This window comes from Oncorhynchus clarkii, chromosome 12, assembly GCF_045791955.1.
Source record: "Oncorhynchus clarkii lewisi isolate Uvic-CL-2024 chromosome 12, UVic_Ocla_1.0, whole genome shotgun sequence".
NCBI classification, from domain to species: Eukaryota; Metazoa; Chordata; class Actinopteri; order Salmoniformes; family Salmonidae; genus Oncorhynchus; species Oncorhynchus clarkii.
Window position 1 is genome coordinate 46068874 of NC_092158.1, and position 62636 is coordinate 46131509.

Consider the following 62636-nt stretch of genomic DNA (forward strand, 5'->3'; position numbering starts at 1 on the left):
TTGGCAGCATGCTTAGGGTCATTGTCCTGTTGGAAGGTGAAACTTCGCCCCAATCTGAGGTCCTGAGCGATCTGGAGAAGGTTTTCCTCAAGCATCTCTCTGTACTTTGCTCCGTTCATCTTTGCCTCGATCCTGACTAGTCTTCCATTCCCTGCCGATGAAGAACATTCCCACAGTATGATGCTGCCACCACCACCACCACGCTTCACCATAGGGATGGTGCCAGACGTGAAGCTTGGCATTCAGGCCAAAGAGTTCAATCTTGGTTTCATCAGACCAGAGAATTGTGTCTCACAGTCTTTAGGTGCCTTTTGTCAAACTCCAAGCGGACTGTCATGTGCCTTTTACTGGGGAGTGGCTTCCGTCTGGCCACTATACCATAAAGGCCTGATTGGTGGAGAGCAGCAGAGATGGTTGTCCTTCTGAGAGTGTTCTCCCATCTCCACAGAGGAACTCTAGAGCTCTGTCAGAGTGACCATCGGGTACTTGGTCACCTCCCTGACCAAGGCCCTTCTCCCCCGATTGCTCAGTTTGGCTGGGCGGCCAGGACTAGGAAGAGTTCTTGGTGGTTCCACTGTGTTCTTGGGGACCTTCAATGCTGCAGACATTTTATGGTACTCTTCCCCAGATCTGTGTCTCGACACAATCCTGTCTCGGAACTCTACAGACAATTCCTTCGACCTTATGGCTTGGTTTTTTCTGTGACATGCATGGTCAACTGTGGGACCGTTTATAGACAGTTGTGTGCCTTCCCAAATCATGTCCAATCAATTGAATTTACCACAGGTGGACTCCAATCAAATTGTAGAAACATCTCAATGATGATTAATGGAAACAGGATGCACCTGAGCTCAGTCTTGTAGTTCATATACAATTACCATCTACACTGAACAAAAATATAAAACGCAACATGCAAGAATTTCAAAGAATATAAGGAACTCAGTCAATTGAAATAAATAAATTAGGCCCTTAATCTATGGACATCACATGACTGGGAATACACACAAAAAGTAGGGGTTTGGATGAGAAAACCAGTCAGTAATTGGTGTGACCACCATTTGCCTCCTGCAGTGCGACAAATCTCCTTCGTATAGTTGATCAGGATGTTGATTGTGGCTTGTGGAATGTTGTCCCACTCCCCTTCAATGGCTGTGCAAAGTTGCTGGAAATTGGCAGAAACTGTAACACGTCGTCGTACAAGTCTATGACGAGCATCCCAAACATGCTCAATGGTTGACATGTCTGGTGAGTATGCAGGCCATGGAAGAACTGGGACATTTTCAGCTTCCAGGAAATGTATACAGATCCTTCCGACATGGAGACGCACATTATCATGCTGAAACATGAGGTGATGGTGGCAGATGAATACCACGACAATGGACCTCAGGATCTCGTCACGGTATCTCTGAGCATTCAAATTGCCATCGATAAAATGCAATTGTGTTCGTTGTCCGTAGCTTATGCCTGCCCATACCATAACACCACCATGGGGCACTCTGTTCACAACATTGACATCAGCAAACCGCTGTCTGCAATCTGCCCGGTACAGTTGAAACCAGGATACATCTGTGAAGAGCACACTTCTCCAGCATGCCAGTGGCCATTGAAGGTTACGACACTCAACTGCAGTCAGGTCAATGATGGATGGATTATCTTGGCAAAGCAGAAATGCTAACTAACAGGGATGTAAACAAATCTGTGCACGTTATTTTGGAGTACTAATGTGCATATGGAACATTTCTGGGATGTTTTATTTCAGCTCATGAAACATTGGACCAACACTACATTTGCGTTTATATTTTTGTTCAGTGTAGTTCCAATCCATCTCACTCAGAACAAGCCACATGACAATGAATCAGTGCACAAAATGTGATGATCAACGATTGACGCCATATTTGTTGTCTCAAATCAAATGCATACCAGCAGTTCTGGAGAACTGGATCTCCATCTAAGTCAGACAGTACCATCCTCTAACCTCTGTGATGACGAGACCTGCTTGGCGAGACTACTATGAGAATGAAATGTCTTTATTACATATACAGTCAGGTCCATAATTATTGGCACACTTGATAAAGATGAGCAAAAAATACTGTATAAATTAAATACAAATATTATATATTGTATGCTAAAAGAAAATCGGGAAATTATATTATTTTATACAAATACAAATGTTCATTGAAAGACATTTTGTTTAACAAGTAAGGAAAAAAAGTGGGGGGAGGAGAGGTCAAATTTATTGGCACCACTGTATTCAATACTGTATTACCCTCCCCTTGCCAGGATTACGACACAGCCTTTTAATAACATGTTTTATGAAACTGGAATCCACGATGGGAGGGCTCAGACCATTCCTCCATACAGAAGCCTTCGAGATCCTTGATATCCTTTGTCTGCTCTTATTGACTGCCCTCCCCAATTCAAACCACAGGTTTTCAATGGGGTTAAAGTCCAGAGACAGATGGTCATTGTAAAATGTTGATTTTGTGGTCAATTAACAATTTATTTTGATTAGTGCTTGGGGTTATTGTCTTGCTGGAAGGTCCACTTGCAACCAGGTTTTTGGATAAAATGTCTTGGTAAAGTAAATTTGAACTTAACAAAGGCCCCAGGATGTCTTTCTCCCCATCATTTTATTTAAAGCGCTCCAAAGTTTTTTCCATAATTCTTTATGCCATTGATCTTGGCTTAATAATGCAGTTTCTTGTTCTTTTTGTTGAGTTTAGTCACATATTTTCTCAATTTGCAGTAAGTCAACCAGTCAGATGTGCAGCCAGATTTATTAGCCACTCCTTTTGCCCCATCTATTTCAAACACAACGTTTTTCAATTCCTCATCAATCCATGGAGCCTTTAAAGTTCAAACATTCAGTTTCTTAACAGGTGCATGTTTATCGATAATTGGTAGAAGCAATGTCATAAATTCATCAAGTGCATCATCTGGATGCTCCTTATTACAGTTTTTCTCAATTGCTAAAACACTAAAACCCATTGGCTGAACAAAGTATTCAGTTGCCTGCACTCATTTAGCTAATTATGCAGTCTGTTGTCAATACCTTAAACCATTTCACATGGTAAAACACAATTTGCAGATCTCACTTAGACTTTTCAGTAAAACTCTAAACACATTCTCATTCTCAAAACACATTCTGCACTCTAATGCACATGTCATCCATACTGGTAAACACAAGTGGCAACAATCAAATAAAGAACATGTCATTGATTGAACACAACCACTCAAAATTGATTTAACCTGTTTCAAATGATGCGACACAACCAATATAAGCCAGTTCAGAGAGCAAACAGGTTGTTGAAGAAAGTCTGAGAATGGATACTGTAGTAGAGTGTATTGTAGGCTGTATACTGTACAATGGACAAATTGTATGGCCCTGAACATTGTGCTTTCCATTTATTAACAGTATTGACTGCTCAATAGATTGACTGGTTGCAGGTTCATATGAACAAAGAACAAGAATTACAGTATCACAGAGACAAAGGACAAGTTTGTGAGATGCAGGGTACAGTACTGTAAAAATAGGGGTACAAGGAGGAGGAAGAACAAAAAACAAAATTGCAAAGAGCAAAGCAGAGTAGTAATTTCTGATCAATTTTGAGCATCTATGATAGAACATGTTTTCATTCATCAAAAGACAATGACGGAAAAATCTGAATATTTTTTTAGACTCCCTGAGAATTGTATGTTTTATGTGTTTTCTATTTTTCGGTGTATTGTTTACTGACTGCTTGAGAGTGTATATCATTTTGATCACTTTGTTTCTGATTTGAGAGCAGTGTTTGATTTTGAACACAGGTAAAACTGTTTTGAGGCGAATGTTTCATTTTGCAAGAGGTGTCAGAGGTTATGTAAATAGTTCTTGAAGATGAGGTTTTGTGTTTAATTTTTTCAGGAAATGGAGCAAGGTTTCAGAAATTGTGTTTTAGCAATTGAGAAAAACTGTAATCACATCAGACCAATAAATATTTTTATTTGGGGGATTTCTTAAGCTCATTGAGCTCTAGCGACTCCTTGTGGCGGGCCGGGCGCCTGCAAGCTGACCTCAGTTGTGAGTTAAACGGTGTTTCCTCCGAGACATTTGTGCGGCTGGCTTCCGGGTTTAGCAAGCATTGTGTTAAGAAGCAGCGCAGCTTGGCGGGTCATGTTTCGGAGGACGCATGACTCAACCTTCGCCTCTCTCTCTCTCTCGAGCCCGTTGGGGAGTTGCAGCGATGAGACAAGATTGTAACTACCAATTGGATATCACGAAATTGGGGAGAAAAGGGGCAAAAAAATTATTATAAAATGCTTCAAAACTGCAACATTTTCTCTACACCCAATGGCAAAATCTCACTCAGGGCCTCCAAAAGGCTAATTAGCTAATACTAAAACTCTTCATACAGAAAAACTTTGCTTTTCAAAGTACCATTTGAGCCTTGCAACAGAGAACCATATACTGTAGGCCTTTCTCAGTTTTGGAAATGTTGGTGATACACTATACTGTATATAAAAAAAGTATGTGTATATTCCTTCAAATGAGTGGATTCTGCTATTTCAGCCACACCCGTTGCTGACAGCTGTATAAAATGGAGCACACAGCCATGCAATCTCCATAGACAAACATTGGCAGTAGAATGGCTCATACTGTAGAATGGCTCATACTAGAATGGCTCATACTGAAGAGCTCAGTGACTCAGTGACAACGTGGCACAGTCATAGGATGCCACCCTTCAAACAAGTCAATTCGTCAAATTTCTGCCCTGCTAGAATTAGTGCGGTCAACAGTGAGTGCTGTTATTGTGAAGTGGAAACGTCCAGGAGCAACATCGGCTCAGCCACAAGCTCACAGAACGGGACCACCAAGTGCTGAAGCGCGTAGCACGTAAAAAATAATCTGCAACACTCACTACCGAGATCCAAATGTGCCTCTGGAAGCAGCGTCAGCACAAGAACTGTTCGTTGGTAGCTTCATGAAATTGGCTTCCATGGCCAAGCAGCCACACACAAGCCTAAGATCACCATGTGCAATGCCAAGTGTCAGCTGGAGTGGTTTAGAGCTCACCACCATTGGACTCTGGAGCAGTGGAAATGCGTTCTCTGGAGTGATGAATCACGCTTTACCATCTGGTAGTCCGACAGATGAATCTGGGCTTGGTGGATGCCAGGAGAATGCTACCTGCCCCAATGCATAGTACCAACTGTAAAGTTTGGTGGAGGAGTAATAATGGTCTGGGGCTGTTTTTCATGGTTCAGGCTAGGCCCCTTAGTTCCAGTCAAGGGAAATCTTAATGCTACAGTATACATTCATACATACATACTAGACAATTCTGTGCTTACAACTTCTTGGCAACAGTTTGGGGAAGGCCCTTTCCTGTTTCAGCATGACACAAAGCGAGGTCCATACAGAAATGGTTTGTCGAGATCAGTGTGGAAGAACTTGACTGGACTGGACAGAGCCCTGACCTCAACCCCATCAAACAACTTTGGGATGAATTGGAACGCAGACTGCGAGCAAGGCCTAATCGCCAAACATCAGTGCCCGACCTCACTAATGCTCTTGTTGCTGACTGGAAGCAAGTTCCCGCAGCAATGTTCCAACATCTAGTGGAAAGCCTTCCCAGAAGAGTGGAGGCTTTTATTGCAGCAAAGGGCGGACCAACTCCATATTAATGGCCATGATTTTGGAATGATATGTTTGACGAGCAGGTGTCCACATACTTTTGTTCATGTAGTGTATGACATTTCTAGTTCTATAGTCAATATGAATCATCCAGAATTTTGATATTACACTACAGACAACACGTACAACACATTTCCACGTCAGTTTGGAAATCAATAATCTGAAAATAAAAAATTTACAAAGTCAGTATATGGTTTGTCATTGCAAGGGTTCATTTAATGAGACTACTAGAGTATCAAATAATATAATAATGCAATTCAGACATTTTGACCAGGGCCCTTAAATGTAGTACAGTAAATAAGGAGCCATTTGGGACACATGTCTGGTCTTCTGATAGGACACAGACAAAGTGATTGTCTCTAGGATGAGGACTGCCAACATCCTGATTACACCCATGGATCTGGAGGAACAGTACTACACACACACACTTCCCTCTTTCTCTTTGGTGGTGTGGTAGTGCAGAGAAAGACAAAGAAGAGAGTGTGAGAGAAAGAGATCCTCTTTTTCTTTGTTGGTGTGGTAGTGCAGAAAAATCATGTGCAAAAGAGAGAGATTACACCTCTCTCCATCTCCCTGTGTGGTAGTGCAGAGAAAAAACTGAAAGAGGGGATACCTGCACTGGTTGGCTGGTGGAGGGGTGCACCACAGGCAGGCAGGGCCTTCCCCCTCTCCCTCACCCCCTCCTGAATGTGTTATGAGGAGGGCTATCCCAGCCAGCAGCATTATGCCATACTTTCTTCCTCTCTGCAGTCTCTTCTAGCAAGCTAGAAGTTGGCCGATCCATGCATCTGACATCAGTGGTATATTCAGGACCCTGAAAGGTTCAGGCCCCGGTTTCCTGATAGCGAAGGAACTTAGGCTTACGAGTGTTTTAACAATACATCTGTCCTGCAACGCAGAAGATTTAAACAGTGTTTCCCAAAATCCAACACAGAGAGAACATTTGTGTTGAGGAACGCATCGATACCGATTAGATCGATACCGCTAGGATCGAAAGAAAGGTGATTGCAGCGCTGCCTTTCTCCATTCAAATCTTACCTTAACATTAGAACTATTCCACAATAATGACAACGGATCAGCTCCTACAGAGATATTACCACCTATGGCTGAAAATATTGAGACCCTATAATAATGCATAAAATTAAGATCTGGCACATCATTGTGCACCTGTCAGGCTACACAAAAGTTACAGACAGTAGCCAACTAGAAAAAGAAATGGAATGAACATGAAATTGATTTTAATATTAATATGAAGCCTATACTGTAGGCAAGCTATGTAACTTTAACTGCAGTCATCTCAGTTTTTATTTGGAGCATATTTTTGTCCTTTAATTGTTTGTTACAATTGCAAAGACATTGGCAACTTTGTATTTGTAGTCAACTTCGTTGTGAAGTTATCGGCGCTCACAGAGAGACAGATAAAATATTGATTCTATGTTTAGCGGTAATGCATATAAAGTGAAGCAGTAGGGAAAAAACTAATCTAACGACGAACTTAGCTGTTCTACGGGTGGTCTGAGGAAGTCGGTAAATAACAAGTGTTTTCATGTGCAACTTTATGATTTTGGGAAAGAGCTCTGAGATTCAGCGATGTTCCTATGAAGGTTCTAACGATTAACTTAGCCTTAAAACTAGGAGGGATCCAGCTTTTGTCAAATTAACGTCAGATAGGATAACTTACGCAGCAGGATAATAACGTAACAGGTTAGGAGAATTAAGTTAAAGTCAGAAAAGGGATATGGTTAGCAAAAAAATATATATATAACTATGACGTACAATTGGTAAAAGATGGATCCGTCTAGTTATGACCTTAAGATGCTTTTGGGAAACCGGGCTCTGAATGTTGCATATAGAAATAGAATGAATAGAGACGACACGATTTCCTATTTCTATCTGACAGACAATCATTTGCGCTCTATACAATTCATTTCCATAGGAACGTTCCGTTTCGTCATCCTCCGTCACTCTCTTAACCTATCAGCCTACATGCATCATAATTTGCTATAACTAATAGGCTGGCCTTTATAGGCCAGACGCATTAGTCATAACAAAAGATGAGTGCATTATGGCAGTGTTTCCCAACCTCGGTGCCTGAGTACCCCCAAGAGCACAATTGTAACCCCAGACAAAAACACATGATACAACTTCTCAAGGTATGCTTGTCCAGGGCCACAACAAAAATATGTAGCCTACTGTTGGGTGTACTCGATGACTGGAGTTGGGAAGCTGCATTGGGGGACAAATAGGCAAGGCTTCTTACAGGAGAGAGAGAGCTAGCATCCAGTAGGCTATATTTGTTGTGTCACATGGACCTACATTTAAGAATCATCAAGGGAGTTTGTTGTTATTCAACATCGGTCAGATTACATATAGTTTTACAAATGGCTTGCATATGACATAATTTAAGGCAATCAGGCCTACTGTAGACATTTCTTATTTCGCAATGGACTGTTAGTGTTCTGACCTAGATCTATCTGACCATTTGTCTGCCTATAACAGTAGGCTATTTACTCATGTCTGTGTAACTGTTTAGGTGAAAGATTGAAGGTTTAGACGGCCGTAACGGTAATAATAAGAGCCTATCATTTGGACACAGCTGCGTCTGGTAGCTATGGGAGACAACTTGTCTAGCTACCTATCCATCCACATCGCTCCGGCCAACTAGCAGTCGATAGAGCAACGGAATTAAATGCAGGGTCGTCGGGCAAGGAGAGGACAATATCCGCGTGGGTGTTGGTCTTAAAACCAGACAATTATCAACTTGGTCCTCACATATCAGAAGGAGCAAGTTAGCAATGCATTCTCCTGAAATATCAAAATGATTAAATAAGCACCACTCTACTGCAAGCCCTTCTGGAAGGCATAAATAAGAACATAGGGTTATAGCATTAGTGGCAAACTGTAGCTAGAAATCAAGGTTGCAGTAGTTTATTGTTTGGTAGGATAATAGGTTGTTATTCTGTTGCCAATTGTGGAAAGAGCAGATCCTAGCTAATAACCACATATTGAAAGACTTCCTTCGCGCGTGGTATCCCACAGCAGTGCACGCGACGGGTCAAACAATGCTCCCAACGGACGGCGAGGCATAGGCTAACTCCGTTGGTAATTGATCATGTCTCGTATATGCACCCTGCTTTGAGCACAACACAAGCCCCGGCAGCAGCTCGCATGACTACCCTACTGTATTTTCCTTCCAACTACGGTTCCCGCCTCCCATCACCTCCTCAACCACAGTCACTCGTATTGCACGGATTACAAAAGCGGCATCTGCAGCAAGGTCCCTAATGCAAATGAGGCGGTGTTGTTTTACTGTTACCTGAACAGAGCTCCTCTCCCTTGGGCGACGTGTTCTCTCTGTTCCTCCGGGGATCATGCGGGTCAGGTATGGCAGTCCCAGCCGGGGCTGCTGTGATTCCTCCTCGGTCCTGCCTGAGCAACGCACCCCCCTCCGAACCGCTTGCAATCTCGCTCTCCCCCTATGGAAAGCCAAAAGGTTCAAATCGTTTTACCCGGAACATGTTTCACTTGCTTTTAAAAAAGTGTCAAATGTAGATTTTCTTAACATGTGTTTTTTCCCACTTGTTCAGTGTGCGTTTACGTGTGATTTGAACGCTCGTAATGATCATTTTTCACGTGCTTTTTTCAAGTGTCAAATGTCATTTTTACAAGTGTTCTAAACACCTGTCCAGTGCACATTTACAGGTAGCATTTTTTATTATTATTCATGGGTGACTAATACGCCCAAGCAGTAAGCTAGGCCATTATATACGTTATGAAATATTGAAAATGTATAAATAAACTCAGCAAAAAAAGAAACGTCCCTTTTTCAGGACCCTGTCTTTCAAAGATAATTCATAAAATCCAAATAACTTCACAGATCTTCATTCTAAAGGGTTTAAACCACTGTTTCCCATGCTTGTCAATGAACCATAAACAATTAATGAACATGCACCTGTGGAACTGTCATTAAGACACTAACAGCTTACAGACGGTAGGCAATTAAGGTCACAGTTCTGAAAACTTAGGACACTAAATTGGCCTTTCTACTGATTCTGAAAAACACCAAAAGAAAGATGCCCAGGGTCCCTGCTCATCTGTGTTAGCGTGCCTTAGGCACGAGGACTGCAGATGTGGCCAGGGCAATAAATTGCAATGTCCGCACTGTGAAATGCCTATGACAGCTCTACAGGGAGACAGGATGGGCAGCTGTTCGTCCTCACAGTGGCAGACCACGTGTAACAACACCTGCACAGGATCGATACATCCGAACATCACACCTACGGGACAGGTACAGGATGGCAACGACAACTGCCAGAGTTACACCAGGAACGCACAATTCCTCCATCAGTGCTCAGACTGTCTGCAATAGGCTGAGAGAGGCTGGTCTGAGGGTTTGTAGGCCTGTTGAAAGGCAGGTCCTCACCAGACATCACTGGCAACAACGTTGCCTATGGGCAAAACCCACCGTTGCTGGACCAGACAGGACTGGCACAAAGTGCTCTTCACTGACGAATCGCAGTTTTGTCTCACCAGGGGTGATGTTCGGATTCACCTTTATTGTCGAAGGAATGAGCATTACACCGAGGCCTGTACTCTGGAGTGGGATTTATTTGGAGGTGGAGGGTCTGTCATGGTCTGGGGTGGTGTGTCACAGCATCATTGGACTGAGCTTGTTGTCATTGCAGGCATTCTCAACGCTGTGCGTTACAGGGAAGACATCCTCCTCCCTCATGTGGTACCGTGATTTCCTGAAAGGCAGGAATGTCAGTGTTCTGCCATGGCCAGGGAAGAGCCCGGATCTCAATCCCATTGAGAACATCTGGGACCTGTTGGATCGGAGGGTGAGGGCTAGGGCCATTCCCCCCAGAAATGTCCGGGAACTTGCAGGTGCCTTGGTGGAAGAGTGGGGTAACATCTCACAGCAAGAACTGGCAAATCTGGTGCAGTCCATGAAGAGGAGATGCACTGCAGTACTTAATGCAGTACTTAATGACCCCCCCCCCCCCTCCCCTTTGTTCAGGGACACACTATTCCATTTCTGTTAGTCACATGTCTGTGGAACTTTTTCAGTTTATGTCTCAGTTGTTGAACCTTGTTATGCTCATACAAATATTTACACGTTAAGTTTGCTGAAAATAAATGCAGTTGACAGTGAGAAGACGTTTCTTTTTTTTGCTGAGTTTATTAAAAAGAAATCACTATATTGGGGAAAAAAGTAGTGTGTACACTTTGTCACTGGTGTAAAATTCCAAATGCTCTTTGACGTACAAAACTGTGTATGCGACCAATACACTTATTTTATTTGATCACTATTTGAAGCCCTCATTGCCACAACAATTGAAGTGTAATTTAAATTTAGAACTGACATAAAAATTGCTTTTTTATATACAGTCAGCCACCTTGCATACATCATTCACAAATGTAAAAAAAGTAATAGCAATTTAATATATCCCAATCCCAATCCAGGAAAGGAAACACAAACAATAGGAAAGGAAACGAAGAAAGGAAGCTAGGAAAAGTAATAGTAGAGGAAAGGGAGTTAAGAACAAAATGGAACTGAACAGCATCGGCAGTAAACGGTTTCTGTTACAAAACGTTTTGTGACAGACTAAACGTTTTGCAATAGATTTTGTGTAATGAATACACCCCTGATTGTACCCCTCGATTTCCAGGGGCACTTTCAGTAGGCAAATGTTGCCAATAGAAATGTTATAAATAGAGCTGACATGATTTGTTATTCTACAGTCAGTGAGGCTTGTTTGTTCCACACAATACATTTCTATCTAAAGGTTCCAAAAAAAGTGTCAGGATAAGGTCAGGAAAATGGATTTCAAGACAAAGCAATTCATGACAGACTATTACTGAATCTGACTATTACAGAATATGGTCGTGACTGGATACCACAGTTTCACTCGAAAAGTGTTTGCTTGTGTGAACAGCCCATTTGTGTTTCCCAGTTGAGGCTGCTTCCCAACTTCAGACATACTGCATGGTGACTATTCGTGCATTTCCCTGTGAAAAAAGCAACACAGAAAACACAGGAAAGTTTAGAATAATTCCTGTTTTTCAGTAGTAGTTGATGTTAATTGCGTAATGTAAAACAAATCATTCGTCATACGCTACATTCATACTTGAATGTCACTGCAGATTTTTCTATACACTCGACCCTGGCCAGTATTTATCTTCATTTTATATTACTGAATGGCATGTTAGTGGGAAGACAAATAAGCCATATTAAACAACTGTGTGTGTGGCACCATTGGTCGAGCTTAAGGCTGCAGGGAAAACTCACTGCTGGACTATGCTGACCACTGTCTCCCTTCCCATTTACCAGAATTGTGCTTTTGTGCTTACATTTTTTTTCTTCTAAAAAACACATTGTAGCACTCTGGTGCACTGCAAAACATTACCCATTCTGTATCTTACACACTGTCAAATGCAATGGAGTGTGTTGAATGGTCGGTGTCCATACAAGGACAAGTATACAACTAGACATGACCATCTCAATGACCAGATAGCCATTGAGGTGAGAAATGTAGCCTCACCAACAGCAAACACACCTCCATAAACATTATTATGTAAGCGGAAGCTGGTTTGATGATGAGGAGGTTTCCTCATCATCGGGGGGGGGGCTGCACCGCTATTTCACTGTTAAATGGATCAGGCCTTTGCTGACAAGCATCTGAAATAAGATAATCTTGTATCATGCTCGGACTGCCTTGGATATAAGTGCAAGTGGATACCGTCTTGGCCATGTACATAGGCTTACGGTATGTGTCCTTCAGATTGAAGGCCTGTCTAAGAGTAGAGCAAAGCAACTGATGAAGTACTGCTCTGTTTTAGCTGTTATGGTCAGCCTAGCTGTGTAGAGAAAAGTGATTTAATGTAATGTAATTTAGGATTTCAAATAAAGTACCGGCATATAATGTAATCTTCAATCAAATGTTTGTATGTGTGTGTGGTTTAAGTGAGGGATCAACAGCGTGGCCACTGTTGTTGGGTTGTATTGCAGAAATCTCAAAATGAAAGCAGTGTGTTCCCTCCGATACAGTATGTCAGAGGCCTTGCAATCCTGGTCCTGGAGTGCTGCAGGCACATTGTTTTTTATTTAAATGACCTTGGAAGACCACGTGTGTTGAATTAAGTCAATAACTGAATTGATCAATTAGCTCAGTAGCTCATGGTTTGGGGTACAAAAATGGGGATAGAGGAAAGAGAAAGAAGGTTTAGGGGAAAGACTGGCGAGCAGAGGCAAGTAAGGCCAAACCATTTATACAAAGAGATGTGGCAAAATAATGTATGGCATGTTGTGATGCCTTGAGGAAGCTTCAGTCTTCCTTTTACACTCAACAATGTCTATGTGTTTATGCATATACATGAAAGGCTTGTCGTGGTATTCATATAATTACCTGAAACTCGTCTGTCCATCAAGATCCCACACCTGGAACTTCAGGTTCTTGCAAGTCACAGTCTCCACGTTGAAGCCGATTGCTGTACAACACAATGACAGAGATTAAATACCTTGAGCTATAAGCACATGTCAAGAAAGAAGAAAGGAATGCCCTGTAACCATCCACTGTATTTATGACATGTGAAAATACCATTTATTATAGTGGAGCACACAACAACATAACAATCTATTCTCCTTGTATGAACCTGGAACTTTCCAAGTAGAAATAAATGAAAAACAAAAGCGTAACGTACTGGGAATTAAATAGATAACAAAGTCAGTTACAGTAACATAACGATGACGCCATACATTTCTATCACAAGTTGCTGGGCTGACAGGTGGCATGAAATGGCAAATAACTTATCAGAAAAGGGCGAAATCTTTACTATGAAATTAGTAAACAAACTAGGTACAACATCCTCTTGGCTAGTCAGTACAAAAGAAAGATAACCGGCTAGCTAGCTAACATACAATAGAATGGTAAGAGAAGCTAGTTAGCACAACATGCTAGCGGACTTATAGAAGAGAAAAACACATTCATAAACGCTATACAGTACTAGTTGTAAAACGCGATGGAATGTATAAAATTATATCTAAAATCTGGAAATAAAATAGCACACTTACAGATAGGTAACGTTAGCGAAGGAGCTCCTCCATCGATGTTTTTTGATCATAAGCTTGCTTGAAGGAATCAATCAGTAGGCTTCTATATTTATATATACTGTATATTAAAACAGTTATATTTTTCTAAATATAAAGGCTTTACGAAAAGCTTTATGGCTTTTGGAAAAGAGAAAATCAACCATATAATTGTCCTTCAACAGGGAAATTCCTACTTTGAAAAGTAACTTCACAGAAGACACGCGTTTCCTACACTTGGAAATGCAAACACAACAAGTGAAAGAAATCTAGTGTAAAAATGCTCACAATGTGTGAAATTAAGAAGACCTGTTTTGTTCACCTGTTCACGCAAAAAGGACATGCGGAAAAATTAAGTTTAAAAATGTACACCAATCGGTTAGAAAGCATGAATGTTGTACTTTCAGATGCATGAAATTGTGCTACCGCACACGTTTCGAACGTCTATGTAGTAACTAGCACAATTTCAAGGGTCTGAAAGTACCACTTTGTAGGCCCTCCCTTGTCAATTTCCAGGAGTTTGACTTTGTTTGATATCCGTCTGGTCAGGGTGACTCGGGGGGGGGGGGGGGGGGTGTTGCTAAATATGGATCAAATTGTTAAAATTAGTAAATTACATTTACTAATGTAAACAATACAGCAAGGCGAAATTTAAAAAAAGTGTTTCCATGTTGCATTACAACTACAAAGTTGACGCTCACTAGCTATCTTATTTTCATTGAAATAGCATAGCTGGTTAGCTAGCTAGCAATAGTCTTCTGTCTTGCCTGTAACTAATGGTTGTTACTTTGTGGAATGTAGCAATAGGTCTTTGTAATTGTAATTTGGTTGAGACTAACATTAGTTTGGAAAGTAATTGTTTACTTTGTGTATATTTGTTGTGTAATTGGTTGGCTTTGCTAGTTAGCAAGCTGAGATGTATTTGCTCAAGTTGGCTAGCTAGTAGCTCATGTTTTAGGAGAACAGGCTACCTCCCTGTAGAATCTAGACAATAGAGAATGGGGAATAAGATCTGATGTGCAGCTGCTTCTATCTGGCTGTTGCAGTGCCCAGATGAGGTTAGAGCAAACCGCTACAGAGACAAAAAGGTAAGATCTCTGTCTTGAGTAGCTAGATTTCAAGGTTGAACCAATGCAATACATTATTTTATTGGCTTGCTAAATGAGCTGCTTTTCCTGAAAATGTATATCTGATAAAGTTGTTAGTTCTAGTTGTTGTTGTACTTATGCAATGTCCAGGAAATGTTACAGCCACAACATAATCAAGTACTCAAGCACCTGCAGACTAGCAAGGAGGAAAGCCTATAGAACAATAACTACTAGCTATTTATATCCGATAGACATTTTATGCGCTTGCTAAATGAGCTGCTTTTCCTAAAAATGTCTCTGATAAAACTACACTCTTAGAAAAAAAGGTGCTGTCTAGACCCTAAAAGGGTTATTCGGCTGTCCCCATAGGATAACTTTTGAAGAACCCTTGTTGGTTCCAGGTAGAACCTTTTTTGTTCCAAGGAGAACCATTTTGGGTTCCATGTAGAACCCTTTCCACAGATGGTTCTACATGGAACCCAAAAGGGTTATACTAATGGGACAGCCGAAGAAAGATTTGGAACCTTTTTCTCTAAGAGTGTATCTAGTGGTTGTTCTAATGCAATGTTTGCTAAAATGATGTATGTTTTGTACTGTTACTTTTTACATTCTGAAACATTGTCATTAGTTTTGGACTAGACTACGATATGGAAATGTCTACTGTAAATACTACAATTTTTAAAAGGTTGAATGAAATTAGCACAGTTTCTAATAGTTTGTTGCTACTGTATGGTGAGGAAGTGGGAAATATGGAATACATCAGGGTCAGCCCCCCCTGTCTGGAGGTCAGCTCCTGCTCTCTGGGTCAGCCCCAGCTTTCTCCGGGTGTATTTAGGTGGTGACCCTGGTGACCACGGGCAGTGGTCGGGGCCTCTCTTCAAGGTCAGCCCCTCCTCCCTGGGTTGACCCATCTCTCTCTGGCAGTCTCCCATACTCTCTTCCTGGTACAGTGGAGGTAGTGACGCCCCCTGGTGGCTGTGGGCGGGGGTCAGCCCCCCTCTCCCTGGGTTGGCCCCATCCCTCTCTGGCCTTCTCCACCAATATCCCTAGTGCAGGGAGATAGGTGGATGTAGTGTCGCCCCCGATGGCCCTGGGCAGGGGTCAGTCCCCCCTCCCTTAGATGGCCTCAGCTTTCTCTGGCCCTCACCCCCGATATCCCTGGGGCAGGGAGCTGTCTGGATGTATTGGCGCCCTCTGTTTGCCGTTGTCGGGGTTTGGCCCCACTCTCTGGGGGGTGGCCCCCTCTCCCTCGGTCGACCTCAGCCCTCTCCCCTCATCTCCCTGGCCTGGTGCAGGGGGCTGGCTGGATATACTGGTGCCCCCTGGTGGCCATGGGAGGGGATAAGCACCCCTCTACGGGGGTCTGGGCCCCATCCCTGGGAAAGCCTCAGTCCTCTCTGGCCCTCTCCCCATATCACTGGGGAAGGGAGCTGGCTGTATTTGCGCCCTCTGGTGGCCTTCAGGGCGTCATCCCACCCAGTAACTAGAGCGAGTCTCTGGGTTAGAGCGTTAACATCGCCTGTAAATGCACACTGGACAGGTGTAATAAACACGTGCAAAAATTGACCAAAACAAGCATTCTCATCACCTGCAAATGCACACTGGACAGGTGTAATGAACATGTGTAAAATTTGACCATAACGATCGTTCAAATCACCTGTAAATGCACACAGGACAGGTGAAAAAAAACCACATGCACAAATGACATTTGACACTTGAAAAAAGCAAGTGAAAATTATCATTACAAGCGTTCAAATCACCTGTAAAAGCACACTGGACAAGTGGAAAATGCACATGTAAAGAAAATTACATTTGACACTTGAAAAAAAATACTAATCACAAGTGTTGCATGTTTCTGGGAAAGACGATTTGAACCTTTTGGCTTTCTATATGTCCCTCTCCAAGTGCACGCCAGGGAGGAGCCTACAAGGAGCTGCGGACTGAGCATGTGCGGTGTCGGTGTTGACACCAAACGCACACTTAAAGCAAGTGCAAATCTTATTAAACGGGCTAATTTTGTGATGGTCTGCTCATACTTTAAAACATTATGCGCGAAATGTCTTCAATACGCTATTAATGTTGTCTGATAAATGCAATGGATGAGTGTTGGTAAGAAATCACATCACTGAATTGAAAAATTTTGGCTGCACTCTGCCCCACTCGTGTGGTCAAGATGTGCAACAGATAAGAATACTGTGTAAAAAGATTAACCCATGGACTGGAATGAACCTATAGCGCAAGGGACCAGGTGTGTCCCCCAATTAGCACTACTGTTTTCCGAAGAGTATACTTGTTCTCTTTCCTTCATGGACTTGGAAATTACTGCTATACGGAAACTCTGTCTAGCCCATGCCAACACCAATTAAATGCGTCTACATTTGTGGGGAGTAGTGAATGAGAGCAAACTTCTGGAGGAAAGAGAGATTATAAAGGACGCATCCCGACCATAGGGTCCTTGTCTAGAGTTAGGCTATAAACCATATTGCACACACGGGATTCGAAGTGGGTATTGCAGCAGGCAGTTTTTCAGTTCACAAAGCAAACCCTGCATCATTCGACTAACTGTTTGTAGTTATACAGGTGCTGCGTTCAGCAAGTCGAAATTTCAGAGTTTCTTAGTTCCGACTAGCATGCGAACACTGCATTAAAACGTGACGTCGTTCCTGGACCCAGACTAACATTAGTCCTAGATTGTTTTAAAAATATTCTCAATGGAGAATCTTCATTGAAAGTGCACTTTATTCCAGAACTATGTTTAATCTGGGGTGGGGAAATTGGCTCCACATGAGTTAACAATAACTTTCAAAAATATTTTCAAAAGGACTCCATTTGACAAATTCCTAAATAAATAAACTTGCAATGAGCATGACACAATTTATTTGATTCGTTCACCCACCAGGCCATACTCAACATCAGCATTCTTTTACAAACCAGCTGTAACCGCAACAGAGATTTAGCACCATTTATAATGACAGCGACGGAATCAGAATTCCCGAAGTTTAATGCCGCCTAGCAATAGACATATGCTAGAAAATGTAGTTACTTGCACCTTTTTCCTGCTTTGGGAAGTAGCCCAGGGTCGAATGACAACGTTGATTTTGACGGTCATATTTTTTTAATAAGGTGCTGTTTATTTCATAATTTCATTACATTTCTGTACACTCCTTTAGCTCTGTACTGTAGTAGTTACCATCGGAACCATGTATAGAGAAGTTTATATACAGTATTTGGACATTGACATGTTTTGGATCCGTACTCCAGCATTTGAAATGATACAATGACTATGAGGTTAAAGTGCAGACTATCAGATTTAATTTGAGGGTAATTTCATCCATATTGGGTAAACCGCTCAGAAATTACAGCACTTTTTGTACATAGTCACCACATTACAGAGAACAAAAAGTATTTGGACAAATAATTGTGCCTCTTTCTCAATTATTATTTACGATTTATTCATTATTATCTGCATCCACGTTAAATGTAGAAGTGTTTAGAAACATTCACAAAAAAAGTGACACCAAAATGACAATGCATGGTAAATAATGTCTTTCTATTGGGCACAATATAATCAAAAGCACAACCAAAACAAACTGCAATTGCATCCAACAATTTGTAGTCACGGTGTGCTAAAAATATGGGACCAAATACTGTTGACTACTACTTTAAAAGTATTTTCTAAATGGTTCACCCGATATGGATGAACATACCCTCAAATTAAAGCAAACAGTCTGCACTTTAAAATCAGTCAAAACAGAAAATATGTGTCAGTCTCTCTTGTGAACATTTCTGAATTACAATATATACTGTGGAGCCAGTTTCCCCACCCCAGATTAAACCTAGTTCTGGAATAAAGTGCACTTTCAATGAAGATTCTCCATTGAGAATATTTAAAAACATCTGGGACTAATGTTAGTCTAGGTCCGGGAAAGTCCAGGAACGACGTCACGTTTTAATGCAGTGTTCACATGCTAGTCGGAACTAAGAAACTCTGACATTTCGACTTGCTGAACGCAGCACATGTATAACTACAAACAGTTAGTCGAATGATTCAGGGTTTCCTAGTTCCGACTAGCACGTGAATGCGGCATTAATTCTTTGTTTTTCACCACAAACAAAAACATGGCCGACAGCTTGGCTCAGAAAGTTGCCAGAGGACACAGCTTGTTCTGTTGAAGAGGTCCGGCGACTAGTGTTGGCCAGGCACAACTTGGGACTGTAGATATGGAGGAAAACAGACCTCCTACCGTTCTTCCTTCCATGTCATTAGAGAGACCTAACAACCATCGCCACTCCAATAGTGGTGTGGTGTCTATGGATGGTGTCGGGGAGGTGGTGCAGTCTGTGTGGTGGTTGGTTGAAAGTAAGGCGAACGCCACATTAACAGAGACAAACCTTCACAACCACCATCCACGTCCCGTCTACAGACAAGGAAATGCCTCTTAGACAAAAACGATGACTGACACTCGGTGGGTGTGGACTCCTGCTGAGAAGCTCAAACTCATTTCTTTTTTACCCTTTCATTTTCCCCACACAAACTCCTCCTTTTATACATTTCTGTAACTCTGTCCTAAATCAAGTCTTTATTTCCCCACATGAATAGATAAACAAATTGTCAAAGGTCAACTTGAAAATATTGTTATTGTCCATCAGGGTTGAACCCCCACGATACAAAGATGTTATTTTTCTCTAAGACAGTCAGGCCTGGAAATATTTTATTGTCCATCAGGCCTGAAGAACCACCGTTATACGTCATCACCACCGTTACGCCATGTAGATGAAGGTGTTGAGATCCGTCTCGTCCCGCTTGATGTACTTGTGCTCAATGAGCCACTCCATCTGCTCCTTGATCATCTTCTTTTGAGGTAGGAACATGTTTTTGAGGATCTCGACCAGCTCTGTCTGCAGCTGGGCGTTGGTGATCCGCTTGCGCATCTTCATGATTTGGATGATGGCCTCCTGGAAAGGGAGAGACCAGGAGAAAAAAGAGAGGGTGAATCTCAATTGTACTGTATTCCCTTGATACCTTGCATCCTCCGTCCTTGCTGCTTTCTCAAAATGCATTGTAGGAGAAGAGCCAAGGGGAGAAACCGCAGATCTTCTGCCTCAATGTGCTTTGAGAAAGAGACAAGGATGTGAAATCAAAAAATCTTATTTGCAATGACCTTTAAATGGGGAAGCCCTTATACAGTACCTGTGTTCTCAATATCCTGAGCTGGACGATTCCCTCGTTCTCCTCCTCCCTCATTCGCTCTGTGGTGAGCTGAAGCCGGCCAATTAGGTTAATCTTCCCCCTTTTTTGGACCTTGGAGTTTTTTCTGGACACACACACACACAACATTTAGAGGTGGTACTAGTGGGTCTTTTTTGTGCCACATACTAAACATGCAAAAAAAGAAACGTCCTCTCACTGTCAACTGTTTATTTTCAGCAAACTTAGCATATGTAAATATTTGAACATGAACATGAACATAAGAAGGTTCAACAACTGAGACAAACTGAACAAGTTCCACAGACATGTGACTAACAGAAATGGAATAATGTGTCCCTGAACAAAGGGGGGGGGGGGGGGAATCAAAAGTAACAGTCAGTATCTGGTGTGGCCACCAGCTGCATTAAGTACTGCAGTGCATCTCCTCCCCATGGACTGCACCAGATTTGCCAGTTCTTGCTGTGAGATGTTACCCCACTCTTGAAAGGCACCTGCAAGTTCCCGGACATATCAGGGGGGGAATGGCCCTAGCCCTCACCCACCGATCCTACAGGTCCCAGATGTGCTCAATGGGATTGAGATCCGGGCTCTTCACTGGCCATGGCAGAACACTGACATTCCTGCCTTGCAGGAAATCATATACAGAACGAGCAGTATGGCTGGTGGCATTGTCATACTGGAGGGTCATGTCAGGATGAGCCTGCAGGAAGGGTACCACATTAGGGAGGAGGATGTCTTCCCTGTAACGCACAGCGTTGAGATTGCCTGCAATGAAAACAAGCTCAGTACAATGGTGCTGTGACACACCGCCTCAGACCATGACCATGACTCTCCACCTCCAAATCGATCCCACTCCAGAGTACAGGCCTCAGTGTAACGCTCATTCCTTCGACGATAAACGCGAATCCGACCATCACCCCATGTGAGACAAAACTGCGACTCGTCAGTGAAGAGCACTTTGTGCCAGTCCTGTCTGGTCCAGCGATGGTGGGTTCGTGCCCATAGGCGACTTTGTTGCCGGTGATGTCTGGTGAAGACCTGCCTTACAACAGGCCTACAAGCCCCCAGTCCAGCCTTTCTCAACCTATTGCAGACAGTCTGAGCACTGATGGAGGGATTGTGTGTTCCTGTTGTAACTCGGGCAGTTGTTGTTGCCATCCTGTACCTGTCCCACAGGTGTGATGTTTGGATGTACCGATCCTGTGCAGGTGTTGTTACACGTGTGTCTGCCACTGCGAGGACGATCAGCTGTCCATCCTGTAGCGCTGTCTTAGGCGTCTCACAGTACGGACATTGCAATTTATTGCCCTGGTCACATCTGCAGTCCTCATGCCTCCTTGCAGCATGCCTAAGGCACGTTCACGCAGATGAGCAGGGACCTTGGGCATCTTTCTTTTGGTGTTTTTCCAAGCCAGTAGAAAGGCCTCTTTAGTGTCCTAAGTTTTCATAACTGTGACCTTAGTTGCCTGCCATCTGTAAGTGTCTTAACGACCGTTTTACAGGTGCATGTTCATTAATTGTTTATGGTTCATTGAACAAGCATGGGAAACAGTGTTTAAACCCTTTACAATGAAGATCTGTGAAGTTATTTGGATTTTTACGAATTAAAGGGACATTTTTTTTTTGCTGAGTTAGATGATACAGGACAACCTCCAAGTCTAGAACCTGTAAGATACAGTGCATTCAGGAAGTATTCACACCCCTTGACTTTTCCACATTGTTGAGTAACGGAATTTCAAAATGATTCAAATTAGATTGTGTGTCACTGGCCTACAGATAAACCCCAATAATGTCAAAGTGGAATTATGTATTTAGAAAAATGTGTTGAATCAATTAGTATTCATATTGTTATGGCAAGCCTAAACTTCAGGAGTAAAAATGTGCTTAACAGGTCACATAATAAGTTGCATGGACTCACTGTGTGATTTTTCAATGACTACTTCATCTCTGTACCACACACATACAATTATCTGTTAAGTCCCTCAGTTGAGCAGTGAATTTCAAACAGATTCAACCACAAAGATCAGGGAGGTTTTCCAATGCCTCGCAAAGGGCACCTATTCATAGATGGGTAAAAAAAAAAAAGCAGACATTGAATATCCCTTTGAGCATGGTGAAGTTATTAAATCACACTTTGGATGGTGTATCAAAACACCTAGTCACTAGAATGATACAGGCATCCTTACTAACCCAGCTGCCAGAGAGGAAGGAAACCGCTCAGTGATTTCACCATGACACACACACACACACACACACACACACACACACGTGCTTTATAAAAGGTGGCATAAGAAACGCTTAAAAGGCCTTATAATTTGTTAGATACTACTGCACTGCTGGAGCTAGGAAAACAAGCGTTCCCCTACACCCGCAATAACATATGCTAAATATGTGACCAATAAAATTTGATGAGGCCAATGGTGACTAATGAGTGTGATAGAAAACTGAGGATGGATCAACATTGTAGTTAGTGCACAATACTAACCTAAATCAAGAGTGAAAAGGAAGTCTATAGAAAACAAATATTCCAAAACATGCATCCTGTTTCCAATAAGTCACTGAAGTAAAACTGTAAAGAATATTCATATTTTCAAGCATGGTGGTGGCTGCATCATGTTATGGCAGGCTTGTCATCGGCAAGGACTAAGGAGTTTTTTTTAGGATTAAAATAAACGGAATAGAGCTAAGCACAGGCAAAATCCTAGAAGAAAAACTGGTAGTCGGCTTTCCAAAAGACACTCAGACAAATTCACCCTTCAGCAGGACAATAACCTAAACCACAAGGCCAAATCTACACTGGAGTTGCTTACCAAGACAATATTGAATGCTCCTGAGTTTCCTAGTTACAGTTCTAACTTAAAATCGTCTGGAAAGTCTATGGCAAGTATTGAAAATGTCTGTCTAGCAATGATCAACAACCAAATTGACAGAGTTTGAAGCATTTAGAAAAACAATAATGTGCAAATATTGTACAATAAAGGTGTGCAAAGCTCTTAGACTTAACCAAAAAGACTCACAGCTGTAGTCGCTGCCAAAGATGATTCTAACAATTGACTCAGGGGTTGAATACTTATGTAAATGAGATCTCTATTTAATTTGTAGTAAATGTACTAACATTTCTAAAAAATATTTTTAATTGAGCAATTATGGGGTATATTTAATCCATTTTGAATTCAGGATGTAACAACAAAATGTACAATAAGTCAACGGGTATGAATACTTCCTGAAGGCAATGTAAGTAAAGCTAGCCCAGAGAGCCAACTCTGTGGCGGTGGAGAGCCGGGTTGCAAACCCCATGGTCACACATTAGGGAACACTTACATTAGTGAAAACTCCTGATTGACATAGAAGAGGGTGCCCTCTGCAAAGTCTTTGGGCGAACCCACCACTGGGTCGTAGGACAACACCTGCCGCTTTAGCTTGGGGAACGCTACCAGGGACTGAAGGAAAAGGAGAGAGAGAGAGGGAGAAGAAAAAGGGAGAAAAAAAGAGAGTGATGGAGAGAAGGAGAGACTAGAGTAAACTTAAAATGAGTGGATATTTGTTTTGCAGCTGTGAGGAGCATAGAGATTGAGAGTTAACAGGATTCCGCTTTAAATGAAGTGCACATTTTAAAGGCTTCATCTATGTTTTAAAAAGGATTCATAAATGTGGCATAACTACCTATTTCAAATGTGACAACCCACTGTCAAATATGACAAACCTGTGCTTTATAAAAGGGTAGAATAAGAACCGATTAAAGGCCTTATAAAATCATATCAAATTGAGGCTTCACAAAGCATTTATAACCCTGCCATGTATCTTGGTAGAGCATTGCAATGCCAGGATAGTGGGATCAATTCCCAGGACCACCCATCCGTAGAAATGTATTCACACATTACTGTAAGTTGCTTTGGATAAGTGTCTACTAAATTGTATATATTATATTACATTACTTTAAAACATTTCTACACTGAACAAAAATAAACATGAAACAAGATTTTACTGAGTTATAGTTCATAAGGAAATCAGTCAATTGAAATAAATTCATTTGGCCCTAATCTATGGATTTCACGTGTCTGTGAATATAGATATGCATCTGTTGCTTACAGATACTTTTTTTATTTTTAAGTAGCGGATCAGAAAACCATTGAGTATCTGGTGTGACCACCATTTGCCTCATGCAGTGAAACATCTCCTTTGCATGGAGTCGGTCAGGCTATTGATTGTGGCCTGTGGAATGTTGTCCCACTCCTCTTTAATGACTGTGCGAAGTTACTTGCTATTGGCGGGAACACGCCGTCGTACATGTTGATCCAGAGCATCAAAAGCAAGCTACAGCAAAGATACTGAGATTTCAAAACGCTCATGATTAGAGACTGTCAACAAATACAGCAAAGAGATGCTGTTTTTATGAGTTCAGCACTGTCATTACCTTGTATTCAACACTATTATAAGACATAAAATCAGTGTATATCCTATTTCCACTCAGCGCTACAAGTTCTGCAGCAGTAATGAATGTGTATCTATAGGCGTGTGTTATCATTAGTGGCTTGGGTCTTTAGAGGAATTTTTCATTTTATCTGTTCATAGGAACAACATGAATTTGTGCATGAGGCAGAAATAATGCGGTGCGACTCGAGTTGCCCCATCAGCTTGAAGACAGTGTCCCTTTTTAGTCAGTGGAGATATGGGAGAGCGGAGGGATGCTGAGAGGCGGACCCTCAGTCTGCTGCTCTCTCCCTCCGCAGAGACTGACCATCAGATGCAGATACCGTCAGTCCAGTAAAATAAAAAGCAAACTATTTAAAATGTATGCTCACTCAACTGTGCTTCACAAGTAATATAAACAACGGATCTATTACCGGTGTGATCATATAGCCTACCTGAAATGGTGAAATATATATATATTTTTTAAGTGTCTCGAACAACAATGCATTAGTAGCAAAGCCAATATGCGGTGATAATGTATTGGGCACATATATTACTGTAGCAATGAGGTTTGTGCAGTAAGCTAACTCGCTATTGTTATTTTACTGCTGCTCTTTAATTATTTGTTACTTTAATTTATTTTTAGGCATTTCTCTTAACTGCATTGTTGGTTAGGGGCTTATAAGTAAGCATTTCACTGTAAGGTCTACTACACCTGTTGTATACGGCGCATGTGACCAATTTAAAAACAAATAATTTTATTTTGTTATTAATGTTGCATAGGCTTTTGTTTTTCAAGTCATGTTTAAAAAGAAATCTGGGAGGTATATCAGCTTGTTTTCCCTGCTAACGCTATCTTTCATTTCCATTTACTATAGCAATTGTGATCGAATCAACACAATATTAGCCACTTTCAATGCAACATACCGAAACAAAGAACTATGTAAGATATTTTGTTGTAGCCAGAACACATCAGAGTAGGATTCTATTGCATTGACACGCACTACTCAGTCCGTACTCTATACAGACCAGTGCGGCCTAAACAATCAGAGCTGCAGTAGGCCTATATCCAAATAGACCATTGCCATATATGGATGTGCCATTTACTTTTAACTGGACTGTGTTTACAACATGAGCGGTTGTGAGTAGATGCGCTTGTTTTGAGATAAGCGCAAGAGCTCCATGTAGCCACGTGTGCACATTTTTTCATGTTCTTTGCTAGTTATTGAGCTACTAGCCCAATTATAGATACTTAGTAGTCAGCAATAGGTAAGTGATTGCTTCCTACAAGAGCACAAAATATGTAAATTTTCTAGAAAAGCAAATCAGGTAAAGAGCATTTTTTTGTGTATTTTGTGTTGTATTTTGAGACAAACTTTAATAAGCTAAGTAGCCAATAGGCAGAGGGAAGCATAATTTGTCTGATTCTCTGTAATAAATGGTATGAATAATATTGCATTTTATTTTGTAAAGTGGTTTCTTGCATCAAACACCACAACATTGTCGGTCACCTCTTTGTCTGAAGGACAAGATGATGAACCTGTTTATGTCAAGCCCTCCATGTTTTATTTTTCCCCCCAAAAGTCTCACGGAATGTAGGCCTACATTAAACACTACACATTGGCTGCAACTGTAGACTGAATGATAGAACAGCTATTTCCATGTGAAAATGTTACGGGATGCATTTATGGTAGGCCTATAATACACTGCTCAAAAAAATAAAGGGAACACTAAAATAACACATCCTAGATCTGAATGAATGAAATATTCTTATTAAATGTTTTTTTCTTTACATAGTTGAATGTGCTGACAACAAAATCACACAAAAATTATCACTGGAAATCAAATTTATCAACCCATGGAGGTCTGGATTTAAAGTCACACTCAAAATTAAAGTGGAAAACCACACTACAGGCTGATCCAACTTTGATGTAATGTCCTTAAAACAAGTCAAAATGAGGCTCAGTAGTGTGTGTGGCCTCCACGTGCCTGTATGACCTCCCGACAACGCCTGGGCATGCTCCTGATGAGGTGGCGGATGGTCTCCTGAGGGATCTCCTCCCAGACCTGGACTAAAGCATGGATGGAGCGAGACATGATGTCCCAGATGTGCTCAATTGGATTCAGGTCTGGGGAACGGGCGGGCCAGTCCATAGCATCAATGCCTTCTTCTTGCAGGAACTGCTGACACACTCCAGCCACATGAGGTCTAGCATTGTCTCGCATTAGGAGGAACCCAGGGCCAACCGCACCAGCATATGGTCTCACAAGGGGTCTGAGGATCTCATCTCGGTACCTAATGGCAGTCAGGCTACCTCTGGCGAGCACATGGAGGCCCCCCAAAGAAATGCCACCCCACACCATGACTGACCCACCGCCAAACCGGTCATGCTGGAGGATGTTTCAGGCAGCAGAACGTTCTCCACGGCGTCTCCAGACTCTGTCACGTGATCAGTGTGAACCTGCTTTCATCTGTGAAGAGCACAGGGCGCCAGTGGCGAATTTGCTAATCTTGGTGTTCTCTGGCAAATGCCAAACGTCCTGCATGGTGTTGGGCTGTAAGCACAACCCCCACCTGTGGACGTCGGGCCCTCATACCACCCTCATGGAGTCTGTTTCTGACCGTTTGAGCAGACACATGCACATTTGTGGCCTGCTGGAGGTCATTTTGCAGGGCTCTGGCAGTGCTCCTCCTTGCACAAAGGCGGAGGTAGTGGTCCTGCTGCTGGGTTGTTGCCCTCCTACGGCCTCCTCCACGTCTCCTGATGTACTGGCCTGTCTCCTGGTCCATGCTCTGGACACTACGCTGACAGACACAGCAAACCTTCTTGCCACAGCTCGCATTGATGTGCCATCCTGGATGAGCTGCACTACCTGAGCCACTTGTGTGGGTTGTAAAGACTCCGTCTCATGCTACCACTAGAGTGAAAGCACCGCCAGCATTCAAAAGTGACCAAAACATCAGCCAGGAAGCATAGGAACTGAGAAGTGGTCTGTGGTTACCACCTGCAGAACCACTCCTTTATTGGGGGTGTCTTGCTAATTGCCTATAATTTCCACCTGTTGTCTATTCCATTTGCACAACAGCATGTGAAATGTATTATCAATCAGTGTTGCTTCCTAAGTGGATAGTTTGATTTCACAGAAGTGTGATTGACTTGGAGTTACATTGTGTTGTTTCAGTGTTCCCTTTATTTTTTTGAGCAGTGTATGATCAAATGGCCACTTAAAACTAACTTATATCAAGTACAGCCTCAGAGTTCATAGCAAACGTGCGCTGGAAGTCGCACAGAATTTCAAGTTAGCGCTCAGCAGACCTGAAATTTGCTCAGTGCCTAAAAGAGAGGGAACATTGCTGCTGAGTATGCAGGCCATGGAAGAACTAGGACATTTTCAGCCGTGCATTATCATGCTTAAACATGAGGTAATGGCGGCGGATGAATGGCACGACAATGGGCCTCAGGATCTCGTCACTATCTTTGTGCATTCAAATTGCCATTGATAAAATGCAATGGTGTTTGATGTCCATAGCTTATGCCTTCCCATACCATAACCTTACTGCCACCATGGGGCACTCCGTTCACATCAGCAAACCGCTCGCCCACATCGCCATACACCGTTACACGCCATACATTTTTTATCACTAAATAATAAATATCACTAACTAAATAATAAAACAATTTGAATTCTATGTTCACAAGAATGCTTAAACCACATCAGGGGATGATGACTTTTGAAGTCTGGGAAAAATGTTTGGGGTGTAGTTGCCCTTAATTCAGTGAGCATGCCCTCCATTGTTTGGTTGGCGGGTTTTCTGTAGTGCAGTAAGCCAGGTGATGATTATGTATTCCAAATACAGGGATTCGCATTGTGGCAGCCAATGGAATGTGTGGGGTAAAAGGCCAGCAACACGCTGTATTATTCAGAGCCCCGTGAAATTACACCATATACACATTCTACAGACCCTACTCAGTATTACATACAATACTTTTACAGCAGCACACAGAATAGTTATTGCTCTTCACAGGAGAGATGTTGCTTTCCGGTTTTGTGATGAAACAAACGTATTTGAATTTATTCCTCCACTGTGTGTATATCACGGTGGCGTATGAATGAATCGGTTATAGAGCAAACAATGCAAATATCACAAAATAGGAAGTAAAATAGTATCGTCTTGCCTTGCCCAGTAATTTTACCCACGCACCGCTGCTGGCGCTAAGCCAATATGGGACTTGTTTCAGCAAAGTAGGCGTACGTCGAAAGTCACTACTTCACAGGAGCGCCATTTGAAGGTAAAGTTTTATTTGTATTAAATTGCATTTGCCAGAGATGCCTTCTGGAACATGTTAACTTTCATGTGCCTTAAAAACAAACGTGTATGCCATCTGTAAATACTAAAATTGTTAAATTACGAGCCTAGTTGGTTTAGCCATGGAAAAAGCCGGCAACCTTCCCGCTAACCATAATTGGCTGAGATAATGAGTGGGCTGGACATGTCGAGAGATGAGTTTGGATTGGTCTGCCATGTAGCACGCTTCGGTCTATAATATGAGCAGGTCAGTAGGTAATCCTTTCTAACGCTGCTTTTTTGAAAGATATCACGTAGGAGAACTGCATAAGTGTTGCTCTCCTCTTTTATTTAACTTGGCAAGTCAGTCTTATTTACAATGACGGCCTACACCGGCCAAACCCGGACGAAGCTGGGCCAATTGTGTGCAGTCCTATGGGACTCCCAATCACGTCCGGTTGTGATACAGCCTGGATTCGAACCAGGGTGTCTGTAGTGACACCTCAAGCACTGGGATGCAGTGCCTTAGACTGCTGCACCACTCGGGAGTTTCTGGAGGATCGAGTGTTGAAATCAGTGGAATTAGAGTGTATGAGAGCTGGAGAAAATTCAGGCGTTTAATTGCAAATATGCAGCTAGAGTTAAACAGAACACACAGAAGTCTCCAGATTACATCTTCAAACTAAGGGCTACCATGGCATCTGTGACAGAGAGGGAGAAGTGTTCATCAATGTATAAGGGTAAGAATTTTTAGATATTAAACATTTCTAATTTTGTCAGAAAGTAAAGTTAAAGTGTACTGTTAGCTAGCTAACATCACGTGTGATCCGTGTAGTAATATTATTCGTATCTCAGAGCTATTTGCATTGCTAGTTATTTGCATTGCTAGTTATTTGCAGAGCTATTTGCATTGCTAGTTATAACGTTCGCAAAAAAAAAAAAGCAACATTACATGTTTGCCAGCAGCACAGTTGCAGTCACCATCGCTTTGGATAACATACAGCCTAACCAGCTCTGCTAGGGTGAGTAAAATGGTCAGACTGGTTCTCTCATTTGTCTGGAAGTAGCTAGCCAATGTTAGCCAGTTAGCTTGGGTGTTTGACTGCTGTTAGGTCAGAACGCTCGGATCAACTCTACTCCTCGGCCAGAGCGTCCAGTGTGCACTCTGAACGCTCAGAGCGAAGCGCTCTGAATTTACGAACGGACAGTCAGACAACGCCCAGAGCACACTATGGCATCCAAATTATCTTCAAACACGCTTAGTATAAGCCAGCCTTTAGTGTTGAAATATTTGATTATTTAGTGCATAGCCTCACATGTGAATTCTTAAAGAGATGGGCAGGGCTAAAGATTAAGAGGGTGTGAACGATGTTGAATGGTTGTAGACAGAAGAGCTCTCCAGTAGTCATGAAAACATTCAAGGGCCATTTTCTCAAAAAAGTGAGGTTACAAGTTAATCAACTTTCAAAGCAAAATGACTTTCCCATTGTTCCTCAACTGCACTATATAAAATACCATTTTCTAGTTGAGTCTCTACTTTTATCCAATGTATGAAACACCATTTCAAATTTTGCAACATAAGACCGAATCAAGCCGGTTGGTAAACATATGTACTCCATATACAGTGATTCGCACTGGGGGTATTTGTGTGACCTTGGAACATGTTTTAAAACCCAAATTTAATGCAAATGTCACTTAAAGATGAACAAATATGAATCATTGGTAATGTTTAGACAATTATTTTTCATATATCATGAATAAATACAGGTTGACACTTTACTATTACGTGGGGGACATTTATTTTCGAAATTCTTCGAAATTCCGTGACCCAGAATATCTTTTTTTAGTGTTGTTGACGAGATGCTGATCATGTGATGATCAGTGCCCACTTGTGGTGCCACTGAACAGCGAAAAACACAACCTTTATTTATTGTAATTTGTAGTAGTTGAGTTAGCTACTGTACAGTATGCAATCTAACTGTCATTATTTTAAATAAATAGCAGGCTCAGCGAATTAAAAATCCTCCTAGATACAGCCACATCTCCGTCACATTAGATTTTTAAGTGAAAGAGGAATATAAAAATACAAAATCGGATGGAGTTTCCCCTCTCCCCATTTAGAGTTTGTGTTGCAGCACAGTCTTATCCAGATGGTGTGACAAAGGCATTTCCTAACAGACCTGCTAACTTTGTTTGTAGTTATGTTTAAGGTTGGAACCAACATGCAGTATCTCCAGCAGGCAGAGGCGCAATAATTATTGTCTGCCAGCTCAGGGACAAGCTACACTATTCACAGCCCTGTGTAATGTTGAATGTAATTGCATTGCTGGACTGTGAAACTTAATGTATTTGTAGCTTTAAAAAAAAAAAAAATACAAATAGGAAAAGTATGGCTTAAATATGTCTTTAATGTTTATTTGTTTTAGCTGTTAGTGATGTAAACTCAAATTATCACTAAGCCTTTATGTATGTGTTATGAATGACCAAAGGTGCCTCACTTCAAACAAAGTATTGCAGGATACTACATAAAATGTTATGCTGAGTTATGAAGGTTATCATGATCCACAGGTTACTGTAGGTATTTAAATGGGTTAATGGACCTGCAAAGCTTGCGTTTGTGTCAGAACCAAAATGTTTGAGTAATCTGACCTGAGACTAACTACTGCACCAGGTATTCCTGGTACTTCTGTTCCCATGCTGGAGACGGGGCTTGATGACCACCTGATACGAATTGTAGCAACATTTTGCGGCTGATCTTTCAGCGAGGGAGTGGGTGAATGTGTCAAAGACATGGCTGGGCCCAATACCGCACGGTATGGCTCGTTTAGGTCGTGTGCACTGAGGAACATCTAACTTAGTTCCAGAAGAAAGCCACGTTCAAGTTCTTTAGGTTGTGGGCTTTCAACACGGTAAGTGTTTCTTGGTGTAATGTCGTCCCCAGGTATATTGCACACAACACATAAGCCTGGGATATCAACCATTCAAAGTTGGCCTTAGTGCGAGTGACCTGGGTAAAGTATGTCATTTTTTGACTGTGTTGTGACAGTCAAAATTATGGCTAAACCCTCCACATTTCCATAATTTGTATTTTAAACCTAACCAATAATGAAGACCCAAGTTTGATGTGTTGGTCCACCAGACCTCTGGACTTTAGAGCGTATGCCATCCATCAGCACAATATGCCCCCTCTTTATAAAGCACATTTATATCATATTTGACATATTGGGTTATGTCACATGGGTGATTATGTAAGTTATGCCACATTTATGAAGCATGACATACAGTTATAGCTTTGTAACACATATAGTGCTTATGAAGACTTCATAAGCTGAACGTCATTTAAAGCGGAACCGATAAGGTCAAACCATCACAGCTAGACATTTTAGAAAGTACTAATGGTTATGGTCACATGGAAACTGCAGGGAGGTTTCAGTGTTTGTAGCATATCAAATCAATAAAAAACAGGTTTTCCTGAAATCCCGGATGGAAGACACCCGGAATAGAGCAAGGATATGCCACCAATCCAGAAACCATCCTACTTGGATTTCAGGAAAACATGGTCATTTTGAAAATGTTACAGCAATCTTGCAACCCTAGTCCTTACGATAGATAACCCTTTGACATCCATCTACCCTTTGACACTGTGCATTACCCAGAGGGTGCGTCGGAGCTCGGCATCAGGCAGCTCCGTGGCCAGCTTAAGGTTTTCAAAGCTGATCCTCTCCCGAGGCCTCTGGTTCCAGGCAAACAGCACAGCCAGTTGGAATGTGGTCACCTCCAGGTCGTACTGGCCCACCTCATTCTTAAATGTGATCTGGATAGAATTACATAGGATCTCTATTAGAGGTCGACCGACTAGGATTTTTCAACGCCGATACCGATTATTGGAGGACCAAAAAAAAGCCTATACCGATTAATCGGCCAATGTTTTTATATATATATATATATAATGACAATTACAACAATACTGAATGAACACTTATTTTAACTTAATATAATACATCAATAAAATCAATTTAGTCTCTAATAAATAATGAAACATGTTCAATTTGGTTTAAATAATGCAAAAACAAAGTGTTGGAGAAGAAAGTAAAAGTGCAATATTTGCCATGTAAAAAAGCTAACGTTTAAGTTCCTTGCTCAGAACATATGGTAGTGGTTCCTTTTAACATGAGTCTTCAATATTCCCAGGTAAGAAGTTTTAGGTTGTAGTTATTATAGGACTATTTCTCTCTTTACCATTTGTATTTCATATAACTTTGATTATTGGATGTTCTTATAGGCACTATAGTATTGCCAGCCTAATCTCGGGAGTTGATTGGCTTGAAGTCATAAACAGCACAATGCTTGAAGCACAGCGAAGAGCTGCTGGCAAACGCAGGAAAGGGCTGCTTGAATGAATGCTTACGAGCCTGCTGCTGCCTACCACCGCTCAGTCAGACTGCTCTATCAAATCAGACTTAATTATAATATAATAACTCACAGAAATACAAGCCGTAGGTCATTAATATGGTCAAATCCGGAAACTAGCATTTCGAAAACAAAACGTTTATTCTTTCAGTGAAATACGGAACTGTTCAGTATTTTATCTAGCGGGTGGCATCCCTAAGTCTAAATATTGCACAAGCATCAATGTTATGTCATAAATATGTACAATTCTGGCAAATCCATTATGGTGTTTGTTAGGAAGAAATGGTCTTCACACAGCTCGCAACGAGCCAGGCAACCCAAACTGCTGCATATTTCCTGACTCTGCTTGCACAGAACGCAAGAGAAGTGACAATTTCCCTCGTTAAAAGAAATTCATGTTAGCAGGTAATATTAAATATACAGGTTTAAAAATATATACTTGTGTATTGATTAAGAAAGGCATTGATGTTTATGGTTAGGTACACATTGGTGCACCGACAGTGCTTTATTTGCGAATGCGCTTGTTAAATCGTCACCCGTTTGGCGAAGTAGGCTGTGATTCGATGATAAATTAACAGGCACCGCATCGAATATATGCAATGCAGGACAAGCTAGATAAACTAGTAATATCAACCATGTGTAGTTAACTAGTGATTATGTTAAGATTGATTGTTTTTTATAAGATAAGTTTAATGCTAGCTAGCAACTTACCTTGGCTCCTGGCTGCACTCACGTAATAGGTAGTCAGCCTGCCACGCAGTCTCCTCGTGGAGTGCAATGTAATCGGCCATAATCGGTGTCCAAAAATGCCGGTTACCGATTGTTATGAAAACTTGAAAATTAGCCCTAATTAAAATCGGCCATTCCGATTAAACGGTCGACCTCTAATCTCTATGGTCTGGACAGAGAGGAGGCTGGAGGGGTGAAGGTGCAAGAGGCTGACCCACCCCCTGGGCACTCCTGTGTTTGTGGGTGTGTGTGTGTGTGGGGGGGGGGTGCTTTATACTCACAATGCCATTGGACATGAGGTGATGCCAGTGCAGTTTCCTGCCACTGTGGTTCTTCTTGTAAAAGTCCTCCACCTCGGGGATCAGGTCCTCCAGCTCGGTGGGCAGTGACACAAACACCTTCTCGGAGCTCCGCGACCACGCCCCCGCATTCAGGATCTTGATGTTGACAGAGTCCGCTGCACAAGAGGGCGAAGGGGATTACATTTCACACACACACACACTAGTATAACTACTAATTCATTGTTTTATACAATATATTTGCCACATTTGATCAGTTTCTAGAACGAAAGATTCCCTGATCAAGATAAGTCATTTTTCGATACGTTGATGAAAAGCCCATGTCCATTCCAGTTTTCTATTTAATTATATAATATACACAATTTCAAGTACTTGAGCTGTGCTTTTTTGGGGGTACTGGTAGTGGAGCCAGTGGAATAGTGCAAACTCCAAGCAAAATTCCAAAAACATTAAGGACTATATCAATAGTAGTTTTATTGCTTTTCACTAGGTCTCATCCAGCCACATACATTTTGGGGGTATAATGTTTGATGTACAGGTACACAGGTTTGATTCCTGCTTGAACCAGAAATACAAGACCTGCCAACCTCACCAGATGGATGGTCTGACATTCTTCTGTAGAATTCTGATACAGAGCAGAATTCATGGTTCCTTCTATTAGGGCAAGTCGTACAGGTCCTGAGGTAGCAAAGCATCCCAAAACCATCATCATCCTTGACTGTTGGTATGAGGTTCTTACTGTGGAATGCAGTGTTTGGTCTTTGCCAGGCATAATGGGACCCATGTCATCCAAAAAGTAGACTCAAATTTGCCAAAAAGCACCTGGATGATCATCAAGATTCTTGGAAGAATGTTCTATAGACAGATAAGTCAAAAGTATAACTTTCTGGAGGACATTCATTTTGCTCTGTATCAGAGAATTCTAAAGGACAATGTCAGGCCATCGGTCTGTGAGCTGTAGCTGAAGTGAAGCATGCAGCAAGAATGATCCAAAATACACAATCAAGTCTACATGAAAATTGATAAAAAAGCATGGCCTTGTCAAAGTCCAGACCTAATCTCAATTGAGATGAGGCCAAATTCCTCCACAGCAACATGAGTGTTCAACAACTACAGGAAATGTTTGGTTGGAGTCATTGCACCTAAAAGTAGCACAACCAGTTAGAGTGTAAGGGGGCAGGTACTTTTGAATGTGAAAGTTGTGTGATTGTGAGATATGGGATAAGCTGGAAGATTGATATTTGGATAATAAGAGGATGTAGCACAAATGCATAATAGATTACTAGAGATAAAGTAACATAATATTGAGTATAATGGGTTATTATGATCATGAGAAGTATGAATAGAAACATCCACAACCTGCACCCCCAAACGTTGACATACTAAGTGGAGTAAAAGGTATTCTGTTCAGTGGTCCTTTGAACATGATTTTCTGTTAACTAAACTTAAGGCTACAATTTATTGTGCTCCCGATGGAGTTTAGACACCCCAAATGACGTTCTAAACTAATTTGTGTACGCAAAATGGAGACGGCATGTTTCCCTGTTGTCTCAGATGCCAGACTTATTATGGGCGGAGCACGACTCAGGACTAAAACAGTGCCAATCCAGTTAATACATAATGATCCCTCCAAAGCTTTGCGTATGAATCTTAAAATACATATTTAATAAATATTGGAGCAGAAAGTGAATATCCAGAGATATTTATTACCAGAGTAACTTCTGTAAAAAGGTATACTAAAAAGAAAATTGCCTTCCAATATGGAGAAAGTAATTTGCTTTGTTTTAAACCTTGCAGTAGAGGGAAAAGCAGAAGATTGATCCATGTGTATTAGGAGCAGTGATTGAGAATGTGTTTTTTCAGCTGGAAAGAGGATTTTATTGAAGGAAACAGATTATGGAGATTAGTGAAATAGCAATCCAATAATGCAATATTTTAGTAATTTGAAAGAGTAAGAGAGGAATTGAGCATTGGGACTGATGTTAGATTAGAGGCTGCTCACTCTTCCAAGGCCTGGTCCACTGCTCTCGTGTTTAAGTCATCTGTTGTTTGGATTAGAGATAACCTTCCTGTGGAACAATAGATAGCCGCCAGTACACACTGAACTCGAACAGGCTGTGAGACACACACACAGTGGGGAAATTTGGGACAGTTCGTACAGAATTGTATGTCAAAAAGAGCACAATTACAAGAGAGTTGTTTACTTTAGAAGGTGCCCAATTCATCCATACAGGATACCGTATCATCAGATGTGTCTGAAGTATAATTCTGTACACGCATGGGTTTGAGACTTCCTGCCCAAGATGCAGTAAACTCGATGATTAAGAATTTTTACGACGGATTAAAATGGAGCAGTGAAAAGTATGTTTATTTTCTTTCTTCCAGGACCAATGGAATTTGCGCTACCAAGTTTTTTTCTTCTTCATGTTTATCAATGATTCTGTAGCTCTCCCTTTGAAAGGCTTCCTGAGACAGGTGCCTAACTCGAACCCGGAACCAGCTGTTAACCTCTTGGGCAGGGGGCAGTATTTTCACCTCCGGATGAAAAGCGTCCCCAAATTAAACTGCCTGCTACTCAAGCCCATAAACTAGGATATGCATATAATTAGTACATTTAGATTTTTTTTTAAACTCTAAAGTTTCCAAAACTGTTAAAAATGTCTGAGTATAACAGAACTGATATGGAAGGTGAAAATCCAACCAGGAAGTACTATTATTTTGAAAGGCTGTTTTTCCATTGAAAGCCTATCCACCATTCAAAGACTTAGGACCCAGTTCACGATCTCTATGGCTTCTTCTACATGTGGCCAGTCTTTAAGCATTGTTTCAGGCTTTTACGCTGAAAAATGAGGGAGATACAGCACTTTCAATCAGTGGCCAGTGGAAATTTCCAGACATCGGCCATGCGCCTGATCGGGAACGCGCCTTTCTCGTTTCTCCTTTCCTATTGACAAAGCTTTTGTCCGGTTGAAATAGTATTGATTATTTATGACAAACAACCAGAGGATTGATTTTAAACATCGTTTGGCATGTTTCTACTAACTTTTATTGTACTTTTTAAAAACTTTTCATCTGGACTTAGTGCCCGTGCATTTGGATTACTGGACAAAACGTGTTGCCCAGCAACAGCCCCAAAACATCACTGCTCTAGAGGAGATATGCATGGAGGAATGGGCCAAAATACCAGCAACAGTGTGTGAAAACCTTGTGAAGACTTACAGAAAACGTTTGACCTCTGTCATTGCCAACAAAGGGTATATAAAAGTATTGAGAAACTTTTGTTATTGATCAAATACTTATTTTCCACCATCATTTGCAAATAAATTCATAAAAAATACTACAATGTGAATTTCTGGATTTTTTTTCTTCTCATTTTGGCTGTCATAGTTGAAGTGTACCTATGATGAAAATTACAGGCCTCTCATCTTTTTAAGTGGGAGAACTTGCACAATTGGTGGATGACTAAATACTTTTTTTGCCCCACTGTACAGGCCAGCACCCACACAGAACCCACCTATTAATGAATATTTGTTAGTGGTTAATACTCTGATTTAGAAGTGTGGGGTCTTTTTATTTGGTTTTTCATGGGTTGGAAAGGATGTTGTACACAATTGAACATTTCTATTGTCAGAGTTTTGGTTGCACACATGTAATTTCTATTGATTCAAAGAAATGTTCTGGAAAAACCCAAGGTAAACCTGATAAGACAAAATGTTTGAAATGTCTAAAAATAATGGTTGAGGTACAGGAAAACAAACTCACTTAATAGGGCTGACTGACCTCTGTTCTGACCTCCGTCTTCCTGGTGAGGCCTGATCACCTTCACGAGGAAAACAGGAGACTTTATGGGCTATGTAAAAACAAATAATTTAGAAGTTCATCAATAGTCTTATCCGAGTCGGACCACGAGAAGGACAGAGAGCTGACTAGTCTATTTTACCATTATCTTATGGGATTCATCAAGAGATAAATCAAAAATAATCTGGTTTGGTACTTTAATTTAACAGGCAGCAGTTCTTTTTGGATGCATGAATCACGATGCGTGTCATGTGTCCAAAAGGGGGAATTACCAGTCCCCTGGGGCCCTTCAGTAAATATGCAAATTGATTTTTCTTCACATGCTTGCCTGTAAAAGAGAAAAAGAGATGTTGGTAATGGGTGACATTTACTTCAAATGCATTGAAGTTTTTCCCACGTCGAGGGATGTGTATTGCTGTTGATTTTCCTTTCTTAATTTTTGTCCTACTTCAATAACAGATCTCACCAGATTGTCTGCTGGATGATCGGGATTTCTCCATAAGGCTTAGCCCTCTGACTCCCTGACCTGTAACGCCGCAGTGAGATCAAGATGATAGGGAAGTATAAGACAACAAAAAATGTTGGGGGGGGGGGGGGGGGGGGGGGGGTCCAACTGTGTGTTGTCATTCTAAACTAAACGGTTGTTCTGGTTTGTCCTCTCTCAAGGTTATGGTGAAGGTGACCACAGATGGGATCTAGATGCATGGAAGATAATTAGGCTGAGAACAGTGTGAACCTCAACATCCCCTTTAACCGGCTGAAAATGGCATTCAGTATGGTCCTTCACTTCTACGGTGAGACCTGAGTCCAAGCCAGCAACCTGTACACAGCAGCCGAAGCTATCAACTGCCTTCTTCTCATGCTTTTTCTCTCAGGAGTGCGACATGGGTCCATGTGGAGTGAGCACGGAGAGAGATCCAGTCCAAACTACACTTATGCTGCTGGTGTACTAGTAGGAAAATGGACAAAGACCATGACTGTAAAGGACAGTGGCGTTTATCAGGTGAGAGACATTATCAAGGGGCATCCACTTTGAACATGTGCCATTAAAAGGAATGAGATCCATGAAGAGGGGTGTTCAACCATGCCCGTAATTGATTTAGGCTTGTCCAAAATTGTTTATTTTGGGTATCAGGTTGATTGTGGAGGTCTGCACACTGCAAAATGTATAGTAATTTATCTCAATGCATTCTTAGCCTAATCAGTCATTACCACAAGTGATGAGAAAAGTGAGGATCTTAAATGAAAAAGTGATCGAACCTACATGAAGCACTGTCGTTATAAATGTGTTTCATAATATATCAATAATTATGGATTTAGAAAAGGCAAGGCCCCTAGAGACAGAGCTGTGCCCTAAAAAATAAGACAGGATTGTAGCTTGGGCTAACCTCGCCCCAATCTCATTCTTATCAAGGTTGGTGTGAAACTGTTATAACAAGTGTTCTCTCGCTTCCCTGTGAAATTGTATTAACTTGCTGTAAGGGGATCTGTGCCTCTGGCTGATGAGATTTCAACAGCTATCATGTTGTTTTCTGTTCCTCCAGAGGATGGTGAAACAGATGGCAACTCTGGATGAGCCCCCATTTCCCACTGTAGATAGGGACGATGAGTAATGATTGAAGGTTCTCTTTTAACAAGTTGAGGGTAAGGTCATCTAAACCTTTAACCTGTTTACATTATGTGGAACACTGCGCTGATGAGCAAGCACCAACCTTTTGAAGATCTTAGCAGAATTATGATAAACAAAAAGGTAAATGCAACCCGAATGTGGTAAGAAAAATTGAAACAATGGTTAAAAGAGATTTATTCACCTCAATCTACAGATCCGCTGTGCATGCATGAACATTTTTGATACTCACTCCTACTTTATTAATGGAACCTTTCCTATGATTATAGTATTACCATACTAACTGGATTGTACAACCTAGAATGAAGGGTTTGAAATGTATTTTTTTTCTGTTCTAATTTCCCTTACTTTAGAGTGTAAAATATTTTGATATAGAAGCTCAAATCTAAATGCTTACATTAAAATGTAATGGTTATCACACACGAGAAGAGGATGGAATGTAATGGAACAGTTTGTTTGCGCTTTTCTTATAACACATTTCTGTGTTCTATTCATGTGCTGTTCTATAAAAAAGTATGTTTTCATGCAAGTGGCTGACTGTACAAATCCTCATTATCAGTAACTGCAATTTGGCAGTACGCACAGACCTTGTTTTGAGAACAAACGAAAGATCTCAGTTTCAAGGTCTCAGCTTAGAGAGAAGAAGCCTCGTGAGATATTGGTCTGTCACATGTTATGAAACAGTATTGGTCTGTCACATGGATGAAGAAAACAGTAATAATTAATGAATTACGCAAATATAACTACTTGTCTGTGTATTGCCGTATACAATACAACTGCACTGCCCAGGCAGAGCTCTTGATTGACATGTGTACTACGGTGTATTGAGTTGGAACCTCTCCAACATGCTGACAAACTATGATTTATTTAATATCGACTTTCAGTGTCCCTGTGTAAGAATTCACACAACATATTCAATATGCCTCGTCAATGGTGAACCGACTGTCACATCATTAGCAGACTACTGTTGACATTCAGCTAGTGCTTTCAGAAAGTATTCAGACCCCACATTTTGTTATGTCACATCCCTATTCCAAAAAGGATTAAATTGTTTTTCCTTAATCTACACACAATACCCCATAATGACCAAGGGAAAACAGGTTTAAAGAATATTTTGCAAATGCATAAAAAATAATCTGAAATACTTTTACATAAAAGTATTCAGACCCTTTGTTATGACTCAATTGAGCTCAGGTGCATCCTGTTCCCATTGATCCTTGAGATGTTTCTCCAACTTGATTGGAGTCCACATGTGGTAAATTCAATTGATTGGAAATGATTTGGAAAAAAAGCACACACTTGTCTATCAAAAGTTCCCCACAGTTGACAGTGAATGTCAGACAAAAACCAAGCCATGATGTCAAAGGAATTGGCCATAGAGCTCCGAGACAGGATTATGTTGAGGCACAGATCTGGGGAAGGGTACCAACAAAAAAAAAGTGTGTGCAGCATTGAAGGTCCCCAAGAACAGCGGCCTCCATCATTCTTAAATGGAAGAAGTTTGGAACCACCAAGAATCTTTCAAGAGCTGGCCGCCACGGCCAAACTGAGCAATCGGGGGAGAAGGGCCTTGGTCAGGGAGGTGACCAAGAACCTGATGGTTACTGACAGAGCTCCTCTGTGGAGATGGGAGAACATACCATAAGGACGACCATCGATGCAGCACTCCACCAAATCAGGCCTTTATGGTCGAGTGGCCAGATGGAAGGCATTCTTCAGTAAAAAGCACAACAGCCCACTTGGAGTTTGCCAAAAGGCACTTATAGACTCAGACCAAGAGAAACAAGATCTTCTGGTCTGATGAAACCAAGACTGAACTCTTTGGCCTGAATGCAGACGTGACGCTTGGCAGGTAACCTGAAACCATCCCTATGGTGAAGCATGGCGACGGCAGCATAATGCTGTGGGGATGTTTTTCAGTGGCAGGGACTGGGAGACTAGTCAGGATCGAGGGAAAGATGAACAGAGCAAAGCCCACAGTGATCCTTGATGAAGTCCTGAGTACTCTGGAGCAGGTTATCAGTCTGGGGCGACGGTTCACTTTCCTACAGGACAACGACCCTAAGCACACAGCCAACACAACACAGGAGTAGCTTCAGGACAAGTCTTTGAATGTCCTCGAGTGGCCCTTCCAGAGCCCGGACTTGAACATCTCTGGAGAGACCTGTAAATAGCTGTGCAGCGACGCTCCCCATCCAACCGGACAGAGCTTGAGAGGATCTGCAGAGAAGAACGGGAAAAAGTCCCCAAATACAGGTGTGCCAAGCTTGTAGCGTCATACCCAAGATTCTAGGCTGTAATTGCTGCCAAAGGTGATTCGAACAAAGTACTGAATACTTGTGGAAAAAGGAGTCTGAATACTTTCCGAATGCACTCTATATCAAGAGGACAGATCAATTGATTAAATTAACATAGGCCTACTAATCTTTAACAGTGTAACATAACTTTCTGTGAAGGAAGGTATTAGCAGAACAACTCTGCTTCCATCCACACAGTGACGAACTGAACTACCGCAACACCACACGTTCCCTTGCTCGTCAATGTGCTTGCACCTACTACTGTTGCGGCAATGAAAGCATGTGCAGGCAAAGCGTTGTCGCTTAGTTTACTAAAATGTTGTAGCTAACTACCTTAGTCGCAATGACGCCTTAGCTAAAAAAGGCACAAACATCAAAATACTTTGTGTTAAAGTGGCATTCAAATAGATTTCATTCTGTCAACCACCTACACAAAATACTAAATGTCAAAGTTGTCTAATATTTGTAAAAATTATTATTATTTTTTTTTTAAGTAATGCAAATGTAACACTATACTGTTTCTTGATTAAATAAGTAATCAACACGTTAGTCACACGCAAAAGTTGAAAGCCAAAACACGACCCTGCCAAGCTGCACTGCTTCTTGACACACTGCTTGCTTAACCCAAAGCCAGCCACACCAATGTGTCGGAGGAAACGCCTTCCAACTGCCGTTCAAAGTCAACTTGCAGGAGCCCAGCCACAAAGTTGCTAGAGCGCGATGGGACAAGGAAATCCCGGCCGGCCAAACCCACTGATGACGCTGGACCAATTGTACACCGCTTCATGGGTCTCCCAGTGAAAACAGCCTGGGATCGAACCCGGGGCTGTAGTGATGCCTCAAGCACTGCGATGCAGTGCCACTTTGAAGACCCTGTTAGAAATAACCTTAGGCAGCGAATACAGCTGTGAGTCTTTCTGGGCAAAAGCTTTCTAAGAGCTTTCCACATCTGGATTGTGCAACATTTGCCCATTGTTATTTTGTAGCCATAGATTTAAGTCAAAACTAACTCGGCCACTCAGGAACATTCACCGTCTTCTTGCGTTTTAGATGATTGCCTTGCTGAAACGTGAATTAATCTCCCAGTGTCACATGGAACAAGAACTGAACCAGGCTTTCCTCTAGGATTTTGCCTGTACTTAGCTCCATTCCGTTTATTGCTGACCCTGAAAAACTCCCATCCTTAACAATTAAAATCCTACCCATAACATGATGCAGCCACCACTATGCTTGAAAATATGGAGTGGTACTCCGTAATGTGTTGTATTTGCCCCAAACACAGCAGTTTGTATTCCCATTTTTTGCAGTATTACTTTAATCCTTGTTGCAAACAGGATACATTTAAAACATATATTTTTATTCTGTACAAGCTTTCTTTTCGCTCTATCAATTAGGTTAGTATTGTGGAGTAACTACAATGTCGATCTAGTGTCCGTTTTTTCCCCATCACAGCCATTTAACACTAACTGGTTGAAATGTTTTATTTTTTTTTAGCTCCCCATTTGCCTCATGGTGAAATCCCTGAGCAGTTTCCTTCCTCTCTGGCAACGGAGTTAGGAAGGACGCCTGTATCATTCTAGTGACAATGTATTGATACGCCATCCAAAGTGTAATTAATAACTTCTCCATGCTCAAAGGAATATTCAATGTCTGATTTTTTAACCCATCTACCAAATGGTGCCCTTCTTTGCAAGGTATTGGAAAATCTCCCTTGTCTTTGTGGTTGAATCTGTGGGCTTGCCATAACAAAAGAGGTTGAATACTTACTGACATGACATTCCCACTTTTTCATTACATTTGTAAAAGTTTCTAAAAACATAATTCCATTTTGACATTATGGGGGTAGTGGGTGTAGGACAGTGACAAAAACACTAAATTGAATCCATTTTAAATTCAGGCTGCAACAACAAAATGTGGAAAAGTCAAGGGGTGTGAATACTTTCTGGAGGCACTGTACAATTTTAGAAAATGTATTTGGCAAACAGTTCATTTTCCCTACCCTTTTCCCCCTAACATCAGTGGTATCAGCGGACGAAGGGTTGCAAAAATCTTCTAAAAATGTTAGCAAACGGAATGGGGAGGAACCTACCTGAATTTGACCAAGAGAAACCCTTCTTTTACTTGGTTTGCTTCCGTTCATTACGGTAAACGGTTTCCGTAATAAATAAGCTCCTGCCATGCAGCTTGATGAAAATAGTACGAGGGCCGGAGTGGAGAGCTAAGGATTGTCTCTTCTCCTAAGTTGTCTGATTGGTTCAGCTCCAAATTCAGACGGTTGAGTCAAACACAATGTGCCAAATAGAAACCTATTTGAGTATTTTAAAGGGTAGTTTTCGTACCAGCTTACTTTGACCTCAAATTGCGTGCATGGTATGCAACATGTGTGCAGGTTGGCAGGTCTGCAATATGAAAACGTATACCAGGGATCATCAACTAAATTCAGCCGCGGGACAATTTTTTTCTTGAGCACATGGTTGGGGGCCAGAACATAATTACAAATCATTTGACCGCAAGAACCCCAAACAGATTTAATACTTGACCCAAACAATGATTTTAAACCTTGCTTACATTTTTTCTCAGAAAACTTGGGGGGGGCCAATTAAACCACCCGCGGGCCAAAAATCGGTACACGGGGCACCAATTGGGGAACCCTGATGTATGCACTCACTGTTATAAGTCGGTTTGGATAAAAAGCATTTGCTAAATGGCATAATAATTATAGAGCTTATATTAGTTACATACAGCTACCTGGTTTACCTGATAGGGCCAGCTTGTTGTGTTTGTGACACTCTTTGAAGTTCTGGTTGAGGTCCTCGGACACCTTGATGTCCTGGAACATCCGAGCCAGCTTATTCACGTAGTCAGCGGGCATACCTACCTCCTGCAATCAAGGGTAGGGGACATTGGCGACGTGGTATAATTTTAAGTACCTGAGGTGGAACAAATGCACAAATAGGCAGCATGTGCAAACACACAGTATCTCCCTTCTCATAAGACACCGGCACACATGCAAGTACCCATCTAGGGCTGTGGTAGGCTTTGCCATATGGATGTGCGCTACACTCATTTAGCAGACAAGATTTGCTTAGAATTCCGTGGCATTATAGTATGAAGAATACAATTGAACATTGCTGAATAAAATAGGACATTTTCTCCCCAAAATTTGTGAGGGAGTGCGCACATGCTATTCAGTGTTGAGCGGTTAACAAAGAAACAGGTCCTCCTATATGCTTAATTTAGAGTTATTTATGTAACTTCAAAACGTTAGAATGTGTTAAAGAGCAGACTATATAGCCTAAGGCGGCATGATGGGACTAATGATGATTTGAAAAAAGTTGCATGAAAGGCATGAACTCTACTTGGTTTCCTGTGCAGGGTGCACAAATGTGTGGAATTAGTTGATTAGTGGCCCACAAAAAAGATGTAATCAGTAGCCTGCACTCAAATAGCGAACGCAGTAACGTTTTTAATACGCAAGCATAGGCGGTGCGACCATAAGGCTAGGGGAAGCTTTCCCTAATTATATTGCCTAATTAGCCTTCGCTTGTATACACACGGAATAAATTAAAAATATATATATTTGAAGTCACTACTAAAGCATGATTTGGTCAGAGTATTTAGCTTATTTTTTATTAATTGTTTTGGCTATAGGTCGGAAGGAAAGGCAATTTGAGCAGACTATTGTCGAGTTGCGACTGTCCGAAAAGTAGAGGCCAAGCCAGGCATATCGCAATATTTCAAAAATACAAATTGTAGGAAAACAGTTTGGAAAACAAATGGTTTATCCATCTTTGTTGAGTCAGTGCTACTTAAGTTTGTTTTTGGACAATCATTTCCACCTCCAGTTTGGATGGAGGTCATATTCTATTTGTGTCTCCCCTTCTCGTAGGCCTATTATATGGACAAAGTTGTTTTTATTGAGCTTTTTGTTAGTCGGTAGAGTAGCCTACCCTTTAAATTTGTCCTATTAAATAAAACAAAATCTGCTAAAGTGTAGTAAAACTGCATGAAATGCGTTTAGAAAAAAGGCCCATTTTTTTCCTATGGAAAGAAATACACGTGTCTGATAAAGCCTAGGCCTAACTCTATGTAATGCGTGCTCAGCCAGGCATTGAACAGTTTGAGAACAGTGTAGTTATATTATCAGCCCAAATTATAACTATCCAATCTACTCATCACCTTATGAATAGTAGGCCATCTTACATAAAAATCGGCAAAGATTATGCATGTGATGCTTTATTGTAAAGGTTCATTTATGGTGAAAATTATCTTCCCCAAACTTGAAACTTACGCGCCACCAGTTAGGCTACACCGGTTGTAAAGAAGATTCATGCGTTTCATTTTAAGAATTGAGCAATAAATATAGCAGCATGAGAAAGTTGGTATCCTATTTTAAATAGTGGTCAGTCAAAGCTCTTTTCACACATAATTGCGCAATGACTGGGTTTATAAGAAGACGTTTCACTAGGCTCTGGGCTCTCTAACCGTGTTCCAGGGGTCCTAGGCCTATAGGCTACGTTTGCAGTTATTTGGCCACTTTAGTTGATACAAACCATATAGTCCTATGGGCTAGGCCACATGACTTGTGCGACTATATTTTAGGAACAGGAATGCGCAGTTTCTTGCCTTAGTGCACATGCTGGGCATCATTCACAAGTGATAATATTGTCACCCAGCAGACTATTCTTAACTTAAATCTGGTCTTTATATATACACTAAATGTGTGAAATTAGTTTGATTTATCAGAACAGGGGCATTGGAGAAAAAAAAAATACATGTCATTTCTGCACTTAAAATAGCGAATGGAAGACACTTTTCCAGTGGTTCATTTTCATGCTAGCCAGGTAGGCTATACTCCTGTTGTAAAGTGAAGCAATGTGCTTAATATTAGGAATGTTTAGAAAGCTGATGGAACACTCTTTAAGAGGCCATCAATTCTGTTGTCACGCAATTGCACAGCCTATAGAAATGTTGCGCAACATGAGCTCTCATTAAGCATTTGCATTGATATCAGTGATTAGAGGGACAATAGTGTGCCGAGTACCAGGCCATTAGCGACTGGCAATTAGCAAGTGAGGTAGGCTAATAATGACCATCAGAGCAGCCTAGTTACAATGACTAAACGGTCACATGGAATTTGACTACGGTCATGACTGGTGACCGCCGGTAATATGGTCACCGTAACAGCCCTACACCCACCCACAGGTCGTACCCGGAGCCACTCCACCATGTTCTCCTCGATTTCGCTGTCAGCGGAGATGTCCAGGATAAGGCGTCGGGTCAGATGGGCTTTGTGGTAGCGCATGAACACGTCTTTGTTCTGCACGTACTTCAACACCAGCAACTGCAGGAGAACACAGAACACCACCGTGCAATCAGGGTCATATTATAATAATATATGACATTAAACAGACGCTTTAATCCAAAGCGACTTAGTCATGCATGCACACATTTCACATATGGATGGTCCCGGGAATTGAACCCACTACCCTGGCATTACAAGCACCATGTTCTACCAACTGAGCTACAAAGGACCACATTCATTAGTGCATACAGTAGCACAAAATGTTTTGCAATGAAAAACTAAAACCAGAGTTTATTGGACAAGTTCAGGTAGTCTCTCCCGGTTTGTTTGTTTTCCCTTATTTGGTGTCTAATGAACATGACCCAGCTAAGATTGTCCCGTCCAAAGAAGAAACAAGTGTTTGCATCCCTCAGTACCTGCTAAAACAAAGTGAGAAAAACAGAGTATAAAGCAACGACCACACTAAACTTAAAGACGAACGGGGTGGGGGGGGGGGGCCGCTCCAAATTTGCTTCTTCCATTAAAATCACATTAACAAACACCCATCTATTTTTGTGACTACCTGGACCTCCCAAATGTTTTGAAATGAAACATGGATTCGAATGAAAAGTATTTGAATAAACATCGATGTAAGAAGCGAACAGTTTCAAATGTGTCGTATTAAACATCATAAACACTAAATAGGTCAGGAGCCAGACAGGGAGCCTAAGGAGGAACAATTACAGCTACATTATTTCAATTATTTCCAGGCTATAGCCTACAAAGAAATGCATTGTGAAGCTTTTGCGAGTGCGACACAATTGTCTGGTAGGGACATAAAGCGTGCAGCATTTAGAGTTAATTAGGAACATATTCAGACCCCTTCACTTTTTCCACTGTTACGTTATTCATTATTTCCACCTCAATCTACACACAATACCCCATAAATGACACAGCAAAACGTTTTAGAAATGGTCGCTAAATCATTTTAAAAGAAACTCAAATACCACATTTACACATCAGACCAGAGAATCTTGTTTCTCATGGTCAGAGTCTATAGGTGCCTTTAGGCAAAGTCCAAGCGGGCGGTTATGTGCCTTTTACTGAGGAGTGGCTTCCGTCTGGCCACACTACCATAAAGGCCTGATTGGTGGAGTGCTGCAGAGATGGTTATCCTTCTGGAAGGTTCTACCATCTCCACGGAGGAGCTCTGTCCGAGTGACCATCGGGTTCTTGGTCACCTCCCTGACCAAGGCCCTTCTTCCCCAATTGCTCAGTTTGGCCGGGCAGCCAGCTCTAGTGTGTGGTCTCAAACTTCTTCCATTTAAGAATGATGGAGGACACTGTTCTTGGGGACCTTCATTTTTTGGTATCCTTCCCCAGATTCGTGCCTTGGTACAATCCTGTCTCAGCGCTCTACGGACAATTCCTTCGACCTCATGGCTTGCTTTTGGCTCTGACATGCAACTGTCAACTGTCAACTGAGGGACCTTACATAGACAGGTATAAATTAATTTCAATTTGCCACAGATGGACACCAATCAAGTTGTACAAACATCAAGGATGCTCAATGGAAACAGGGTTTCACCGGAGCTCAAATGCCTCATAGCAAAGGTTTTTATTTTTACCTTTATGTTACTAGGCAAGTCAGTTAAGAGCAAATTCTTATTTTGAATGGCGGCCTAGGAACAGTGGTTTAACTGCCTTGTTCAGGGGTAGAAAGACAGATTTGTACCTTGTCAGCTCGGGGATTCGATATTGCAACCTTTCAGTTACTAGTCCAACGCTCTAACCACTAGGCTACGCTGCCGCCCCAATGTAAATAAGGCATGTATTTTTTTTACATCGGCAAAAAAACGTTTTGCTTTGTCATTATGGGGTATTGTGTAGATTGATGAGGGGAAACAATTATTTAATAAATTTTAGAACAAGGCTGTAACATAACATGCGGAAAAAAGGGGTCTGAATAATTCCCGAATGCACTGTAAACATTGTATTAAAATCATTATAGTCTATAAATTGCACATTTAAACACATAAGAAATGAAAAATGACTGTCTTTGAAATAATTTTTTGAACTCATTTTTAGAAAGAGTTTGGCCAGTCTGGGACTTCAGGCTCATGCCCGATGGTGCCTGGAAAGCCGGCCAGCAGCGGAAAATATCCTCTCCACACTTGCAGAACCACTGGAGATGCTAACACTCCTTTTTGACCACTTGCCAGGTTGGGCAGAAAGGCAGAGTTTTTTTTTTTTATATAGGCAGACAAAGGTTTTAGGCAAAATAACCTAATCAAAACGGAAAGCTCATTGAAAGTGGGAATATGGCCTATTGTATAGATAATAGAACAAAATGTTTATAAACACTTTGCTACAATGACAGTTATTTCAGCCTGAGCACATACTTTTGGGAGAAGTGTCTTTTCAGACTCCACAATGATTCTTTAGCTGTTTCATGTAGCCAGCGTGTAACTGCCGCCATATCTTGCGAAGAACTATGCCATCCAGTCAATAACCTAACAGTTTAGCACCGTGGCAACCAAGCCTCACACATAACAGCAGACACTACATCACCACACTCCCTCTCTTGGTTCTCATCTTTGTAAGCCACGTTGATTTAGCACCTGTGTGTTTTATTTATTCTTTGTGAAAATATTTATCAAACTCCATGACAGTAGCTAAAGCAAGGGTCTATTAGCAGCACACAAGTAGACTACAAATGCATGCTGGGCCGGGCATGCCCTGAGCTCCTGAAGTGAGCGCAACGGGAGAGAAATTGGAGCGGGTGAGAAGGCGGACGCTCCAGCCTTTGGGAATCTCGCTCCTGTCAAATTGGGCTCGCTTCGCTCACATACTCTTGAGCGATGGAAAGGTGAAAGCAACCCGCTGTCCTCAGCCCAAGGCTGCTTGCACACCGATTGGGTCAATGCTTTTAACGGGAGTCATCTGCTGCTGGATGAATGACAAGAGATGATGATTGTCTGACAAAAAAAAACACACTGGAAATTGTTGACTTGAGATATACTTCAATAAACAATAATGTACGTCACATACGACTTCATCTGAGTACGCACGTGTGGCCCGAAGCCTTAAGGAAAGCTTGCTGGAGTCATCAAATCATTACGCGCATACACACGTACCACTTCCTTGAGCTTGGCCTCGATCTCCTCAGATGCAAGTTTCTTGCTCAGCGGGGTTTTCCTCAGCAGCATATCACAGTAGTTGGCCAGCAACTCTGGACACTTGGACTCTGGCTGAGTCTTCAGCCCCACCCTGACAGACAGACAGTACAGAGAAAGTAGAACTCGTAAACTCACACGTTCAGTCATTCACTAATTAAGCAATTAACAGTTCAGAAGTGGAACTTAAAAAACGTTTGTTTGAAGTATTCAAGAAAAACACGAAAGATCTACCCCCCCACCCTGTTGAATGCTCCCACAGTTTTATCAAGTGCAACATCAATAAATACTGTAGCAGCCTTCAACAGTATGCCGGTACCAATTTTGAATTCAGTGAAGCAATTAAAGCATACAGTAGAACTCTTACCCTTTCTGCTTCAGCGGAAGTTCCAATTTAAAAATAGTAGCGTCATTCACAACTGCTTTGTAAGCCTAAGAAGAGAAAAAAAGTGTTACATATAGTGACAACTGAAAATACAGCGCATAAATTCATTGACAACGTTGTGTCAATGTTGGACAAACGTTGACTGAACGTTGCACTTACATTCATTGGCCATGTTGAATCAATGCTGGAAAAACATTGTGCTGACCTTGTCTCGGGCTGTGAGGAAGCGAGGGTCGTCCTGAAAGGCATCTTTAACCAGCTTACTGAAGCGGTTGAACAGGGTGAGGAGCTGCTCCACGTACTTCTCAGAGTCCTGCGCGCGCACACAGAGAAAAATACAAAGACTAGTCGATTGTTCCCGTCACCCTTCAGTAAATACATCACAAAAGTAATATGTATTTAATATCTCTGTTAGTGTAACAAATCTGTGCGCGTGTGTGTAAGCAGCTTATGTATGTGTAGCACTCACCGAGGTGATGGTCTCAGCGGAGGCCACCATGTCGGCCAGCCCAGCAGACATGATGTGTTCCTCTAAGTCCTTCAGCATGGGCTCGATGCCACTAGGCACCTTGTCCATCAAAGAGAACATGAGATGGAGCTCTATAAGGTGGAGGAAAGCTAGTCAAACACTGTTCATGGTAAGATACTGCAGCTAGACTCTAGTTTTCTACTTCTAGATTATAGTATCAAACAAAGGGTACGCAGCAGCAATTGATGGCCAGATTTGAGTAACCAGTATTTAGAGGTTGGTTTCCGTTGACTGATTCTCCAGTCAACATGCTTTTTAGTTCAGGACTATGCTTCATCTATGTACAGTATACCAGCCCTTAAAGTTATAAACATCACAGTGGTGGTATAATATTGTCAGTTTGACTGTAAAGTCTAAGGCCTAGTTTGAGATCTTACTGCTATACACCAAACAAACAGATGCTCCACAAAGGCACACATTGGTTAATAGTGACACATAAGTAGGTAGACACCAGGTTAAAACTATCAGGACATACACAATACAGGGTGGGTTTATGGTCAGACACTGATGTTTGGGGGGGGATGATGATGATGATGATGATGATGACGTGTTGAATAACACATGGAATGGGCAAAGGCAGCGTTTGGTTGGTTGACGAGGACAAATTGAAACAGGAATTGGAGGACGGTGAGGTAATTTCCTGGTTTGCAAACCTGAGCTGGCCGAGCCTTTGGTGCCGGGAGCGCTCCGGCCGTACTCACTCTCTGTCTCGTTTCGCCTGATCATGCCTGGACACTCGGCCAAGATGGTCTCCTTGAAGGACGTCACCAGGGCGTTCACGCAACACTCCATCAGCTGAGGGGGAATAGAAAAACCATGGGTCGTTCATCTCTTCATCACATATTTCAAAATCTAATTGATTTGAGGCCTTTTTTTTATGTTTAATATCAGCAGTTGTCAAAGTGGTTTTACAGTAACCCGGCCTAGAACCCAAAGAGCAAGGAGAATGTCAAGAAAAACATAGAGAAGAAACCTAGAGGGGAACCAGGCTCAATCATATCAATAGCAGGGAGGTAATGTTTTTTCACGGAACGGAAACGTCTGTAGTGTCCAAACGGTTTAGGCTACAAACTTATATGAAAAATACGACACTCACAAACTCAGTGTTCTCCATTTCGCTCTAATGTCACGGGGCTCGTCTGACGGTAACCCAGTACCGGGCCGAAAAATACATTTCCACATCAACGGTATACTGGTGATTCCCCCTGAGCTCTCTCTCAGATATAGAAGACAGTCAAAGGAAGCATGTTTTGAAGTATCTTAAATTCAATGTGTTTCTACAGGCTAATAGCAGTAAGGCCAAATTCAATGTTTAGCCAAATCATTTTTAAATCTTATATACAATATCATTCAAAAGTTTGGGGTCACTTAGCAATGTCCTTGTTATTGAAAGAAAAGCACATTTCTGGTCCATTAAAATATACAATTGATCAGAAATACAGTGTAGACCTTGTTAATGTTGTATTGTAGCTGGAAACTGCAGATTTTATAGAATATCTATATAGGCGCACAGGGGCCCATTATCAGCAACCATCACTCCTGTGTCCCAACGGAACGTTGTGTTAACTAATCCAAGTTTATCATTTAAAAAGAGCTAATTGATCATTAGAAAACACTTTTGCAATTATGTTAGCACAGCTGAAAACTGTTGTTCTGATTAAAGCAATAAAACTGTCCTTTAGACTAGTTGAGTATCTGGACCATCAGCATGTGGGTTCGATTACAGGCTCAAAATGACAGAAACAGAACGTTCTTCTAACACCCATCACTCTATTCTTGTTCTGAGAAATGAAGGCTATTCCATGCGAAAAAATGCCAAGAAACTGAAGATCTCATACAACGCTGTGTACTACCTTCACAGAACAGCGCAAACTGGCACTAACCAGAATAGAAAGAGTGGGAGTTCCCGGTGCACAACTGAGAAAGAGGACAAGTACATTAGAGTGTCTACTTTGAGAAACAGACACCTCACAAGTCCTCAACTGGCAGCTTCATTAAATAATACCTGCAAAACACCAGTCTCAAAGTCAACAGTGAAGAGGCGACTCCGAGATGCTGGCCTTCTAGGCAGAGTTGCAAAGAAAAAGCCATATCTCAGACTGGCCAATAAAAATAAAATATTAAGATGGGCAAAAGAACAGACACAGGACAGAGGAACTCTGCCTTGAAGGCCAGCATCCCGGAGTCGCCTCTTCACTATTGACTTTGAGACTGGTGTTTTACGGGTACCACTTAATGAAGCTGCCAGTTGAGGACTTGTGAGGCATCGGTTTCTCAAACTAGACACTAATGTACTTGTCCTTTTGCTCAGTTGTGCACCGGGGCCTCGCACTCTTTCTATTCTGGTTAGAGCCAGTTTGCACGGTTCTGTGAAGTGAGTCTTCACTGACATTTACAACCTCTCCCTGACCGAGTCCGTAATAACTACATGTTTCAAGAAGACCACCATAGTCCCTGTGCCCAAGAACACTAAGTTAACTTGCCTAAATGATTCCGCCCCGTAGCACTCACGTTAGTAGCCATGAAGTGGTTACGACTCACAACACCATCATCCCGGAAACCCTACACCAACTCCAATTCGCATACCGCCCCAACAGATGATTCAGTCGCACTCCACACTGTCCTTTCCAACCTGGACAAAATAAACACGTATGTGAGAATGCTGTTCACTGACTACAACACAATAATGCCCACAAAGCTCATCACTAAGGGAATAAACCCTTGCCTCTGCAACTGGTCCTGGACATCCTGACGGGCCGCCCCCCAGGTGGAGAGGGTAGGCAACAACACATCTGCCACGCTGATCCTCAACACTGGGGCCCCTCAGGGGTGCGTGATTAGTCCCCTCCTGCACACCCTGTTAACCCACGACTCCGTAACCAAACACGACTCCAACGCCATCATTAAGTTTGCTGACGACACAGTGGTAGGCCTGATCAGTGAGAACGATGAGACAGCCTATAGGGAGGTCAGAGACCTACCAGTGTGGTGCCAGCACAATAACCTCTACCTCAATGTGAGCAAGACAAAGGGGCTGATCATGGACTAGAGGAAAAGGCAGGCCGAACAGGCCCCCATTAACATCGACAGGGCTCTAGTGGAGCAGGTCGAGAGCTTCAAGTCCCTTGATGTCCACATAACCAACGAGCTATCATGGTATGAACACACCAACACCTTTCCCCCTCAGCAGACTGAAAAGATTTGGCATGGGTCCCCAGATTCCCAAAACGTTCTACAGCTGCACCATCGAGCATCCTGACCAGTTGCATCACCGCATGGTATGGCAACTCCTCGGCATCTGACTGTTAGGCACTACAGAGGGTAGTGTTTACGGCCCAGTAAGTTGCTGGGGCCAACCTTCCTACAACCCAGGACCTAAACTCAGCAAAAAAAGAAACGTCCTCGAACTGTCATCTGTGTTTCTTTTAAGCAAACTTAACGTAAATATTTTATGAACATAACAAGGTTCAACAACTGAGACAAACTGAACATGCTCCACAGACATGTGACTAACAGAAATGGAATAACGTGTCCATGAACAAAGGGTGGGTCAAAATCAAAAGTAACAGTTAGTATCTGGTGTGGCCACCACCTGCATTAAGTTCTATAGTGCATCTCCTCCTCATGGACTGCACCAGATTTGCCAGTTCTTGCTGTGAGATGTTACCCCACTCTTCCCCCAAGGCACCTGGGGGGGGGGGGGGGAATGGCCCTAGCCCTCCAATCCAACAGGTCCCAGACGTGCTCAATGGGATTGAGATCTGGGCTCGTCCCAGGCCATGGCAGAACACTGACATTCCTATCTTGCAGGAAATCACACACAGAACGAGCAGTATGGTGGGTGGCATTGTCATGCTGGAAGGTCATGTCAGGATGAGCCTGCAGGAAGGGTACCACATGAGGGAGGAGGAGGTCTTCCCTGTACCACACAGCGTTGAGATTGCCTGCAATGATAACAAGCTCAGCCCGATGATGCTGTGACACACCGCCCCAGACCATGACGGACTGTCCGCCTCCAAATCAATCCCGTTCCAGAGTACAGGTCTCGGTGTAACGCCCATTCCTTCGACGATTAACGTGAATCCGACCATCACCCCTGGTGAGATAAAAATCAAGACTCGTCAGTGAAGAGAACTTTTTGCCAGTCCTGTCTTGTCCAGCGATGGTGAGTTTGTGCCCATAGGCGACATTGTTTCCGGTGATGTCTGGTGAGGACCTGCCTTACAACAGGCCTACAAGCCCTCAGTCCAGCCTCTCTCAGCCAATTGTGGACAGTCTGAGCACTGATGGAGGGATTGTGCATTCTTGGTGTAACTCGGGCAACTGTTGTTGCCATCCTGTACCTGTCCCGCAGGTGTGATGTACCGATCCTGTGCAGGTGTTGTTACACGTGGTCTGCCACTGCGAGGACGATCAGCTGTCCGTCCTGTAGCGCTGTCTTAGGCGTCTCACAGTACGGACATCTCACTTTATTGCCTTGGCCACATCTGGCTCCTTGCAGCATGCTGAAGGCACGTTCACGCAGATGAGCAGGGACGCTGGGCATCTTTCTTTTGGTGTTTTTCAGAGTCAGTAGAAAGGTCTCTTTGTTGTCCTAAGTTTTCATAGCTGTGACCTTAGTTGCCTGCCATCTGTAACGTTCTTAACGACCGTTTTACAGGTGCATATTTATTAATTGTTTATGGTTCATTGAACAAGCATGGGAAACAGTGTTTAAACCCTTTACAATGAAGATCTGTGAAGTTATTTGGATTTTTAGAGTTTAGTTTACTCACTGCTTGTACAGAGTTACATTCACGTCTCGTCTCCAAATAGCGCAACGCCCGTTTCTCCTCCTCTCTCAACTTGGCGTCTGCCTGTTAGAACACACAGAGATACACATGTTGGTTCCCCCTCAGATGGATAGCCTAGATTACAGACAGTTGCTGAGAAATAGAGTTGCAAAATTCCAGTCACTTTCTCCAAATTCTCAGCTCTTCAAGAAATCACAGTTGGAAGATTGCTGAATTTCCTGTTCATTCCCTCCTGATGCCAAATATTATTTTGTAACCCTACTGAGAAACCACAAGGGAACTGCAGAAACAGTACTTGTCTCATACCGATTGTTTTCGACCTCTGATCTCTGAAATCCAAAACAAACCCTAGCCACTCACGTAGACCTGAAAGGATCTATTAAAGCGGATATGTTAAAGCAGTGTGGTCATTGCATCACCTTGCCATCTGATAGGCATGAGATTTGCGCTATATGGCTTACACCTATGCAAATGTTTCAAATATACATGAACATCTGAGGGGTTTTGACTTGGCATGTCCATTTGGAATTCTGCTTATAACTTGACGTGTGGTGTATGATCAAGGGGCCTTTTTAGGGTGGCAAAATTAGAGTAAATGTACAAAAATTCCCAGGTTTTCCAGAAATCCCAGTTGGAAAATTCCTGGAAAAGGGAGAGAATAAGCAGGAAGTCCAGGAGTTCTTTAACTATAGAGTTTCCAGAAAACCATCTGGGAATTTTGGAAAAGTTAAAAGGATCCTAGTACTACTCACGTATTTCATGTAGTTCTGTACTCCGTTCTGCTGCAGGTAGGAGGGGGCCTGTGTTCTGTAGAATCTCTCAGTGGAGTCCATGTAAGCCTTCTCAAAGTTATCCCTGTAGATCTGCAACTTATTGTCTGGGTTTGAGCACAGGTTCACTGCAGAGGGAAAACAGGGATGGAGGTGCCCAGGGTCCAAGTTCATTAGCATGCAACGTTTTACAAATTAGCATTTCTTAAAGGATGAGTCCAATCAGTCCCTTCCGGTTTCAGTAGGTTCTCTTCCGTTTGGTGAGTTATGAACACAACCCAGGAGAATTACAGGCATCTTTGTGGAGTGGGGTTAAGAGTACATTTTTGTCATTCTTACTACATAGCTAAATTCTAAAATGTTAGTACCTCACATTTTCATGTACAGCCTGCATTTGTCATTGGGGGTTTCACACCAAAATTCACATTGAAGGTGAATCCAATTTGGCACAGGGATTTGGTGAATCAATCCATTGGTATGGTTTACATACACCAAAGATCTGGCTCGCGTTCATTACACACCATTCTCTCACAGCTAAAGACGACAGTGATGTTTTGCTCACCGTAGGACTCCCTGACGCCGATGACCAGCTGAGAGTCGAAGGCCTCCCCCAGGCGCTCGGCGTGCACCAGCTTCATGGCGCTGTCCTGCAGCCTGTTCTTGATGTTGGAGAAGATGGACTCATTCCACGTGTCCAGCATGAGCTGAGGGCATATAAAATGAAGTTTAGAAGAACATTACTTTGTCCATATATCTCAAAAATGTCCATTTGTCTTTTTGATTAATCTAGTGCCTTGCTCAAGGGTACAACTGCAGGCGATGGCATGATTTGACAACAGCATCCCTCCTGTTACGACATTCTGTCCAAGTCAATCTCGGGATTTGAACCGACAATCCTCCGGATGTTACCAAATCTCACTACATTCTACTCCCCTTGCCACCCCAAAGCTACAAGGTAATAGAAGATACAGTACATTATACATGAGCAGGGAAAGAGGGAATCTATAGGCGGCAACATTTCCTCATGCCAACTGGAAATTCTCTTATATCATTACAAATACAACCAAATACTGCTGCTGCCCTGTTTGCAATGTGATCTTTTTCCCTCAACTTCTTGTTGCTACCCAGTTAGCACGTGATCATCTCTCGCATTCCCATCCCATTTCTTCCTCCCCATTTCCTCACCTTCCGTACGATGCTGTCCTCTACGTTAGACTTCTTGTTGCTGCCCTGCTTGCCCATGAGCGTGATCTCCAGCTGGCAGAAGGGTTTGGGCAGGATGTCGCACTGTGTGAAGAACTTCCTCCACTCCACGATGTAGGCCTTCAGCAGTGCTGTGTCATCCTGGTGACTCAACACCCGCTGTGGGGGAGAGCGCAGGGCCCTGTTATGGACTTTATGGCGTTGAAAAACTGGGGGTAATAGACAGTCTGCTTGGTTACTCAACACGTGAGAGCAGTTGAGGGCATTGTTATGGATTATATAGCATTGAAAATGTTGGTTCTCAGGGGTAGGCTAGTAGACCGCATGGTTATTCGGTAGCCTACTGTCACAGCTAGCTTGATAGCTAGCTAGCACTAGTGGTACTCAGCGAGGGAATAAATAGCACAGTCCATTCAATGGTAGCAAGACCAAGCAGGCCTACCTACCACTTGTGCTTGCTTGATGAAGTCTAAGATGTCCGCCTTCAGGGCCTGGTGGATCTTGGCCGGTCCCTTGTCATCCCATAAGCATACTGCATGGACGTCTCTATGGAAACCAAGAGATCGGATGAGGGAATTGGAGGAGAGGGACATGTAGTTCAAATCATCTGACAGTCTAACAGTTGAGACAGGCATTAACGGAAAAGCCTGGAGTTAACAAAATGACAGGATTTTCTCTTGGGGTATAGTCTATTAAGTGATGCGAAACATTCCGAATGTTGAAGATCGAAAAATAACGGATAGAGCCGACACCACAATTCCTTAATATATCTGTCAGTAAAGCAATCTGTTCTACACCATACATTTGTTTTTGAACGTTTTGCAACAGGCTCTTGGGTCATATTCACTAGGAACCAAACAGAAGCGAACTGCCTGGACTTGTCAAATAAGAAACACTTGTTAACAATAGCAGTTGCAAAACTTGGTGTGCACTAATGAATACAACTTCTGTATGACACAGCACATGAACATGGACTGCGTGGCCATACTCACGAGAAGAGGTCAAACCACTGCTGCTTGGTGACTGACTCCTGACGGAGCAGCTTCAGAACGATGGGACGCATCAAATCCCACTTGTCCTCGAACTGGAGGGAGCCTTTGTTCTGGGTGAGAAGGGTAGAAGTGTCACCTCTGGCTATAGGCTGCCTAGCAGTTATGACAACACCAGAGTGAACCGCAATTGTATTTACTTGATCCTCCTTCTCAAAACGGAATATCATATGTCAAGAACCTCAGATGTTCTGCTCCAATGTGCTTTGAGAAGCACATGAGAAGGGAGGATGTGAGAAATCAAGGACATACAATTGATATCATTGACATCCCAGTGGTTGCTTTTATGTTTAGGCACTAGGCAAGTTGGCCTACTTTAACATTAGAAACAACATGTGCCGTTAGACAAGCCATGCCATCAGTTATCAACCCACTATCTGAAAGGTGCTTCAATCCTGATTTACTAGCATCTGTTTTTCCAGGATGTGTAACTGCATCCAGTCTACAGTAGGCTCTTATGTGAGGGAATGTTGTATGTAGTAGTAGACATGACTAGTTATAGGTCCTCATCAAATAGGCCTACATTGTATCACATATCAGTAAGCTATCCCCACAAAAATATATGTAGAATCAATTTTGCGCCAGTGTGTCCTGATATAATGTTATCGTAGCTAGGTAGCTATCGGATGTTGCTGGCAAGTAGCTTTAGCCTACCTTTAGTGTCTCGAAAAATCAAATCTAGGCAGTGATTCAGTGTTTTATCAGACATAACTACAGTACTGTAGCTCGCTAGCTAGACTGATACAGTAGAGTTAACGCTAGCGGGGGAAAAAATGAGCAGACACTAAGTTAACGTAGCTAGTTACTGTGCCATCAGTGCCAGATGTCTAGCTAGCTAGCAGCAAACTAATGTGTTTTCATGAAAAATACGATCATTTGTGAATACGTTAACTAATGAGTTCCTTAGTAAACGATAGTCATGTAAAGTTAAATGGTAGTGTTAGCTAACTGTTACGAATCTAGTTATGTGTGGACTACTGGTGCAGCTAATTAGCACCAGGCTAACGAACGTCAATGAGAGGTGTACACAGCAGTCTTTCATTGCTAGCAAGACAAACAACTTCATATCATCTATATTGCAAGGCCATCTTCAGGTATGTGCGCTTAGCAACGTGGAGTAAGATATCCACAACTATGCAACTGACAATGATTCATGTAACGTTAATCAAATGTATTGAATTGAGCAGCCTCCTTCCTACCTTTAGTAAATTAGACGTCGCCATGTTCAGGACTACGAACATGAACTTATTCCCTCGAACAATCTCGCGATATTTACGGTGTTGTAGTTGCTAAAAGGATTTTAACAAAATCTGGAGAGAAAAAATGCATGTTTCCTGATTGATGGTTTATCATCATATTCCGTTTTTTAGTTTTTTTTAGCTAGACTAAACAAAATCCATACGTGTAATTAAAATGCATGTTGAAATAGTCTAATAATATACACTTATCAAAAAAGAATGTCACCCACTAAAAACTATGAAACACTGGAAAATAAGTAATAATATATTGTGTGCAGTGAAATGTGTCTAAACATTCATTAAAACATGTAATTTAAAATAGCTCGAAAAATCAACAGGTGATCTCTCCCTGTGCGCTGCGACCGAGGAAATTCGATCATTTTGGAGTCCTAGTCTCGCTCGGCACTGACGCATTCGAAATAGCATACCAACTTTACTTTTGGACAAACAGAAAAAAATACAACAGGCTAACGCAGGTAAGGATCTTTACTATGCTATGCGAGAGTTACGGTATCATACCTAAAAGGGCATGAACGTTTATAAATATTTTTTTTACATTTTACATTTTTACATATGCTCATTTCAAAAGTATGACAAAGTGTCTTAGTTCTACAGGCCTATGCCAATAACTCATATATACACTTGCCATTTGGTTTCTTAATGTTATAGGCTAATGGAAAAGCAGTGATACAATTCATATATAGGTCTACACTACAGTATATTGCATGACAATTCAACTTCCATCAATTCTTAATTATCAAATATTAACTTTCTGGAGTATTCACTCATAAGGATGATAACCTATAGTCAAATTGTTATATATATATATATATATATATAGTACCAGTCAAAAGTTTGGACACAGCAACTCCAGGGTTTTTCTTTATTTTTACTATTTTTCTGCATTGTAGAATAGTAGGGAAGATATCAAAACTATAAAATAACACGCATGGAATCATGTAGTAACCAAAAAAAGTGTTAAATATATTTTATATTTGAGATTCTTCAAAGTAGCCACCCTTTGCCTTGATGACAGCATTGCACACTCTTGTCATTCTCTCAACCAGCTTCATGAGGTAGTCACATGGAATGCATTTCAATTAACAGGTGTGCCTTGTTAAAAGTTAATTTGTGTAATTTCTTTCCTTCGTAATGAGTTTGAGTTGGTATACAGAAGATAGCCCTATTTGGTAAAATACCAAGTTCATATTATGGCAAGAACAGCTCAAATAAGCAAAGAGAAACGACACTCCATCATTACTTTAAGACATAAAGTTCAGTCAATCTGGAAAATTTCAAGAACTTTGAATGTTTCTTCAAGTGCAGTCGCAAAAACCATCAAGCACTATGATGGTACTGGCTCTCGTGAGGACCGCCACAGGAAAGGAATACCCAGAGTTACCTTAGCTGCAGAAGATAAGTTAATTAGTTACCAGCCTCAGAAATTGCATCCCAAGTAAATGCTTCACAGAGTTTAAGTAACAGACACATCTCAACATCAACTGTTCAGAGGAGACTAGTAGTGGTTTCTTTGCAACAATTTGACCATGAAGGCTGGATTCACGCAAAGGACACCAATAAGAAGACTTGCTTGGGCCAAGAAACACGGCCATTGGACATTAGACCGGTGGAAATATGTCCTTTGGTCTGATGAGTCCAAATTTGAGATTTTTGGTTCCAACCGATGTGTCTTTGTGAGATGCAGAGTATGTAAACGGATAATATCTGCATGTGTGGATCCCACCGTGAAGCATGGAGGAGGAGGTGTGATGTTGTGGGGGTGCTTTGCTGGTGACACTGTGATTTATTTAGAATTGAAGGCACACTTAACCAGCATGGCTACCACAGCATTCTGCAGCGATAAGCCATCCCATCTGGTTTGCACGTAGTGGGACTATCATTTGACTAAGAAGGAGAGTGATGTAGTGCTGCATCAGATGACCTGGCCTCCACAATCACCAGACCTCAACCCAATTGAGATGGTTTGGGATGAGTTGGACCACAGTGTGAATGAAAAGCAGCCAACAAGTGCTCAGCATACGTGGGAACTCCTTCAAGACTGTTGGAAAATGCCAGGTGAAGCTGGTTGAGAGAATGCCAAGAGTGTGCAAAGCTGTTAGCAAGGCAAATGGTGGTTACTTACTAAAGAATCTAAAATATATTTTGATTTGTTTAACACTTTTTTGGTTACTACATGATTCCATGTGTTGTTTCATCTGGGTTTTTCTACAATGTAGAAAATAGTACAAATTAAGAAAAACCCTTGAATGTGTAGGTGTGTCCAAAGTTTTGAC

General features: G+C 41.9%; 1 protein-coding gene across 2 annotated transcripts; it reads right to left on the reverse strand.

Annotated features, from left to right (window-relative positions):
• Positions 1–17708: 17708 nt before the first annotated feature.
• On the reverse strand, positions 17709–60372 carry LOC139423237 (cullin-5-like). 2 transcript variants are annotated; one of them, XM_071175035.1, is made up of 19 exons: positions 60304–60372; positions 59048–59157; positions 58502–58601; positions 58038–58214; positions 57415–57556; positions 56835–56980; positions 56065–56145; positions 51991–52084; positions 51230–51360; positions 50966–51073; positions 50743–50807; positions 50337–50469; positions 47128–47259; positions 44673–44796; positions 34176–34351; positions 32408–32569; positions 23379–23497; positions 20040–20163; positions 17709–19804 (listed from the first exon to the last, which is right to left on the reverse strand). In XM_071175035.1, exons 1-19 carry the CDS (start codon positions 60343–60345, stop codon positions 19610–19612), a joined length of 2361 nt encoding a protein of 786 aa, XP_071031136.1. In that variant the 5' UTR covers positions 60346–60372; the 3' UTR covers positions 17709–19609. The 2 variants fall into 2 exon arrangements, with proteins under 2 accessions (XP_071031136.1, XP_071031135.1); XM_071175034.1 differs by having other exon boundaries at positions 18276–19804; positions 51943–52084.
• Positions 60373–62636: the final 2264 nt, after the last annotated feature.

What these genes read in the sequence shown, in the direction of transcription:
- LOC139423237 (XM_071175034.1), bottom strand. Translation starts at nt 60,345, where the DNA reads ATGTTCGTAGTCCTGAACATGGCGACGTCTAATTTACTAAAG. An exon ending in AATGTAACTCTGTACAAGCA is followed by an intron (nt 52,085 to 56,064) that starts GTGAGTAAACTA and finishes ATTCCCCCTCAG; the next exon opens with CTGATGGAGTGTTGCGTGAA. An exon ending in CAAAGGCTCGGCCAGCTCAG is followed by an intron (nt 51,361 to 51,942) that starts GTTTGCAAACCA and finishes TCCACCTTATAG; the next exon opens with AGCTCCATCTCATGTTCTCT.